The following is a 62,788-nucleotide window of genomic DNA, read 5'->3' as shown; positions in this document are numbered from 1 at the left end:
GTTTTGGAATGCTTTGGTTTTGGAACGGACTTCTGGAACGGATTAAGTTTGAGAACCAAGGTACAAGTGGTACAGACGATCCGTTCTGTGGTGCTCTTAGTCTCCAAGGTGCCACCAGACTTTTTGCTTCACTATAAAGTTACCCTTGTGGAGTACGTCACCCAGGGCCGTCTTAAGCACCTTTGGCGCCCTGGCGCCGTGGTGCGGCGGATCCCTCTGCCGCCCCCCGCCGCCCCATTTTCCAGCACGACAGGCGGGCGGCCTCAGTGCGCAGCGTGGTTGCCGAGGGCGCTGCTGCACGACGGGCGGGTGGGCGGGCTTGCTGCGCGGCCGAGCGGGCGGGCAGGCGGGGCTGCGTGGCGCCCCCCTGGCGGGCTGGCGCCGTGGCGCCCTGCACCACCCAGCCTGGCCGTAGAGCCGGCCCTGACATCACCAATAAAATAAGGAGGCAGGGTTTACAGACCAACCTTGCAATCCGTTTTTGTCTCCACCTTCCACAAAATGTGGAAGAACCAGTTTCGCTGCTACTGTGTGTAAACATACGAATCCAGCCTCTCACCTCCTCTGTGTTAGGGCCAGCCCAATATATTTTGCTGTTTCACTGAGATTTGTCTTCACCTCTTAGAACAATTAAACTTTAAACTGATTTATAATATTGCAGCGTTAGTCATTGTATTGGAAATGGGCACTGTGCAAAACTGAAGCAAAGCAGATATAGTGGTACCTCTGATTAAGAACTTAATTCATTCCGGAGGTCCGTTCTTAACCTGAAACTGTTCTTAACCTGAAGCACCACTTTAGCTAATGGGGCCTCCTGCTGCCGCCGCGCCGCTGGAGCATGATTTCTGTTCTCAACCTGAAGCAAGGTTCTTAACCTGAGGTACTATTTCTGGGTTAGCGGAGTCTGTAACCTGAAGCATTTGTAACCCGAGGTACCACTGTACTAACACTGATGTTAAGAAGGGAATTGACCAGATGTGCGTTTTCAACTATGTTCAACTACCGCTTTTAATATTTTATTTAATGCCAGTGATGAGCATTGTATTGTACAGAGTTAGAAAGTGCACTGTTGATCTGGAGGCAGAACAGGCAATGAGCTGCTAAGTAGGTTTGCAATCTGAAAGCGGTTGTCATACAAACTCGGAGCAAGTAGCCACCAATCCTCGCGATTTTATACAGCCAGGTGGAACCCTATTGGGCTAACTGTGTCAGGTGGCAACTGCTGAACTGGAAGATGTAGTACCATCCTCCAGCCATAGGTGGTACCCAAGCATAACAGAGCAACTCAGCAGCACCACCTTCTGGCAACGACGCAGAATACAATACTTCCTGTTGTGTTCTTATACAAACTTAACCTAGGAATACATCCTTTTGAATGCATTGTGGCTTACTTGTGAGTATACTTAGATTGGATACACCAAGATTCATGAGAGGGTGGAATAAGTTTCACACAATGTTTTCTGTACATTTCTTTTGAGTGCTTTTAAATGCCTTTCTCTACTGCTGCAATATCATTTCACAGTAACAGTTCAGCCATGAATAATTGAATATAGAGAATCTTGCTTAGTATAAGGACTAATTGGTATCTGCTCCAAGTACAATGCAATTGCCTCTTTGCTTCAATTTTTTTTAAAAAAGCTGGGATGTGTACCATGTGGCACTCTGGGTATGGCTGGACCCCAGCTGCTATCAGCCCCAACCAGCATGGCCAGTTGGGTTGATAGCTTAGCTGCCAAGTACCCCATTTTTCATGGAAAACCCCTGGATTTTAATCCATTTCCCGCTGTTCTCCCGAATGGAAAAAAATCTCAGAAATCCCCTGGATTTCCTACCTGCCAGGGAGCTGCCATTTTGGGTGCTGCTTTGCCCATGTGTGGGCACCGGAAATAGGGCAGAGCAACACCGGAAGTCACTTCTACGCATGCCTGGCGGCCATCTTGGTGGTGGCCACATGGTGGTGGCCACCACCAAGATGGCCACCGGGCATGTGTAGATGCGATTTCCAGTGCCGCTCTGCCCTATTTCCGGTGCCCACACATGGTCAGAGTGGCCCTGGAAGTTGCTTCTATGCAACTTCTGGTGCTGTGCTGCTGCTGATCCCGCATTTTTCAGCGGGAGACTTGGCAGGTATGGTTGATAGGAGCTGTGGTTCACCCAGCCTGGAAAGTGGATCTCAGCTTGCCTGCCTTTTTGGCCAATGGCAGGTGGGCTGTGCCACCGCCCCTGGGGCAGATCGGACTCTGGTCCACACCATGGGTTTTTAATCCCGTGGCGTACTCTACCCCTCGTCCAGTTTTGAAAAACCTTTCCTGCTGGGGGGTGGGGTTGGCGCACGGAGTACAGTGGTACCTCAGTTTTCGGACGTCTCCGTTGCCGAACGTTTTGGTTTTCAAATGCCAAAAACCCGGAAGTAAATGCTTCCATTTTCTAATGCACCTCGGAGGTCGAACGGCTTCTGCTGCATGTATCTGTTGTTTTTCACAACTTTCTCTATTGAACTGGGAGACCGCCCTTTGTGCCTCGGTTTTCGAACGTTTCGGAAGTCGAACGGTCTTCCGGAATGGATTAGGTTTGAAAACCAAGGTACCACTGGCTTTTCTTTTCTGAAGGGGTGGGTGGGCACTGTAGGCCAAATAAGTTTAGGAACCTCTGCTCTCGAATGAAGCAGCCTCGTCCTTCCCCACTAAACATTTGAGCATATCAGTTCATTAGCCTCGGCCATGTTCAAGTCAGCCCCAGTCTTGGATTTCTTCCTGGTTAACGCTGCTCCAGGTTTCAGGTACTTGTCTTTGCTGTGGATGACTTGGATGTATTGGTCATTGCCGCTCGTTGGCTGGTCACTGCTCGATTCGACAGAGATGGAGTCAGACTCCGTTGGGGATGGCTCGGGCTTGTGTTTGGATTTCGCCTTCGGGTGCTGCTCCGGGTAGCGTGGGTCCAGTTCAATGTTCTTCAGGTGAATCTTCCGGTGGGCGTGAGGGGGCCTGCCAAAGGTGAGCCCAAAGCCGTCTTCCCAAGATTTGTAGTGCATCTTAGCCAGCGCCTTGCTACTAAGGATCTGGTTGTCAGCACACTCCCCAATGTAGAAGCGGGGGGCTGCTCGGAGATCGGAGAGCGACCGTGGGCGGTGGGATCTATTGGCCAGAGCTCTCCTCAACTCCTCTTCTTCCTCCTCTTCGCTGAAATGAGGGGAGTAGGCCCTGTGTGGCGTCCGAACCATGTACCTCCGGATGTTCCTCGGATACAGCTCCACGATGTCCCCTGACTCGTCCATTCGGAAATTCCTCGGCAGCCGTGTGGTGGAGCGGAGGAGCTTTTTCCGGGGTTCGTGCTCGTTGACAAGGAAGTACCTGGCCGTGTGAGACCTGCGGCCCACAAAAGCAGGGGTGCCGGCAGCGCCGCGCGCCTCTGGGTTGGCTTGTCGGAGGCTCTTCCTGAACAGAGGTTCTGAGTGAACATCTTCTAGACGCTTCTTGTACTTCACAGGGGTGTAAGCCTTGGCTTTGCAGAGGTCGCTTGCACTTCCATGGGCAGCACTTGGGTATCTACAGAGAAGAGAGAGAGAGAGAGAGAGAGAGAGAGAGAGAGAGAGAGAGAGAGAGAAGGAAGATTAATTCAGGGCTTATTCACACTTCCTCTTTCCCTGGGGAAAACAGCTCTTCAGCGCTCAATTGGGGCCAACTATTTGGGTTTTGCCTGGATTGCCATTGGTCCCAGTCTACCACACAGGTGGTGCTGTGGGTTAAACAACAGATCCTAGGGCTTGCCGATCAGAAGGTCGGCGGTTCAAATCCCCGCGACGGGGTGAGCTCCCGTTGCTCGGTCCCAGCTCCTGCCAACCTAGCAGTTCGAAAGCACGTCAAAATGCAAGTAGATAAATAGGGACCGCTCCAGCAGGAAGGTAAACGGCGTTTCCGTGCGCTGCTCTGGTTCACCAGAAGCGGCTTTGTCATGCTGTCAACATGACCTGGAAGCTGTACGCCGGCTCCCTCGGCCAATAATGCGAGATGAGGGCAGCAACCCCAGAGTCGGTCACGACTGGACCTAATGGTTAGGGGTCCCTTTACCTTTAACCTAAAAAACGGATTTTCCCTTGGAAATGAGTGATAACTGCTCAGAACTATGCTTCCTAGGCATGGCACAAGCAGAAGTGTGGATTATTATTTTTATTTATTGAATTTATATACTGCCCGGTTCACAGAACAAAATCAAAATATAAAACCACAAAATATATAATCCAAATAAAAACAACAACCCAATAATGCCCCCCCCCAATCACATTTTAAAAGGGCATAGGATATCAAACAGATCAACCAAAGGCCTTGTTAAAAAGGAACGGCTTTCCCTGGCACCTAAATGTGTATAATGAAGGCGCCAGGTGAACATCCATGGGGAGAGCATTCCACACACGGGGAGCCACTGCAGAGAAGGCCTGTTTTCGTGTTAGTTCACGTCCTTAGTCTACACCAGTTTGTTATCAAATGGGTGTTCTTCCGCAAGATCATCAGTAATGGTCAACTGAAAGAGACATTGTCAAATGCTACCAGCTTTGAGGGTTTTTTGTACACTCTTTGCTGCTGTTACACATGTCATGTGGTGAAGTGTGGGTGTTTGTGCCCCACATTTTTCACATGTATAAATCTGCTTTGGCTAGGATGACCTGCTGTATTATTCTCAAACATAGGAGCCAACTCCTAGCGGCTGAAGGGCCTTCGGCCCCTCAATAAAATATTTGAGGGGGCAGGGGCCCCCCAAAGTTGATGGGCATTGCCATTCAAATGGTGTGTGCATGCCGCATCATGTGATTATGCAGAGGGAGGCTTACCGGCCCCGCCCCCCATATTTTATTCAAGTTGGCACCCCTGTTCTCAAGTTTTGTAATTTTATTGTCCCTTTTTTTTGTAAACTTCTCTGTATGAAAGACGTTAGAAATACTTAAATACGTTTTCATTCAGTCTGAAAACAGGCTCTTTCTGTTCTGCGTTAACAACATTCACAGGTGCTCACAACAGAGATATTCAGAAGCACTTTGATTGTTATAAAATCAAGCACAAGTCTCTTCAGCTTTTATCTGGTGAATGGGGTTGCAGCCAGCCAGCCGAGCCTCAACAGTTTTCCGGCATAGGGGGAAGTACGCTGCCTCCCCCCCCCCTGCATCACAGTTGGCTGCGTCATCTGTGCTGGGGACAGCCCCATCTAATCTGCTGCCAGGGTGGGTGGGGTCATTTTATTTCGGCGTGGCCGGTTGCCTCACTCTTCCTTGCCTTTTCATCAGATCACCCTACCCACCCAGCCTCTTTTCATGCTTTGATATGACCTTGCTATGGCAGTTGCCAGTCGCCATGTTGTAGGAATTTTTCCCACTTGGCAAATTGGCACCAGCCATTTGGTTTTCGCCTACCTAGTAGCAATTGTCACAACTTTTGTGAGGTTAGGCATTGGGTAAGCCTTTGTTTGGTTGAAGGGGATGTTGCTGCCTCACCTGCCCCTCCTCAGTAAGGGTATCCTGTTAAAGGAATCCGGGGTGTGAATACTGTCTGAAGCCTGGATGTGGGCTAGGGCCATGTCACAGCCCCTACGAGGACCCCACAGGGTGCCACTATCTGACGTAAGTTATAGGGCACCCCCCTATCAGTGGTTTACCCTTCCATGGACTCTCTGCAGACAGGCAGGAGTCAAGACATAGCCTGGCCTCGGTCCAGTATACCTGAAGGAGCATCTCCACCCCCATCGTTCTGCCCGGACACTGAGGTCCAGTACCGAGGGCCTTCTGGTGGTTCCCTCCCTGCGAGAAGCCAAGTTACAGGGAACCAGGCAGAGGGCCTTCTCGGTGGTGGCGCCCGCCCTGTGGAACGCCCTCCCATCAGATGTCAAAGAGAAAAACAGCTACCAGATTTTTAGAAGACATCTGAAGGCAGCCCTGTTTAGGGAGGCTTTTAATGTTTAATTGTTTTATTTCATTTTTCTGTTGTAAGCCGCCCAGAGTGTCTGGGGAAACCCAGCCAGATGGGCGGGGTATAAATAATAAATTATTATTATTATTATTATTATTATTATTATTATTATTATTATGGCTTCACCCCAATGCCTAAGCCAAACTGCTCACATCTGTAACCAATAAAGTTGTGGCCTATTTGAACCCATAAACCAAATATTCCGTGCCAGGGTGATTTATTGTTCTCCTGGGAACTTTGGGGCTTGGGTGCCTTGGCATGCAATCTCATGGTTTGGTTTCCAATCTCAGCAACTAGGCAAGTTCTAGCTGGCTCTTCATACTCTGAGGAATAGGACCTCATATTGGTTTAGAGAGGAAAAAGACTTAGGTCTTCTCGTTGTTGCTTCGTTTGCAAGTTAAGTCTCCAAAACAATCCAAGGTGAGCTTCGAATAATTCTCCCTATCTCTATTGATCCACCTCCTCTGCCGGAGGGTGCCAGTTTCTGAGAGATTCACTAGTGGGAAGACTGCTGTTGCATCCATGTGGGTCTCCCATAGGCATTTGGTGGCCACTGTGAGAACAGGATGCTGGACTACCTGGGCACCCTTCTTCTGATGAACTGCAATAGCGTAACACGAACGCAACAACTGAAGTTGCTTCTTGTGGGCCTCCATTTACTTCCAGAGCTCAAGAGGAGGGTTTTACCTGTTGGCGATGGGCTCCGCTCTCGGCTTCGGTACACTGGGCAGAGAGGGCGTTGGAGTGACAGGTGTCGGAGCTATGAGCACTGGGGATGCTACGGGCAAGGGAGCCGCTATAGGCGCTGGAGCTGCAGGAGGAACATTTGCCGGCGGTGGGCTGACTGGCTTGGCTACTTCAGGCTGTGCTACAGACTGGGAGATGGTTTGTATTCTCCTGCCTTTGGGCGACTCAAAGTTCACCACGCTGCCGTTCTTCCTCGGCGTCGAGCACCGGGCTGAGGACTCCTGGCTGATGATGTCACTCTCCTGCTCTGGCCTTATGTTGTTTCCTTCTGTAGTTTGTATTCTGGCTAAAGATGCGGATTGAATCAAGAACACAGTTATAGTCTCTTTATTCGTCAACTACTAGGACATTTGTTTTCACAACTGCAGACCCTCTAAGTGTCCCTACTTTCCAGGGACAGTCACAGATTTACAGCTGTCCCAGTTTTTGGTTTGGTCCCAGAATGTCCTGCTTTCCCTTAGGACGTCCCTATTTTTATTGAAGAAATGTTGGAGGGTATGCGACCCCCGAGCCAAGGAGATAACTAACTAACTAACTAACTAACTAACTAACTATATAATGTTTAGAAGACATCTGAAGGTAGCCCTGTATGGGGAAGTTGTTTAATGTTTTATTATGCTTTTATATATGTCGGAAGCTGCCCAGGGTGTTCTAATTTAGCAAACAAAGCTACAAACTTTGAAACTGTCAAACCCGTCTAATATTGTATTTGCAGTTGCCATCCATTCATTGTTAGTCACGAGCTCACAGAACAAATTTTTCAGCGGAACAATAAAGCAATGGAAATTTTTGAACCCAACAATATTGATGCTAAGTCTCCCACTGACATAAATGTGACATGATTTCATAATGGTTCTGGTGGAAGTATGGTAGTTGCTGAAATAGATGGTCTGTGCTCCCAAAGAGCATTCAATCAAATACAGCTAAGTGATTCTTAGGTTCCTGTTTGTGGGTTTAGCATTTCTTCTCACCTGCTGCCATTTGGACCACTTTTTTCTTGTCTGCAGTTCTTTCCTAGAATGCACACAAAACACTTGGCATGACTTAATAGGATCTGTCAATAACAGAAACACCCAGTACAAATTGCTGATGCAGAACAAATACTGCAGTTCCTCTTTCCAGTCCTCACCCACTCAATATTTTGGTGCTAAGTCCTTTATGAAATGCCACTAAACATGTGAAATGAGAGCTTTTAAAAATCAAAAGATATCAGGTACTTACATTCTGGATCTGCATCCTCAGTTGATTGTTAGTGAATTTTAACGACCTAGCAATACTCTGCAGATAATAAATTAGCATGCTGGAAGAGAGAAACACAGGGTCACCACTGAACCACATTGCTCTGGTGCGAGGACAGGAATTGGATTATAACTGCAAACCAATCATTTCCACAAAGACCAGCGAATGTTGTGTAAACTTCTAACCCTGCCGAGTTGCTGAAACTAAGCAGGTGTGGACCTGATCAATAAGCTGATCAATACACTGAAATGGGAGACCACTTACATAAGAGCAGGTTAAAAGATTACCAGGTAGCCCCCAATCCAAAATACACCGTGCACCAATCTTCCATTATCAACAAGACTTAAGTACACATTAAACCCCTGATCCAGACCGCTGTGTGAACTATGATGCACACAACTGGACTTCATTTCACCGGAGAACTTTGTGTACAGTTCCCTTTCCAAGCAACCTTCAATTGAAGTGTTCAGCTGAAGTGGACAGGGTGGCCTTTGCTGATTGTATGTGTTACCCTGTGAACACCTGAGGACAACATACATGCACAGATGTATGGCTCCAAACCAGAGACAGCTTGTCACGCTAAAAAACCCATTGAAATTAGCAGAATGAAAGTAAGTCACAGCTCACTTGTCCTATTGAGCTCAATGGGACGTAGCCCCAAATCCAAACATGTGTGCATGCTTGTGTGTGTGTTTATAAATAGGAAGACTGGAAGCTCCTCCCCATTAAAAATAAAAATAAAATCTGGAAAGACAGCATGTCAGGAAGAAAGCTTCAGGTCTAAAGTGTTTCTTTACATGCTACTTTTTCTATGCCTGGGGAGATTTTGTCATGGGAGAGCATATTCCACCGTGCTGTTAGTCACTTGTCATCATTCTAAAATGATACCATCTGCAGAAGGGTCAAAGGATGTTCTGAACATGTAGGTCAACAGCAACTGTAATGCTGGCAGTGAAATCGATAAAGAGGTTTATAGACTTACAAGAGAAGCAATAAAGCCGGGAGGACAACTACCGGGCTGCTCACATAAATCATCATCTTGTGGAACCAGACAGGAAAGTCAGCTTGAATGGTTTCGGACACGATGTCATATATTTTTTCTTGTCCACTAGGGTGAAAAACATTCAGTTGCTCTCTCGGGAGAGAAAATAATAATCCCCAGCATCGTAAAACACTTCATAGTTGTCTTTTGGTAACAGCCATATTACTGATTGCATTCATATCCCACCTTTTCCTCCAAGGAGCTCAAAGTGATGTACATGGTTCTGCCCTTCCTCATTTAATCCCCGCAACAACCCTGTGAGGTAGGGTTGAGGCTGAGAAGCAATGACTAGCCCAAGGTCACCCAGTAAGCTTCACAGCCATAACTGGAAATCTTGTTTAGGTGGCTAGGCCTGCGTTTGTTGGGAAAGCGGGGAAAGGACTGGGAGAAAATTATGGAAACGAGCACATCTGGGTTTTGTCTTTCCGAACCTGTGTCAGGTTCCTGTGTTGAGCAAGGGTGCATAGGCTAGATGACTTCAAAAGGATTGTATCGGTGCTCACTGGAAGGACAGATGCTGAAGCTGAGGCTCCAATACTTTGGCCACCTCATGAGAAGAGAAGACTCCCTGGAAAAGACCCTGATGTTGGGAAAGATGGAGGGCACAGGGAGAAGGGGATGACAGAAGACGAGATGGTTGGACAGTGTTCTCCAAGCTACTAAAATGAGTTTGATTGACCAAATTGTGGGAGGCAGTGGAAGACAGGGGTGCCTGGCGTGCTGTGGTCCATGGGGTCACGAAGAGTCGGACACAACTAAACGACTAAACAACAACAAGGATTCTCACACACAAACCCAAAATAAAGCCTCACTAGCATCAACTCACCTAAACGGCCCACAGGTGAGGGATGGCTTATAGCGGGCAATAGCAAATATGGTTGGAAGCATACACAAAAACAGCATGAAGAGCAGCATAGCCAGGTAGAAGTTATTAGATCTACAAGGAAAGAAATAGTTAATACCCAGTTCCCCTGCATAACGGGTTCTAGCAACACCCTAACTCATTCAGAGCAAATTCTTTTGCTAGGGGAATCCTCCCTTGAGTAGGATTTCCCTCCTCCCTGGCCATCTTACCTATCAAACTTGACCCCAAAGTCTCCCTTCCACTGTATCCCATAGCTAGGAAGGAAGATATACGGCATTGCCCCACCTCAGAAGTTCCTGTTTTGGTTATTGGGGGATATAACCAAGAAAAGTCATTTATTTGGTTGCACCAGAATGCCTCGTGATGCCCACACTGAAGGTTGCAAGCTAGATTCCTGCGGCCTTCCTTCTGAAGTTCCACAATGCCTGTCGTTTTTAAAACCTGCTTGATGCTTACATTTGATTTGTACTACTCTTTATTATCCTGAACATTGTTGTGGCCTATAAAATCAAAGCGCAAGGGAGGAGAAAGAGAAGGAGGCAGGCAGTTCCACCTCCCGGAGTAAGAAGGAAGGTAGGTAGTTTGGAGCTGGCTGAGGGCAGACTTAAGGTTGGAAGGGCAGTGCCTCCTTTGTTCTTTGCTTGTCCTGTTATACACACAAACATTCCAAGGTGGCCCTTACAGCCATTGTGTGGCTGTCACCAAAATCAGCAGCCTGCTATCTCTTCTCTAACCCCCCCCAGTAATATTTAATAAAGCATAGCAAGACAGCAGTTGTTATTTTTTAAAATAAATAAATAAAAGCAAGACTCATTCGTTTAATATATACAAGCAGAAGTTACTGTTTTCCTACTCCCTAGACTGGTGTGAAGCCAACAATGTCCTACTTAGAGGAGACCAATCAAAATTAGTGGGCCTAAGTTGACTGTGTGCGCATTAAGTTTAGTGGGTCTACTCTGAGTAGGAGTAGCATTGGATACAACCCTATGGCCATACTACTTATTCACTGACTAACCTACCTTGAGGCTCTGAAGACTTGCTGATGGGGGACATTGCAAGTTAGCACAGCCCAGCTCCGCAGGTACATGAGCCCTATCAGCTTGAGAACGTTGAACGCTGGGAGGCAGGGCGAAAAGAAGGCTCCCATCCTAGGAGAGAAAACAAGCACCGTCCCCCCAAGCAGTGATGAATTTGGGGGAAGGAAGGCCCAGCGGAGAGGGGAGATACAGGTAAGCAAGCTTGCCATCGCTCATCTCAGAAAAGGTGGGGTAATTGCAAGCTCTTTCAAGCCATGTACACATGACATTTTATTCCAGAATCAGTGGAGACGAGAGTACTTGTTTTTTCCTGTTTAGTTCACACACCATCTAGATCTATCGCATAGAAAGTTATTTTGAATCACTATGAGATTGTATTGAAATGTGATAACTGTTTGATGAATTTGTTTGTTTTCTGCCTTATTTATATGCTGTTGCGCTTTTGATATGATTAATAGTGACTGCAATCTTTGTTTAATTTTTAATGCCATTCTGAGCCACTTCGAGCTCAGTATCATTGTCAGAAAAGTGGAATGCAAATACTGAATAAAATAAAAATAAAATAAATTGTAATTACAACTTTTAAAAACAACAACACAACTCCCACAAAATTCCATATGTGTACTCACTTACCAAATCATCCCTTGATTGTAGACCAAATGCAGGACATTTTCTGCTATTTTGAATTCTCCATATTCTGGCTGCAAAGTAAACAGAAGTACAGGACTAGAAAGCTACTTTTTCAGAGTAAATATTCATGTATGGCACTCTTAATGTAATAATACCCCACATTCTGTTGTCAATATAATTCTTTGCCCTAAAGCAGGCATCCCCAAACTGCAGCCCTCCAGATGTTTTGGGCTACAACTCCCATGATCCCTAGCTAACAGGACCAGTGGTCAGGGATGATGGGAATTGCAGTCCAAAACATCTGGAGGGCCGAAGTTTCGGGATGCCTGGTATAGAACTTTAACTGGGCACTAAAGGATGTGGAACAGCACCACCTATTGACTGGAGGTGTTATAATAATCACAGATATAATCATCAGTAGTAGGGAGACTGTGGCCCTCCAGATTTGTTGGGCTGCAACTCACATCAGCCCCACTAGAGTGACTAATGGTCTAACAACATCTGCAGGGTCCACAGATCTCCCGGCGCCATTGTGTTACAGCAAAAGGGCTGGGCGATGCAATATAGGGATGTAATATTCCCACAGGTACCTCCATGTCTGTGTAATGTGTCCCGAGTTTTTACCTCCCCTTCTCCTTCTTTACTAATTGGGAATATATACTCACAAATTTGCTTTCCAAATCCCAGCACCAACAGTCACTTAAGTATCGGACAAAAAGCCCACGGAAGAAGTCAATCAACAGGATGCTTGCCACGGTGAAGAGCATGTCAATAATCGACAACTTCAACATTTCCTGAAACAGGAAGGATGCAAAAATATCATATTCCAGGGCAAGGGATGTTCCTCTGTGCCTTCCATTGTTGCCAGGAAGAGGGATAGATGGATCAAACTATTTCTATTCTGTGTCAATGTCACACATGCTTTAGTCATGGGTAGGAATGTCAGAGAATTCCAACAAATGCAGAAATGGGAGTAGAAATTGCCTAGCAAAGTTTGTTTGTCTGTCACATGTTTGGAATAGAAATCAATCCAGTGAATACAGTTGGCCCAGCAACATTTTGAGGGTAACAGAATCCCCATCCCTGGTCCAAAAGCTAACATATAAGGGGCTCAACAGATCTCCACGGTGGAACCATTCATCAATCCTGCTGCCATCATTGCAGAGACCTTGTCTTGGGTACCTGCCTGTCTAATCTCACATAAAGGTCAAACCTACTTGACCAACATAGGTCTCCCAGCATTGATCTTGGTGGCTTTGAGTGTTGGATTCATAAGATGCTGTCTTGTTGGTCACCATGCTGATGGGTAGAGCATAGCTTTGAGTGTGGTTGTCAACCAGAAGAAAGGTGCTGGTCCTCATAATGTGCATGCTGGAAATGATGGTTGAAAAGTTGTCTTCTCTAATAGTTTTAGTAGCTGAGGTGGTGGTGGCAATCACTGTGGTGCTTCCGTTGTTGTGAACTTCAGATTCCTGAAATCATGGAGCAAAGTTAAACTCATAAACTTAAGCTTTAAGAAGGTGGTGCTTAAAATATCCTGGTTCCAGCCAGGATGGAGATTTAGATCTTTTAGGACAGAGCTAGGGAACCTGTGGCCAACTCTCATCAGCCAACAGCCAATGGTCAGGAACAATGGGAATATGGAGTACACTACATTTGGAGGGTGACAGGTTCCTTAAGCAGGCTCTCTTCTAGCCCTTATAACAGCCCTATAAGGTATATCAGTGGGCACAGCATCTTACCAACTGGGAGCAGTTCAAAGGAGAGCAACAAAGTGTGGGATAACCAGCCTCATATAGCCAGCATGCTTAAGTCTAATTAATGCATGAAGGGGTTAATGCCATAGAGTAAGGTGTCTTGTCTGTCGGTCTCTATGGATTTGGACCTTCTTAATACTTTTGAAATATTGTTTTTGTATTTTGACTTGTTCCTTGAACTCATCCCCTTGAGTTCCTCAGAAAAACAGATGGAACATAAATGCCAAACACATAAATAAAAAAGCATAGAGCTTACATCCCAAAGATGGTCGATATTTGCAACTTACAGCAATGCTCATGCTGTCCACTTTGTCCAGAAGTGCAATGATCAAACTGTATAGATTTCCCAGATATAAGACAAGAACTCTGAAAAAAACAAAAACAGAAACGTCATGTGCAGAAAGCTACCGTCAGTTAACAATGCTATGTAGGAAACTGATTTATATTGAGTTAGACACTTGGATCTGTTCCAGCTTCTTCTTGCCTATACACTGAGTGGCAGTGGCTTCCCAGGAGATATTTCCCAGGAGATATTTCCAGTCCTACCTGGAGATGCCAGGGATTAAAACTGGGACCTTCTGCATGCAAAATAGATGCTCTGCCACCTAACCACTGCACCCTGCCATTGTATCATACAGTAAGCCTGGGCATTGTATTGATACATCAACCAGGACCAGTTTGAGGACCAGATCGTGATGGCGTCTTTACCCGGCAGTATATCATGGGTGGGGCTTGCCTGCCGCTCAGCACCTTGCCTTCCTTCTCCTTCCTCCCTGCGCCAGGCGCTGGTGGCGGAGGGAGTGGTGGCAATTTCAGCCTGGCGCCTCATGGGGCCAGTGCGCCTTGCTCCTCCCTCCATGTGCCGGGCACTGGCGACAGAGGGAGAAGCACCTGTTTCAACCCAGCATCTTTTGGGGCCAGGGGGCTTGATGCTCTTTCCTTTTCAACATTGTGATGTGTCACTATATTGCGATGTTTAGCTGGTGATACACCGCCATGTTGAAAACCTGGTATCACCCAGCCCTACCATATAGTACAGACAAAGATATGATATACAATTTGCCCAGCCCTCCTTCCCATACCTGGCAAGCTGAAAGCGTAGGGTTGTTCGAGGGTGGTACATTTCTAGTGCAGCAACCAATTCGAAGGCAGAAGGAGCGAGCATTGTGATGAGGGAGACAACAACACTTACCTGGGAAGAAGAGTAACAGGTGTGATTTTTAGCAGGGGTCCCTGTGGAACTCAATCGTTTGCTAAACGGGGTGCAGAATAACTTGATCCACACATCTCGGATTAATGTTCAGCTCAAACTGCTGCTCTCTCTTGGATTCCACACTTCTACATGAGCTGTGGCTCTCAGTTCTTGGCTCAAAACCCGTATTCAAAATAAGGTTTAAAAATGTGTATTTTGAGAGAAAATGTGTTTTAAAAACCTGTATTTAAGTGTGGCTAACCCAGGTGGTGCTGTGGTTAAACCACTGAGCCCAGGGCTTGCTGATCAGAAGGTCGCCGGTTCGAATCCCTGTGATGGGGTGAGCTCCCGTTGCTTGGTCCCAGCTCCTGCCAACCTAGCAGTTCGAAAGCACGTCAAAATGCAAGTAGATAAATAGGAACCGCTACAGCGGGGAGGTAAACAGCGTTTCCATGTGCTGCTCTGGTTTGCCAGAAGCGGCTCTGTCATGCTGGCCACATGACCTGGAAGCTATACGCCGGCTCCCTCGGCCAATAATGCGAGATGAGCACGCAACCCCAGAGTCGGTCACGACTGGACCTAATGGTCAGGGGTCCCTTTACCTTTAACCCAATAACAAAGGTCACTCTAATCACCCCCATAATGCAGACAGAGAATAAGAGGATGTGCTTTTATTACCTCATTCTTTTCCCAGAGTGTTAGCTCCTTTTTGGTGCGCTCTAATTTCTGGGATCGATCCACTACGAAGTAAATGATGTAAATGCTTCCGGCGAGTGAGAGGAGAACAAGGATGTTGGCGATGATCCTTAAGCTTATGGTCACGGCCCTTTACACGAGAGCAGGACAAAGTATTGATATTGCTTCAGCAAGTCATTTTCATATTGTTTCAACAGGACAGGAGGGAGACAATGCCACTTTTGCAATCGTGGAACACAGGCTGGGAAATGATATTGTACATATACATACATGTTTGTGCTTTTCTTCTTTTCCTGTTCTTCTAGTATGGCTTCCTGTGATGGGAGAAACACAGAAATAATAGCATGTAGCAGGGGTGCCGACCTGAATAAAATATTGGGGGCAGAGCACGTAAGCCCCACATAACCGATCACATGATGCAGTGCATGCTTACCATTTGAATGGCAATGCCCATCAACTTTGGGGGGCAGCCCCCTCAAATATTTTATTGGGGGGCAAAGGGACCTTGGCCCCTAGGAGTTGGCTCCTATGGCATGTGGTGAGCTTTGTGGGACTTGCTTCTGAGTAGACATTCATAGGATTGCATTGTTGGGTCAGCCCCCTTTTGGACTCTCCTGTCCCTTTCGAAGGCAGACATAAGCAAACTCGGCCCTCCAGATGTTTTGGGACTACAACTCCCATCATCCCTAGCTAACAGGACCTGTGGTCAGGGATGATGGAAACTGTAGTCCCAAAACATCTGGAGGGCCGAAGTTTGGGGATGCCTGCTCTAAGGTGTTAGAGAACTGTTAGGGTGCAAGTCAAGCTTTTTAGGCGCCACAACCCCTTTTTCTTGTTTTTACTACCCCCAGTCAGAAAAGAGAGGCAGACCATTTGAATTCTTATATAATACGTGGACCATAAAGAAGGCTGATCGCCAAAGAATTGATGCTTTTGAATTATGGTGCTGGAGGAGACTCTTGAGAGTCCCATGAACTGCAAGAAGATCAAACCTATCCATTCTTAAGGAAATCAGCCCTGAGTGCTCACTGGAAGGGCAGATCCTGAAGCTGAGGCTCCAATACTTTGGCCACCTCATGAGAAGAGAAGACTCCCTGGAAAAGACCCTGATGCTGGGAAAGATGGAGGGCATAAGGAGAAGGGGCGACAGAGGATGAGATGGTTGGACAGTGTTCTCGAAGCTACGAACATGAGTTTGACCAAACTGCGGGAGGCAGTGGAAGACAGGCGTGCCTGATGTGCTCTGGTCCATGGGGTCACGAAGAGTAAACGACTAAACGACTAAACAACAACAACAACAACAACATGTGCTGCTATTTCCATGTCCAGCTTTATCGTTTATTGGCAGGTCACAATGCCCTGTAGCTAGCAATCCATTAAAAGAAGAGCTCTTGATTCTTCTAAAGTCATCTATTTCCTGGGGGTGGGGGGAATAGAATATTTGGTTTTTTCCATGGAGCCCTTCAAGGTTCTGTCTGCCGTTTGCAGAGCTGCATCTACAAACAATTACCACTGAACAGTGTTACTTTCAAACACTAACAAGAATTGCACCTTTGGAGCATCAATGTATTGCATTTTCCTTTTCTTTTTGCATTCGCTACGTAACCTATTTTGCCTCCTGCACAACATCACAGGCAGGCATCTCTTCCGGCTACAGAGACAATTTGCTTACCCTGATGCTGTTAACTATGGCAGCTGATTTGCTCTCTGCAGCCTCAGGGTTGCCAATGAGATAATCCCAGGCACAGAAGACCCGCCAGCAAAATGTATAATTTTCATCAGAAGCGCTTGCTAGGCTCATTCTTGAATTTTTAGCCATCCTAGATAAGAGCAGTGGAGACGTCACATAAATGTGAGTTGCTCAAGAGCTGGTTCATACATGTACCTGATCCCCAATCACCGAATTCCTCCGTTGAATGTGCGAACTGACATTCAAAGCACAGTGTTTGGACAGGCATTGAATGAAAGTAACACTCCGATTGCAAATGGCTAATCACTAATAATGTTAATATTAATCCTCCCATTGCAGGTACAAGAATTCTGGAGGCAAAAGAGTTAAAGATCTCCCATGCCTGGTTGCAATCCCTTTGTGGATCTCAAACCACCACCCCCTACCACACATGAGCAGGGTTGTTGTTTCTTAAGTCAACTAGAAAGGGAAAACTACACAGCAAACACAATGTCTAATATGGCCTTCAATTATGGTTTGTCCTGCACATCATGCAAATGCTATGGGAAATGGCTTCCAGTAATGGACGTGTGACTTACCCCCAATAAATCAGCACACCTGTCCGGCACAGGTAACCAAGATGACAAAAGAGGGAATGGGTTTGCACTAAATTTACACATGCAAATGTGTAGCTGCGAATTAAGAAATTATCACTATAATTTAAACAGAAATGCAAGGCAACTTGCCATTATGGGGAAGACTGTGGCTAGGTTGTACAGGTGCCAGTTCAGTCTGCTGCCCAGATATTACCTGCAGGTGAGAAACTTTATGGCTCCTCCACCTGTTCCTCATTCCATTGTGATTCATCTCAAAGCCATACTTGGACCAGGCAGCTCTTCAAATAAATAGAGGATTCCTCCCGGGAGATGACTGTTCATGCTGAAATGGGTATTCCCTACCATGAAATCTGCTCCCAAACACTGTTTTTAGCACCAGTAGGGATGCAGGCATGGTTCATTTAAAACACCACCCAAACATCTTTGCTTATTTATGCCTTTGCTTATTTACACATTTTTCAATCCTAGCCAGTTCGTTTGCTAGCAAATGAAGCAATGTAAGTATGACGGGGGGAGCAATTCCAGTTGGATAACTTTAGTTCAGGGGATTGTGTGTGTGTGTACAGAGGGTTCGATCCTGCTCAGTTTGACTGAGCATGTGTGTTCTCCTGCAGTGTGGTGCTGTTTGAGAAACCCGCTTGCCAACAAACCCATGCTGTTGTTTTTTTGCAGAGGCCATCTGCCTCTATTTCCCTGCCCAACTCCCTGCCCCCTTACAACTCTGGATCGCTTTGGGTGGCCCAATTCAGGGCAACCGTGACCTGACTTGGACAAAGCCTGGATCCCACCCTGAATTGGCCCACCTTTGGATTTGGGATTCAGGCATTGGCTGAACCTGATGCCCAGCCCCTACTTGCTCCCCCCCCTCCCACATGCCCCGTAGCAACCATTTTGTGACCGGCACCTGCAGCGCTTTCTCGAAATTCAAAAACGTCTGCCCCGATCCCCCAAAGGTTGCCGACTCCTGCCTTAAGCAAAAGAGCTGCATTACTTCTTTAAGAGGATGATGAAGCTGTAAGCAAAGACGGCCATTCCGACGAGGAAGTAAGCAAGGGGCAGTCGGTAGCCTGCTGTCCCAATCTTCCTCGCCTGTCCGTAGTAGCCGTAGAATAAAACCGAGTACTGCAGGTAACCCTGTGGAGACACCAATGAGATAAATCAGCATCTGGTAGGGTAGCCCCCCCAGCCCATCTAAAGAAAAAAGGCCCAACCAATCTCTGATATGACATTATAATTTTTCGCCTTGCCCCCAAAGACCAGATCGTATCCAGATCTTGTGCAGATTCTTCTTGCCCTGCAGGGATGCTCTTGCTGGGAGTGCTTCCAAAGGGCTCTCCAGCCAGGATCTGTAATAACAAAACAAAGCTTTAAACAGATCCCTCTGCGTGTCCCTATTTTCCAGAGACAGTCCCGGATTTACAGAAGCTGTCTCAGTTTTTGATTTTAGGTCAGGGGCTGGACTGAGGAGGAATGGATCTGCATCTTCTGAGAAGAGGAGAACAGTATAGTTTTAGAACAGTGGTCTGCAGAAGGGCATAGTTCAGAGGCTGCAGAGGGGAAAAGCTGGAAAATATTGGGGGAGCATCAAGATGAAGAAGCACCGGGGGAGAGTTAGCTGGCAGACTCAGTGTCTTTGGAGAGCATTCCTGATCCTCCCTCTCCCCAAACCTGGCGGGCCATGAGAGTAACAGAACAGAAATCTCAGAGGCAGAAAGCACTGATCAGCTGGTGCAGGGGTGATGTAGATTAGGAGGGACTGAAGGGGTGGGACTTGACTTGGAGCAACGCCATTACTTTATAGAAACGGTGCTCCTTTGTCTCTCTCTGTGAATACTGAATAAATTACGTGGTTAAGAACTCTTTTCAATTATCTGCTTTTTGACTGCCACCAGGGAGGGATCGTAATTCCCTGAAACCTTGACATTTGACCCCAGAATGTCCTGCTTTTCCTTAGGACGCCCCTATTTTCATAAGATAAATGCAGTTATGTGAGAAGTGAGAGTGTGCAGTTATGTGAGCCCCCCAAGCCAAGGACATACAACTTTTAGAAGACTTTGGAAGGCAGTTCTATGAAGGGAAAGCTTTTTATGTTTAATTTCTATTATGTTTTTATATACAGTGGACGCTCAGGTTGCGAATGTGATCCGTGCGGGAGGCATGTTCGCAATGCACAGCGTTCGCAATCCGCAGCGGTGCATCTGCGCACGTGCAGGTCGCAACTAGGTGCTTATGCGCATGTACAAAGAGCGACTTAGCATTTTTGCACATGTGCAAGCGCTGAAACCCGGAAGTAACCTGTTCCGGGATGTCCGGGTTTGGCGCGGTGCGCAACCCCAAAACACGCAACCTGAAGCAGCCGTAACCCGAGGTATGACTGTATGTTAGAAGCCGCCCAGATTAGCTGGGGCAACCCAGTCAGTTGGGCTGGGCATAAATGATAAAAAATTATTATTATTAATATTTATATTATTATTACAGTATTATTCATTTTATTATGGAATAGGAGGTCCTTATTTTCATCGGGGAAATGTTGGAGGGTACGTGAAAACAGCTCAGGACCGCAATACCTCAAGGACTGCCTCTTTGCATATGAACCTAGGTATTTATTGCTTTCAGTTTTTAAATTGTATCAAGATGTAAACCACCTAGAGCGGCTCTTTTAGGGCCAAAAGCCAGTATATATATGCTTTAATTTATAAACAAACAAACAAACAAACACATACGGTACCATGCCAAATCTCCCCCACCACACTGTAGCAGGCAGACAGTAGTGTACCTAACAAATAAGACTGGACTCCTATTACCAAATTCCTGTTTTTATAGTGCAATTTTGCTGGTGTTGTTTTTTTTTTAAAAAAAAATTGTATCTCTGTTTTTCATGATTTTTGTTTTGTTTTGTTTTTGGTATGATTTTGTGTTTTTGTATACTGCTTAAAGATATATATATATATATATATATATATAGACGATAATAAACTTCTGAATGAATGAATGAATGAATAAATAAATAAGAACTCTCCACACATCCCACCAAGAAATACCATCCAAGCATTGCTTACCTCTGGTAAAACAACAAATGTTCCTGTCATGATGGTGAGAACAATATTGATTCCAAATAGCCATCTCAAAAAAATAAAGTAAGAGGCAACTCCAGAGCCAAAGTGACCTTCAATCACAAAGGGGGGGGGAGTATTAGCATTATCATTCTATATTCTATTCTATTATTCTATTCTATTCTATTCACCACCACCACCACCCCCCCCCATGGTCCCAGGATGGGTTATAACAATTAAAACACAATATTAAAAAACCCAGAATGGGTTATAACAATTAAAACACAATATTAAAAACCCCAGGATGGGTTATAACAATTAAAACACAATATTAAAAAGAGTTTCTAACAACTTGTCCCCACAGAAATAACATAGGCCCTAAAAATATACATCTGAAGTGTCAAAAGCCTAGGTAAAGTGTCAAGTCTTCAGCATTTGATACTAGCTGCATAACAAAGGGGGAGGGAGTTTGGCAACTTAAGAGACTACCACAGAGATTGCCCTCTCCCAGGCATTAGGAGAAATTCACAGAAAAATGCTGGTGAATTTTCATACCACCTTTTTTTTTTTAAAGGACAAAACAGGAAATATAAAGTTATAAGATATATTTAAACAAACGTGTATACAGTGGTACTTCTACTTACGAATAACTCTACTTACGAATGTTTCTACTTACAAATGGAGCTCCGTCCGCCATCTTGGATGCGGTTTAGATAGGATTTTTTCTACTTACGAATTTTCAGATAGGGATGCTTCGACTTACAATTTTTTTCTCCCAATGCATTCCTATGGGATTCGACTTACAATTTTTTTCGACCTACGAATGTGCGTTCGGAACGCATTAAATTCGTAAGTAGAGGTACCACTGTAAATAAATGGGACAATCAATTTAGATATGTGAAAGAAAAATAGAAAGTTGATGGACGAAAGAAGAATGTGCAGAATTCAAGGGACTGAAGTAAAGAAGACAGAAAAAGAAAGAATGAAAGTTAGATCTTATGAACAAAATGTATAAAAACAATTGAAAATTGTAAATACAGCATGTGTAAAATGAGAAACTAATAAAGATATTTGTAAAAATAAAGAAATAATAATAATAATAATAATAATAATAATAATAATAATAGAATCATAGAATCGTAGAGTTGGAAGGGACCCTGTGGATCATCTAGCCCAACCCCCTACAATGCAGGAATATGCAGGGATCGAACCTGCAACCTTGGGGTTATCAGCACCATGCTCAAACCCAACTGAGCTATCCAGGCAGGGCTTCCCCCCCAACTCACCGGAACCCAGTTCCTGCACCTCTCAGATGGGCGCCATTGCCATGCTAAGAGAACAAGGGAGGCATTCGTGGTGAGTGCCTCTTTTTCTACCAAAATAGCACTGATAATAATCACAAATTGATTCAGAAATGAGATGAACTAAAGTTTATATTTTTTGGGGGGGGGGGATGATAAACCGATGTTGGCAGATTCTTCCATCCGCTCTCCAAGTAGAAACATGCAAGGGAAGTGTGCTTTAGAACCTCAGCTCAAGAATAAGGGAATGTTGATTTAATTTTTTTTAATTGGCTCAATATGACATATATTGGAAGCATCTATCATCTACCTACCTACCTGCCTACCTACCTATCATCTATCTATCTATCATCTATCTATCTATCTATCTATCTATCTATCTATCTATCTATCTATCTATCTATCTAATATTATATAATATTTTCAATAAGCCAAAGAGAAAGCCTTATTTCCAGCACTTTGCCATGACAGGCAACATCTTACTTAATTAGCCTCTCTCCGTACTTACTTTCTATTTTCTTGATTCTCATTTCCCAGGGAATAAAGATGACCACAAAGTTATATGCAAGCCGAATAAATTTTCGCCACAGCTAGGAAAAGCACAGACATATTAGAAACAGCTTTATTTCACATGAAGGAGTACACTCTGTCCACACAAGGAATTGTTCTCAACATTTAGGTCCCATCTGCACTGTACATTCAAAGCAGTATCATACCACCTTAAACAGTCACGGCTTTCCCAAGGAATCCTGGGAAGTGTAGTTTGTTAAGGGCTTGGAGAGTTGTTAGGAGACCCCCCATTTCTCTCACAGAACTACAATTCACAGAGTGGTTTAATTTAAATAATAATTATATTTATATTTACATATCCATGCTACCAGAGTTAAGAAGAGAGCAGAGAGAATTGCAGCAGATCCTTTACATCCCGGTCATCATCTGCTAGATTTACTCCTATCTGGACATCGCTACAGGTCTTCATATACAAAATCGGCCAGGCACAGGAACAGTTTTTCCCCTTCTGCCATTAAATTGTTAAATTTGTAGCAGTGTGGCTGAAGGGGAGGTCAATTATGGGTGGGTTTCTTCGCTTATTTGTATTGTGAGTGGAACAGTGTGTGTATGTTTACATTGCAATGTAGCCGAAACAAATTCCAAGTATGTTGGAAAATGTACTTGGCCAATAATAAATTACTGTATTCTTCTTATTATTATTCTTATAATAAATTATTATTATTATTATTATTATTATTATTATTTCTTGTGGTTGTTGTTGTTGTTGTTGTTGTTGTATTTATACCCCACCCATCTGGCTGGGTTTCTCCAGCCACAACCAAGTTTTCTCTATTAGTTTTTAATGTTTGATGTTTTATCGCATTATTATTATTATTACAGTATTATTATTATTCTGCTAGGAGCTGCCCAGAGTAGCTGGGGAAACCCAGCCAGATGGGCGGGGTATTAACAGCAGCAGCAGCAACAACAACAACTTTTGTGTTCCTATCATATGTTGCAAGCCACTTTGGGCACACTTTTTGGCAAAACAAAATGGAAACAAACATATGACTACAATGACGCAGGGGACCCCCCAGCGTCCCTCTCAAACCTGGCACAGAGGAGAAAGTTCTCTGACATTTGTTAACATGTATTTCTTTTAAAATTCCTCAGACATTTTGCTCATGGAGTAACTCTCCATTTCATGCTGAACTGTGCTTTGGGCAAAATTTCTCATCTGACCCTTTCGCTCCATGGTATTGAGAAAGCAATAACATTGCCGTGCCTATGATGGATGGTTCAGCCCATTAGTCAGTCTCAAGAGGCCGCCTTCTCTGGTCGCTAGTTGCTCATGCACAGTCAATTTCTTTAAAGCCAGATTTTTGTTAACTCATGAATAATCAATGCCATGGTCAAACCTAATTAATGTCACGGTCTTCCAAGGCTTTATTGCTGTAAGTGGAAGTATTTTAATTAAACAAAAAATTAACAGATGGCACAGACCTTCTCGATCAATCAGAAAACCACACCAATAGCACAGATAAAGCTTTACAGGCAATATATTGCAAAGCAGCAAAGGTGCACCTGCCAGCCTCCAGATGTGGCTAGCCTACAACTTCCACGGGGTGTTAGGGGAGGGTTAGTGTTATGTATTCAGCGGTCTGTGTTTGCCTGAGCTTGAGTCTCGACCATAGCTGCCAAGTTTTCCCTTTTCTCGCGAGGAAGCCTATTCAGCATAAGGGGAAATCCCTGAAAAAAAGGGATAACTTGGCAGCTATGGTCTCGACTAAGGATTCCGAGCTCCTGTGTTCTGATTCGATACATGATGTCCAATCACAGAACATTTCAGGATTTGGGCCTCTGCCATTGTCCCTTGAACTCTGAGTCGTGATTTGTAGCCTGGAAGTTTAGACAGCCAATCACGTTGGAAGTGGGAGAGGCCCAGGCCTTCAGAAATGTATATAACAGTTGTTTCAGGATTTGGGCCTCTGCCATTGTCCCTTCAACTCTGAGTCGTGATTTGCAGCTTGGAAGTTTAGACAGCCAATCATGTTGGAAGTGGGAGAGGCCCAGGCCTTCAGAAATGTATATAACAGTTGTTTTGCCCCTGTTATGTGGTTCAATAAAGGTTCTTGCTGTTATCGCTATATCTTGCCTCGTAGGAACCCACCTACACTTCAGTAAGTACCTCTGGTGAGGGACACATGCTCCTTCTAGGGTGGTTTGTCCAACTTTGGCCCCACCCTGCACTCAGCTCCCACCTGTGGCTCCTAGAAGCTGTCAGCATGTGACAGGAACGGCTTTGATTGGTCGGCTAAACCAGATGATGGTAGCCAATGGGTCTCAAACCCTTGGTGAATCAGCGACTTCCTCTGCATGTAAGAACAGGCTCCGGTGGATTGAGTGAACAATACCATTAGTGGGTGCAACAGTCAAGAAAGCGGTTTCTGCACATTCCGGAGAGGGAAGTGTGGGGCAGGTGGGGCTCATCAACCTGGGAAGGTAGCCCATCTAGGAGAAGGAAAGCTCTGTTCCTAAACCTCCACTGCCTTGCAGGACATCTTCAGGAGAAGAAAAGGCTAAGGGGTAAACACTACCATTTATTAATTTCTAGGGTTTAACGGTTCCTTCCCAAATCTGTAACAATATTTTGGAAAATGGTTCTCGGAAGGCTCAGCTGCCTCTTGAAATATTGACACTAAACTTAGCGTGAGGCCTCCTGAGGTGGAGGAGGCAGTTTTTGTCAATGTTGCTGTCTGCCATTTTGAAACAAGATGGCAGACCAAAATGTGGCTTGGGCATGACTTTGGGCAATTTTTGGCACAAGGGGCCCAAACTCAGAAATTACACTTCTAAAAATTCCTGGGCAGTGCCAGACATGTCCCACTAGTCTATATATATAAAAATGTAAACTGGGCATGTGGATTATTATCCACTTTTCTCCGAAACCGCTTCACCGATTGCGTTCAAATTTGAACACAACATCCAAAGCGAATGTCCGAAGGACCTTAGAAAGTTACCTAAGACAGATGCCACACCTGCGCCATGTAAAACCCCAAAAACAACATGTTCCAGAACAAACCACTCAGCCAAAAGTGCATGCTGGGAAAAGAACCAGGTTGCAAACCAGTGCCCTCTAGGGGCGGCTACAATGGTACTACACCTATAGAACCTTACCTCTCAACAGCACCTCAGCTGCCGTTTACATACTAGGCCGAATGGAGGTACTGACTCACCTAGGTGGGGGTTGGGGGGAGGGGGGACGGGATAGGTCAGGACATGGTGGGACCAGTCACAGGGATGTGCCGGGGGTGGGGGGAGAAGTGGACGTGATACGTCATGGGTCGGGACAGGGAGGGGGGAATCACAGGGATAAGCTGGGAGTGGGGGGAGGAGGGGGAATCACAGGGATAAGCTGGGGTGGGGGGAGGAGGGGGCGGGATACATCATGGATCGACACAGGGTGGTGGCAGTCACAGGGATTAGCCACGGCAACGCGTGGCAGGGCCAGCTAGTCCTTTATATTTTGCAAGGCTGTGAAAGCTTCCGCTGCAGAATTTCTTCCTGACAGATACGTTGGCAACCTCTACCTTGCTGCCCTCTTTTTCATTTTGTTAATAATGATGTCTTGGAAACATTTCCCTCTGCAAATGGAAATCCTCAATCACTTTCACGGAAAGCGAGTTCAGGAGCTTGTAATGAAAAGCAGACCAACCTCCGCTCCGGCAGCCTGGTAGCCTCTTGTTCGAGTCAGCCGACCTTCGTACTTCAGTACAATCTCTTTGGCTTGTCTGCCAAGGAAGACGAGAGATTCATTTTGCGTGGCCAAAATCTCATTACATCCCCAGCTCCTGACGTCCCCCTCTCATAAATAACATCTAACGAACTTGCCAAGGAGCGCGAATTACTGCTGCAAAATGCAACCTGCCCTGTGGAACTCCCCCTCCCTCTCTATACTTAAAAGAAATTGGAGTATTGCAACAATGCTAAATCCACACCCGCCAACATTTCTCTGATGAAACTAGGGGTGCCCTATTCAACAACAACAACAACAACTTTATTATTTAGACCCTACCTTCCTGACTGGGTTGCCCCTGCCACTCTAGGCGGCTTCCAATAAATATAAAAACTTAATAAAACATTCAACATTTTTTTAAAAAAACCTTCCCTATGCAGAGCTGCCTTCAGATGTCTTCTAAAGGTTTACATGGCTCTGGGGTCGCATAATTCCATACCCTCCAGCATTTCTCTGATGAAAATAGGAATGTCCTAAGGAAAAGTGGGACATTCTGGGATCAAATCAGAAATTGGGATAACTTCTGTAAATCTGGGGCTGTCCCTGGAAAATAGGGACACTTGGAGGGTATGTAATTCCACTCAATGTTTTCTCTTAAACAAAGAAATTTAAGAAAACAAAAACTAAGGAAGATGGTGTTTAACCACTACAGTGCCTGAAGGAGACCTGACATAGCCTTCTCGGCAGTGGCACCCGCCCTGTGGAACACCCTCCCACCAGATGTCAAGGAAATAAACAACTATCTGACTTTTAGAAGACATCTGAAGGAAGCCTTGTTTAGGGAAGTTTTTAATGTTTGATGTTTTTTTGTGTTTTTAAAAATCCTGCTGGAAGCTGCCCAGAGTAGCTGGGGAGACCTGGCCAGATGGATGGGGTTTGTTTGTTTGTTTGTTTGTTTTTTCCAGGTAGAACTAAGAAGATCACCCTCTGAAATCCTGCAGATAAATGGTCCTACTGTTGACTTACAGAATATTGCCTACTGCTTATCACTAGGCAGATGCAGCCATTGATTCGTTTCTTGGAAAGTGTAAATGATTTGAGATCACGTAAACCCACAAGGGTGTATGCTTCAGAAATGACTGATGTTGTTGGAGAATTTCCATTACCTTAACGCCCTGAGTTTCTGCCGCATGGGCCAGGGTCTGCAACGGATGTTGGCCATGATCTCCTTCTGAAACTGTATGTTCTGGAAGATCTGTTCTGGGTCACTGCTGTCGACCTTCTCATCCCCATTATCTTCATCTGAGTTGCTAGGTATGGCCGATATCCCATGGTGCATGTACACACACACACACACACACACACACACACACACACACACACACAGCGCAAGGTGAGTTATCATCACAGTGATTTTTCAGCCAAAAGCAAAAGGTTGCATCAGTGCAGATAATCTAGAAATCCCCATCATACAGATGATTGCATATTTCAATCCTTGTGACTCTGGCACTTAATTTACTCTATCTTTTCTGAATGCTTCTGCGCTTTAAACAGCATACTGACAAACAGAGCCTCCATTCAACACATCTCTAATCAGACATCGCTCAGTTTAATGGGGCTTACTACTCCCAAGTAGGGAAATCTAGCCCAGGGAGGAAATTCAGCTCAGTTCACATTTAAAGACACATCTATCACATTTTCACATTCGAAACAATAAGAGAATAAATGAACGGGGCCATCTTTTATTCACAGTTATCTGAATTTTTTTGTGGTGCGGTTTTTCTAACCGGTGTTGACAAAAATGGCATATATTAGGAGAAAGTGTGCACAACGATGGGCATATGAGTGAAAGTATCTTGCAAAATTATAGTAGAATAATATTGCTTGCAAAAAATGTGCACATCAGTCAGAACTGTATGAAAAAATGTGCTTACTGGGAAAAACTCACAATAAAACAATACAAAATTTTCCTGGGGAGTTTTGTTTTCCTTAACAAAATCCCAAATTGCTGCAGAAATGTGGAGAACTGAATTTAAGATTGTTAAAATAAAAAACCGAGAGAGCCGAAATTGTCCCAGATAAGTAGGGCTACCTGTCTTTCTGACTCCAAGGCTTGACCAAGGCACTTTATTTGTAGACCAGGGCGCTTAACTTTTTATACCAAGTGGGCTGCAAGAGTACTTTGACAAGTACGGGCTGTACTTGTCATGTTGGGCGGGGGGAGGCCAAAATTTGAGTGCCCCCTGCCCTCATGCTGCCTTCTTAAAGCTGGATAAATGATTTGGCAGGCTTTGGGAAGGAGGCACAAAGCTCTCCCAGGGTCCTAGAGCCCTCCCACCTTCTTTCCAAAGCTGGGAAAGGGCTCACTAGGCTCTGGGAAGAAGGATGGAGGACGCTAGGAACCTGCCAGAGCCCTCACGCTTCCTTTCCCAAGCCCAGCGACAAGCACTTGCTGCACATTTAATTGCAGCTCTGCCTCACCTTCCATCTGAGCCACACTGATAACACAGTGCTCTGTTCTGGAAGTGTGTGTTTGTGTCAATAACAAAAGAATAAATGGCTCAAGGCCATCAATTCCCCAGGACTGCGAATAAAGGATTCTGCAACCAGATCCTCTGCATATTTAGCCAGATATAGATCCCACAATCTATATGGGTCTGGTCCATGGGGTCACGAAGAGTCGGACACAACTAAACGACTAAACAACAACAGATCCCAGAACGGGATTTGCTCCAAAGTAAATATGCATATGATGACGGCAACCTTTGTTTTAAAATAGCAATATTATTCCTCTGCCACTGAGCCTGCCATCCTATATATTTATCTATTTAGAGCATTTGTACCCCACTCTTCATCCAAAAAGATTCCCAGAGGGGCAAACATACAATCAAGAGAGTCCCTATCCACAGGCTTACCATCTAAAAGGAATCCACAATACACAAGGGAAAAGGGACAGGGAGGAAAACAATCTTATATATGCTTACCTGGGAGTAAGCCTCACTGAGCTTATTTGGGTTCCCGTTACATTAGAGTTGACACACACAGGACTACACTCTGAGGGAAGTAGGTCGTATGCCACCAATCATGTGCCTGATTTTTTTTTAAAAACCAAGACTCATTGCTAACAATTTCCTGTTGCACATAAGAGGGGCAGTGTGGCGTAGTGGTCAGAGAGTTGGGTTGGGACATGGGAAACCAGGGTTCAAATCCCCACTCAGCCATGAAGTTTGAGCCAGAGTCATTATCTCTCATCCTAACCTACCTCACAGGCTTGTTGTGAGGGTGGAATGGGAAGGAGGAGATCTATGTAAGTTGCCTTGAACTCTTTGGAGGAAAGGTGGGGGTACACATATTACAATGCTCCTACTATTTGTAATAATAATAATAATAATAATAATAATAATAACAATAACAATAACAATAACAATAACAATATACATTTACTGTATTCAGACAGCATCTAAAGGCATAAACTGCATGGACAGTATTCTTCTTTGTAATGGTGGTTGTGAAGACGTGTGTGTGAAGGAGATGTAGAAGACAACACTTTCCTACATTCATAAAACGAATCTCCGAACAAACAAACAACTAAAGAGATTTAACTGCTTGCCACCCTGCTGAAATCAATCAATAAAGCTGGGATCTTTCAGAAATAGAAATGCACTGCATTGGAGTTCAACCCTGGAAGTGCAGAGAAACAGCATCTGAAAACTTGCAGGCAAAGAAGATTTTAAAATGTGGGTTCCTGCATGCATCATTTCAGGGCATTACAAATGGCCAGTTGCAAAAGCAGTGTTTGGATTAGATTGTTAATTTGGACTGCGTGGGTGCTATACCCAGAATAGTGTCCTGAGTGTGTTAATTTTAAAACCATGTGTTAGACTCCTTGGGTGTCTGAGTGACAGAAGGAGGGACATCAACGATTTTCTAATAAGAACAAGGAAGTAGATGTGGGGTGTGTGTGTGTGTGTGTGTGTGTGTGTGAGAGAGAGAGAGAGAGAGAGAGAGAGAGAGAGAGAGAGAGAGAGAGAGAGAATGAGAAAATCCCCAAAGGGACTATGCTCTTGTACTTGGAACAGCTGAATAAAAGGGGGCACTTTTGCCTGGTGAAGCCTGTCAGGCAAGGATGAGAGAATCAGCACCTAATTAAATTCCCTCTCTTAGAGCTCCTCCAGACTGTCACTATTTTGCGGTGCATACCAGAAATTTAGCTTTGTGCAACTGAAGTGGGTTGAAGTGTGCAGCAAAGCCCCTTAAAAAATGAATCTGACTTTTTGCAGTTTGGAAAGTGACAAGGAAAAGCACCGAAAAGGGTGGCATGAATGAATAACATGAAGATGTATAAACACCCTGTAAGCAAATCAGGATGAATGCAGGACAAATTCACCCTGTAAACAAGGATGCTTAATAAGGGCTGAGTAGAATCTAACCTCAGCAGCAGCTTTGTGCAAGCAACCCTGAACAGGGGCAGGAGACTGGCAGTCTCTCTTTGCACCTGGTTCCCCAAAGCCTTTCTAGTCTAGTCTAGTCTAGTCTAGTCTAGCCTAGCCAATCCAAAGGCAATCTCTCACCTGTGGGGTGGCTCCTGGTAGGTGTAGATGCTGGCATGGCGCTTCACCGTTTTCGACCTCTTGCAGGACTTTGCTGAAGAAGCACCTCCAGACGACATCTCAGGAGTTTCTGGGTGTTTCAAAACTCAGGGATTTGAAAGGCAGCAGCAACAACAACCAGATCTCGAGAACGTGGGGGGAAAGCGTTGGGTACCAACAGGTATCTCAAAGCAGAACCAGAAGCTGACGGATCTCGGACTCCTTTATTTCCCCTCTTGGTGGCATCTGGCACTCCGAAGTCTGGGAAAGACCAGAAAGCTGGAAACACAGACATAATCTTAAAGGTACAGTGCACCAAAGCCTGTAGCACAGTAGCAGCAGTGCTTGGTCTCCTCCTTCATGGCCAAGGGAGCAGCTGCGGTGCTCTTGGTCTGCTGCAGCAAAGGGAAAAGACGACACGTCTCGTAGCACTGTAAAGGCAAACCCATTCATCAAGGCATGAGCTTTCCCACGGAAAAGCCTACTCCATTAGGCGCACAAAAATCATCATCAAACGATGCAGCCTGCCTTGGACGCTAGAAATAAATAAAACCCTGAGTCAAGAATTACTGTGGCCGCCACTTTAAAAGGGTAATTTTGCGGCGTTTGCATTTCAAGTGTGTAACGCCGGCGCTTCCTAAAGCTGTGCTCTGGGGGAACCTTGTGTCAGGGCTGGGGCAAAACACTTGCCCTGCCCTGGGCACCGGCAACCCACGCTACACCGCTGTTCCACAGTAGGCTATGCCACATTCCACAAACATACACACAACCCTCTTTCCATCCAGCGAAGGCATTATCACAGCTCAGAGACACATTTCAGCCAGGCAAAAGCACTTGAGAGTTCAGGGCAGGGCCAGTAAGGCGTCCTGGGGAGAGTCCTGAGGGCCAGATAAACATGCCTGGAGGGCAACATCCATTTCATTTGAGTCCTCTGGCTGAGATTTTGCAAGGATGTGAGGCTTCAGCTGCCTATATTGGGCACCCACGGCCTTTGCACACTTTATACGTCTCCTCTCTCAAGACGGAACATTAAGTTCTCTCCACTAGATTTGTAGCTGAGGGCAGCTTGCTTTTCTTCACACTCCCAGCTAATCTACTGTGTCATAGTTAGCTGAAAAATGTCCCCTTTAAATGGCCATAGTTAAACCCTGTATGCATTCAGGCAACCCAAATGCAATGGCTGAACTATTCTTCTCTTACCCAAGTTGTTTTGTCGCTCTTTTGTAGCCATACTAAGTTTTTAAGTACATTCATACCTCGGTTTAAGTACGCCTCGGTTTGAGTATTTTCAGTTTAAGTACTCCGCGGACCCGTCTGGAATGGATTAATCCACTTTCCCATTTCAATGGGAAAGTTCGCTTCAGGTTAAGTACGCTTCAGGTTAAATACGGACTTCCAGAACGAATTACACTCATACCTCGGGTTAAGTATGCTTCAGGTTGAGTACTCCGCGGGACCCATCTGGAACAGATTAATCCACTTTCCATTACTTTCAATGGGAAAGTTCACTTCAGGTTAAGTACGCTTCAGGTTAAGTACAGACTTCCAGAACCAATTGTGTTTGTAAACCGAGGTACCACTGTAATATTCTCTCTCATGATTAAGAAGCATCAGGTGATTTTTAAAGAGTTGTTTTGAAACCAGTGAAGCTTTGGAAGGTTCATTCCACCATCTTGGTTCAAAATGGTGTTCAAATGTACCCAACAGATGAGAACGTGCTCCTTGATCTCAGGAACGATTGTTGGGGGGGGGGGAAGGTGCCCAAACCTATAACAAACGACTTTCATGAACACTCTCTCACACACACATTCCTGTGCTGCACATGTTTTGTCCTTATTGTTACAAAAACTGCACTACAATGATAATAAATTAAGTGAGACCATTTCTTCATTCATTTTTCTTTTTCTCTCTCTCTACAACCCCCCCCCCCCCCCGAGTCACAATCCTACAAAATTGCCTGGCTGGCATAATTGCCAATCAAGCCACAGATTAAATTCAAGCACAAATAAACAGCCAAACATCACAGATATATCAACTCCAAAATACCCTCCTCCAAACTCTCAGCTGCAAGGCTTATCTCAAGTTCCCAGATGGAATGGGTTAAGATAACTGTATGGAACATCACAGAAGCCTATGAAATTCTGTTTTGCTCATAAACTGGAGTCAAGCTGCCGGATCGCCCCTTTTCATGCCGGTGCCAAATAAACCTCTCATGTAATGATATAATGACAATAAAACGGAGTGATTAGATTGGCTGATCGACCAGTCTTGTCTCAAGCATCAGTTAATAGTCTTGAGCACCTACTTAGGGATGGGTGAATCTGGCTATTTTTGACCCATGCCAATTTAACATGTTTTCACTCATAATTCCATCCCATCCCCTGTCCGCATTAAGCTGCAAATTAAATGCATATTTAAATTAGTAAATTTTTAATGAGTATTTTGTCACACAATCGTATTTAAATGCAGCTTTCATCTAAAAAATAATCTTTAAATAAATTTTGTTGTTGTTGTTTAGTCGTTTAGTCGTGTCTGACTCTTCGTGACCCCATGGACCAGAGCAGGCCAGGCACTCCTGTCTTGCACTGCCTCCCGCAGTTTGGTCAAACTCATGTTCGTAGCTTCGAGAACACTGTCCAACCATCTCGTCCTCTGTCATCCCCTTCTCCTAGTGCCCTCAATCTTTCCCAACATCAGGGTCTTTTCCAAGGATTCGTCTCTTCTCATGAGGTGGCCAAAGTATTGGAGCCAACCAATTATTTTGTTATAACCAACAGAAATGTCTAGAACAGGGGTGAGGGACCTGTGGCTCTCCAGATTTTATTGGATTCCATTAGTCCCAGTCAACATGGCCAATGGTCAGGGGTGATGGGGAGGTACAGTCCTGCAACAACTTGAGGACCCCAAATCCCCATTCTTTAGTCTAGAACAGGGTTTCCCAGGGTCTCCAGCTGTTCACAAGTATGCGGATGATACCCAGCTCTACCTCTCTTTCAAATCAGAACCAGTGAGGGCGGTGAAGGTCCTGTGTGAGTGCTTGGAGGCGGTTGGAGGTTGGATGGCGGTTAACAGATTGAGGTTGAATCCTGACAAGACAGAAGTACTGTTCTTGGGGGATAGGAGGCGGGCAGGCGTGGAGGACTCCCTGGTCCTGAATGGGGTAAATGTGCCCTTGAAGGACCAGGTGCGCAGCCTGGGAGTCATTTTGGACTCACAGCTGTCCATGGAGGCGCAGGTCAATTCTGTGTCCAGGGCAGCTGTTTATCAGCTCCATCTGGTACGCAGGCTGAAACCCTACCTGCTCACCAGAGTAGTGCATGCTCTGGTTATCTCCCGCTTGGACTACTGTAATGCACTCTACGTGGGGCTACCTTTGAAGGTGACCCGGAAACTGCAATTAATCCAGAATGCAGCAGCTAGACTGGTGACTGGGAGCGGCCGCCGAGACCACATAACACCGGTCCTGAAAGACCTACATTGGCTCCCAGTATGTTTCCGAGCACAATTCAAAGTGTTGGTGCTGACCTTTAAAGCCCTAAACGGCCTCGGTCCTGAAGGAGCGTCTCCACCCCCATCGTTCTGCCCGGACACTGAGATCCAGCGCCGAGGGCCTTCTGGCGGTTCCCTCTCTGCGAGAAGCCAAGTTACAGGGAACCAGGCAGAGGGCCTTCTCGGTAGTGGCGCCCACCCTGTGGAATGCCCTCCCACCAGAGGTCAAAGAGAATAACAATTACCAGACCTTTAGAAGGCATCTTAAGGCAGCCCTGTTTAGGGAAGCTTTTAATGTTTGATGGATTTCTGTATTTTAATATTTTGTTGGAAGCTGCCCAGAGTGGCTGGGGGAACCCGGCCAGATGGGCGGGATATAAATAATAATAAATTATTATTATTATTATTATTATTATTATTATTATTATTATTATTATTGGAATACAATTCCCATCATCCCTGACCACTGGTCCTACTAGCTAGGGATGATGGGAGTTGTAGTCCAACAACAGCTGGAGACCCACGTTTGGGAAACTCTGGTTGAGGACCTTGTCACCAAGCCCAAGTTCCCGTGTGTGGATTTAAGATTATAGAAATGGATAAAATGGAACAAGAACAGCTAGCGTTGTGTCCAGAAGCTTTTACTTAAAAGAAATACCTTTCTGCAATAAATAATTTCCTTAAACTGTTCCTTTGAAGCATCCTGCGATGCTCACAGCCATAACAGCAGGCTTTCTCAAGCTCAGCCCTCCAGATGTTTTGAGACTACAATTCCCATCATCCCTGACCACGCGTCCTGCTAGCTAGGGATCATGTGAGTTGCATACCTGCCATGTTTGGGACGTAAAGATCCGGGATCGGCAGCGCGCGCATGACTGGAAGTTGTGTGACGCAACTTCCGGTGGCGCTTCGCCCTTCTATGGGCACCAAAAAATGGCGGCGCCAGCGCCGGAAGTCACTTCCGTGCATGACCGGAAACACGTAAAAGTGACTTCCGGCGCCGGCGCCGCCATTTTCTGATGCCCATAGAAGGGCAAATCGCCACCGGAAGTTGCGTCATGCGCGGAAGCGACTTCCGGCACCGGCGCCGCCATTTTCTGGTGCCCATAGAAGGGCAAAGCGGCACCAGAAAAATGGCCGCCGGGCAGAAGCCGATTTAAGGAACAATACCAGGATTTTTCACTAAACGGGAGACCGCCAGGAAACGGTAAGAAAAAAGGGGTTTTCCCGGCGGAAACGGGATACTTGGCAGCTATGGTGAGTTGTAGGTCAGAAACATCTGGAGGGCCAAGTTTGAGGAAGCCTGCATAACAGCTTAAGTGGGGCCATTTTTCAGGACTACCTAGACATGATATAGTTTGCTGCAGAGACAACATATCCCGCAGCTACATTAGCAGGGCCCCCTGGAGCTGCCCAAGTCTACCGAACTGGATTCCAAGCTCCCTGCCTACTTCAGATTCTGAACTAACTTTGCTGGCTGCCCCTATAAGACCAAAGATCTCAGGCAAGCATCAGATAATATACAACCTTCCATGTGTGACTCTGGTCAGACTGTCTTTCTCAGGTCCTTTTGAACGTAGGCTGGATGTCACAAATATATTCATCCCACCAGGGACTTTTCTGAAAGCATCTTAATTTGATTATTTGGCATTGAACCTGAATTGCTGGAAACCAGGAACAGGAAGCAGCTGAAATGCAGAAGGTAGAAATTCGGAGGCAATTGGCAGAGATACAGGAAAGGGGGTGGCTGACACAAGAGGTCCAGCAGAGTTCCTGCCAGTATGATGACTGGACGCTGGAAGAAGCAGGGTTGGATGAAGGGAGCAGTGATCTGGGAGAACCTGTAACAGCCAGGAGACAAGAGGTGGAGGCAGGAGAAGCTGCTGGATTGGAGAGTGAAGCACAGGTGCAGGAGCACGGAGAGAGAGGTCAGGCTGGTGGACAGCCAAGGGCTTCCATACCTTCTCCTCCTCCCCATCTCCTATTTCACTGTCTCCCAGAACCAGAAGAGGATTGCAGTGAGAGGAGCAGAAACAGGTTACAAACAGGCAGGGCTGTCTTAAGCATATGCAGTGCCGGGGTGCAAATATCCGCCCGGTGCCCCCCCCCGGTTGCCCAGTCCCAGGCACGCAGGAGGGTGGAGCCAGCCAGCCGCCTCAGCGTCTCGCTGGCTCGGTCGCCCCTGAACTCACGGCGCAGAGCCGCCCACAGCAGAAGAGCCCGTCATGGCGCTCTGATAGACAGATGGGCTCTTTCCCAGACTCAACTCTCAGGCCCTGGACTCTTGGCCTATGGGTCAGACGGCCCTGCACACAGGCGTAGTCTTTGCCTGCTTGCGCACAGCTCAAATAAAGGAGATACAGAAGCTGAAGTTGGGGCTGGGGCCTGTCTGTTGCGGCAACTGCCTCATCAAATGCACACCTAGGGGTAGCTGAGAGACGCAGGGCTGATGGTCATGCCTTCCCCTAACGTGTAAGTCTACTTTTGACAATAATGAGTTAATTTCTCGCTCTGGACATTCCTTGCCTGGCAGCGCTGTGACACTCATTATTTTATTAATCAAATTATATCCTGCCTTTCTTCTCAGTCTCATTTTGCTGCATTCACTGGGGGATATCCAACATTGGCCATGATAATTAGTTCATAAACTATTGAATTCAGTGGGTCTTTTCTTGGTAGGACTCATGTTGAATACCATTTGTTCTCTCTTCTCATTTTTTACTGCTGCCTGTGGTGGTTAGCGAGGCCACGGGTCCAACTTTAGAGAGGACAACCCTCTGTTTGAACGGTGGTTTGGTAAAAGTGTGTGGTTTGGGCATCAAGAACCAGAAGAGTGGCTGCAGAGGCCTTGAAGTTCCCCATCAGCAGTTAGCAGTACTTAGACCACAGGCGGAGCAGGCCCATAGGCTTTCCTGGTCACAGTCTTCCCAACTATAGAGAGATGGGTTGTGTTTCTGTTGAAAGCAGGTGGAGGGAACCTTCGGCCGCATAGACATGGTTGAACCACAACTCTCACCAGTGCCCGCAAGCATAGCCAATGGCCAGGTGGGAGGGGAGTTATAGTTCAGCCAAATATCTGTGTGATATCGAGCAAGCTGGTGATTAAGCCTCTGGTAATAAACATTACAAAATGAATACTATTGATCCATTTTGCTTCCAAGATAAAACACGGAGATACATGAAAAGCGGCGACAGGCAATCACTGGGGTTTTCGGAGGCAATGAAATATAGTAATATCTCCAGGACATAAAATTGCTCTGTGACTCGGGCACGTTTTGTGTTGGACGACCTTGAAATTTCCTGAGTCATGAGCGCTTTCCGCACTCAGTTTCTAATGCCTGCCCTAAATCTCACACACTGTCATGCTTCTCCATGCTTCATGCACTTTGTGCTTCCCTGCCGTGGAAGGATCTCCACATCAATTATAAAGGAAGCGGAGCAGAGATGTAGTCTCAGCGCCCTGTGCTGCCATGGCAGAGAGAAAGCATCAGTCAAAAGGGGCAGGGTTTAAATCAATGTCACTCCACTTGGTACAATGGATACAAAGGGTGAAACTTGCCCTGCTGCTTCCAAAGCAGTCCTAGATTATATCATCAGACAATCATGTGACCTCACGACTTGGAAGGCAAAGGCTGTTTCTGACCATCAGGGGAAATGAGTTTGACCAAACTGTGGGAGGCAGTGGAAGACAGGAGTGCCTGGCGTGCTCTGGTCCATGGGGTCACGAAGAGTCGGACACAACTAAACGACTAAACAACAACAAGGGTGGTATCCTACAACCTTCTGGGCTGCCCTTAAAACCCTGCAGAGGTGGCAGAGGTGGCTGCCCATATCTTCCTCCAGTTCTGCTTCACCAGTGGATCCCAATGCAGGATCACAGGCTCATGGGGTATAACAGATGTTTGAGCATGGCATAGTCAGCAGACACGGGTGTTAGGGACATAGTTAGGGACACGGGTGGTGCTGTGGTTTAAATCACTGAGCCTCTTGGGCTTGCTGATTGGAAGGTCGGCGGTTCAAATCCCCACAATGGAATGAGCTCCCCTTGGTCTGTCCCAGCTTCTGCCAACCTAGCAGTTTGAAAGCATGCCAGTTCAAGTAGATAAATAGGTACCGCTGCAGCGGGAAGGTAAACGGCGTTTCCGTGTGCTCTGGTTTCTGTCATGGTGTCCCATTGCGCCAGAAGCGGTTTAGTCCTGCTGGTCACATGACCTGGAAAGCTGTCTGTGGACAAACGCTGGCTTCCTCAGCCTGAAAGTGAGATCAGAGCCACTACCCCATAGTCGCCTTTGACTGGTCTTCACTGTCCAAGGGTCCTTTACCTTTACCTTAGTCAGCAGAGATCAGTCAGGCCAGGCACTGGTTTCTTTTCAGATTGTGCAAATCTTTTGATTTTGCTCAGGTATCAAGCAAAAGTCTGCCAGTGTCAAATATTCAGCACCTCCGCCACTTTGTCTGGAGAGCAGCTTTGGGGCTGGGAGGACGAGAGGCTAATCGGATTTCCAGCATAATCAGATTTGGTATCTGTAACATGATCTAATGTGAAGCCACCATATCAATAAGACAAACAGCATTCACCTCTCTGAAAAAGCAGCAGGCCCAGAGGAACAGACACAACATCTGGTATCCAGGAAACCTCGAAGATACGGCACGGCTGCTGCATTTCCAAAGGGGGCTGAAATTGACATCATTTTATTACAGAACAGAAGATCTGGAAATCTGCCCTGTCTGTGTCATCCCTGGGGAGCTGCAGCACTGGCATGGGAAGATGCCATATCATCTGCCTGTGCATTTCACTGCATTTCAAGAATCAGTGTTGCAGTGCAGGCAGGGGAGGGAAATGGATCAGGTTCACCTTTAAAGGCGAACCAACCTAATTTGCACTTTCAGAACATGAACCGAAACGCAGGGCTGTGCACAGCCCCCCACTGATTTCCCCCATTCCCCTAATCAGAGTGATGTTGCCTTGGGTCAACCCAGGGACCACCTGCCTCACCCCAGACCCAACCCCAACATACTTTGGGGGTCGGGCTTTAACATATGGTGGGGAGGGGGAGGGGGAGGAGACGACACTGTATCTCCTCCTCTCCACCCAGCTGACCAAGAGTGGCCAGGATTTGATCCTGCAGGGTGCTGCTCCTTTGCTCATGAAGGAACAGCAACCAGCACCATGAAGCTGGTAAGCATGGAGTACTGCAATGCGCTCTACGTGGGGCTACCTTTGAAGGTGACCCGGAAACTACAACTAATCCAGAATGTGGCAGCTAGACTGGTGATTGGGAGTGACCGCTGAGACCATATAACCCCGGTCCTGAAACACCTACATTGGCTCCCAGTATGTTTCCAAGCACAATTCAAAGTGTTGGTGCTGACCTTTAAAGCTGGCCTTGGCCCAGTATGCCTGAAGGAGTATCTCCACCCCCATCGTTCTGCCCGGACACTGAGGTCCAGCTCCGAGGGCCTTCTGGTGGTTCCCTCCCTGCGAGAAGTGAGGTTGCAGGGAACCAGGCAGAGGGCCTTCTGTGCCCTGTGGAACGCCCTCCCATCAGATGTCAAGGAAATAGACAACTATCTGACTTTTAGAGGGCATCTGAAGGCAGCCCTGTTTAGGGAGGTTTTTTAATGTTCTTTTAATTCTGTTGGGAGCTGCCGAGAGTGGCTGGGGAAACCCAGCCAGATGGGTGGGTTATAAATATTATTATTATTATTATTATTATTATTATTATTATTATTATTATTATTTTATCATTAGCAACAGGATTTGATCCTGCATAGTGCTGCTTCACGGCCTGGGAAGAAGGAGAGGTCTGGTAGGAAAGGATGGCAGGGGTTGCCCAACATTCTCTTGTGAAGATGCAGTTGTGGTGCAGTTTGATGTTCTGTTTCCTGGCAGCCCCAGGTCAATCTGGGACCACCCAACCTGACCTGAAGTGATCTGGGGCCTTCCTAACCCAGCCCAACCCAACTGATGTCCTCCCAATATGCCCAATTTGGCTCAGGCCTGAACCGAATCTCGTGCATAGCTCTACCCAAACACACCTAGGATTTGAAATTCGCATTCCTCTGAATATTGCGACCCAGCTATCTAGCAAAGTAACGTGTACAAAAACGCATTGCATTGCAGGAAATTGGTTTGCAAAAATGTTCATTGGGCAAAATCGCATACCAAAATATGTATATTGGGAGGAATGTGTATTAAAATGCTAATGAATTTTCATGAGCAGAGTACTTTTTAAAAAAAAATAAACAAAGTGCACACTATTGTGGAAATATTGGAGAAATTGAACTTAAGGGTGGAAAAAATGAGAAATTGAAATGGACAGATCCCTTTGCCCATCCCTAGGTTTGGGACTCAAAAATGTGGAAGCAGCAACCACACCACAAGCGTAGAATCAAATCAAAGTTTGCTGCAGGAAAAGAAGCAAAGACTCCTATGGCATCTTAAAGGTGATCTGTTTTAGATATCCTGATGTGGAAGTTAAAGGAGAATGAGGAATTCCTGCAAATTGCATGAATTACCTAGGAAGCTGCCTTAGACCAAGATCAGATTGTTGATGAAGGGTTCTGGAATGGGGGCCAATCTGTTCCTGCTAGGGTTGGCTGAATATGTAATTTTCTCCTATCCTGATGTAGTCCAAAATGCCTGGAGAATGCCAGGCTGACAAAGGCTGAATTGGGTTACCATATTTATTTTTCAAGTTAACAGCCAAGACATTTCAGGACATTCCAGCTTTATAGGTACCACACACCAGATGGCAGCAGAGACTGCAAGATAGCACAATGGGTCAAACTGTTAACTTTATCACTAGACATGAAATAATTCCATGCTTTAAAAAAATGTTTTAAAATCATGGGAAACACCCAATGCTTCCTCCTTTGTTCATATTGAGGCACAGAAGATCTGTGACTAGATCCCCCAGTGATATAATAATAATAATAATAATAATAATAATAATAATAATAATAATAGTAATAATAATGTCCCACTCATCTGGTTGGGTCTCCCCAGCCACTCTGGGTGACTCCCAACAGAACATCAAAAACATAAAACATCAAATATTATCACTTTTACATTAAAGAAGCCTCACGTGACAAGCCACCCTCGCTGAAATCCCTTCTCCTGTGCAACTATTAACTACAGGGCAGGATCCTCACCCTCCAACCATGCCTGGGTAAGTGGGGTTTTTTTGTTTGGAGTCAAGAAAACCAGACTAGTCGTTTTAATGTTTATTTCTTTAGAGCACTTGTACGCTGTTCTTCAACCAAAGGTGCTTCTAGGGTGGTTAACAATCAAACAACAGTCCCCCGTCTGCAGTCTTACAATCTAAAAGTCATGGCACAAAAGGAAAGGGGAACAGGGAGGGAAGAGGGAAAAATAAAATAAAAATACAGGCACCGGTTCTTAAAGTTAAAGAATAAAGGAAGGGAACGAGCAGCAGGAATGGAAACACTTCAGAGGCAGAAGGGGCTCTTCCCATCTCTCTCACTGAAGCAGGCTGCTAGAATGGCATCTACCAAGCAGCAAGTGAGGTAGAGGAGGCCTGGCCGCAGCGGCAGATGAAGCCGCTCGGGCACCTGGGGCGAGCAGCCCATGGAGTGGGGTGAGCCATCCATAGGGGCAAAGTGCACCTTGGGACCTCCGGAGTCTGCCTGCCTCCTCCCACTCAGCTGCCCTAAAGCTGGGGGGGAGGTAGTGGGCGGACCGTTTGGCAGCACAAAGCCTGTGCGGGCCCAAGCCACCGTGTTTCTCCCAGGTGAAACACATGGTTCAGGCACCGCGGTGAGTGCCGCCTGGCATTTTGTCCCCCCCCCACTCAGTGGTGACACCTGGGGCAGACCGCACCCCCCTTCCTCCGCCCCTGCCTGGCAGAGGAAATCCTTCAGCAGAGCTGATTGAATGAGCCCTGCTTCCTATCTCAAGTGATTCTTGCAGCCAGCCTGGGTGGGATGTTAGTATCCAAAATGCCTACCGTATGTAAAGGGTTAATTGCAAGAGCTGTAGAACTCTGTGAGGCCGTATGTTCTGTGGCCGTTATGGCCATTATTTCAGTTACGATAGTTAACAGTCTTAACAGCCAGAGCAACAAGTATGTTTTGTTGTGCTGTCTGTCTCGGAGCTAGTTAATCCGTAACAGTTTAATCTATGGCTGGATCTTCACTGACATGAAAAAAACACTATTAAAAAATATATAGCTCTCAACACAATTTGCCATGGGTGATGGATCGCTGCTCTACAGCGCCCTCTGGTGTCACATTTTATAACGTTATAATTGACCAGTGTAGCTGAGTCCTATTTAAGACGTATTAGCAACTTAAGTTTGCATGAGTCTGACCAAACTGCGGGAGGCAGTGGAAGACAGGAGTGCCTGGCGTGCTCTGGTCCATGGGGTCACGATGAGTCAGACATGACTAAACGACTAAACAACAACAACAACAACTTAAGTATCACATTGTCTCTTCAATCTGCAACCACAAGTACACTAAGTAAAAGTTATGTGTTCTTTAAACTTCAAAAGATAGTGTCTTGTGTAGTTTTTCTAGGAGGGAAAAGAAAACTTATTAAAGGGTTAAGTGACCCCCCCAATAAAATACTTGAGGGATCCATGGCTCAAAGTTAATGGGCATTGCCATTCAAATGGTGTGTGCATGCCATGTGATCAATTATGGGCTTACCTGCCCCCCCCATATTTTATTCAAGTTGGCACCCCTTGGCAGGCTAGCTCCATTAGACCTCCTCTCCCATCTGCTTGTCACCTGGGGGCTGCCATTCCCTCAGACTGCCTCAGTGGGAGAGAGAGGAAGCAGGGCTCACTCATTTCACCAGCTTTGCTGGAGATGCCAGCTTCATTCAGCACCTTCTGCCCATGAACTGGTCCAACTGGTCAATATAGGAAGAACAGTATAGAAATTGGTGCCTGAGTTCTGATTTTGATTTTCCTCTTCCCTCCCTGTTCCTTTCCCCTTGCGTGTCTTTTTATTGGTTGTTGTTGTTGTTGTTGTTGTTGTTGTTGTTTTAGGTTTAGTGGGGACTGTCTTGTTTTGCTTGTAAGCAAGCTGCTCTGGGAACCTTTTCAGCTGAAGATGTACACATGCGCTAGATCAGGCACCCCCAAACTCGGCCCTCCAGATGTTTTGGGACTACAACTCCCATCATCCCTAGCTAACAGGACCAGTAGTCAGGGATGATGGGAACTGTAGTCCCAAAACATCTGGAGGCCCAAGTTTGGGGATGTCTGCTCTAGATAGATAAATAACACTCCTTCTGCTGCGTGGAACGACTTCATTGGCATAAGTAACTTCTTTAGCAGCTCACTGCTACCAGCTTTCCAGTTATGCTCAAGGCATGCCTCTGATTTCCCCAGCATTCATTTGCTCAGCGCACGGCACATAATGAATGGCCTCGGGTCTGTCGGAGGCGCCAAGAGCTCGCCTTAAACTTACCGCCCTCTTCATCAAGAGCAAGGCTACTGATTTGGAAAATTGTCCTTTGCAAACAAGCTCGCTGCACAAGTTCCTTTCGGCTTTATCACTTATGTATATATTCATGCTTCGCGGAGAGCCCTAGCGTTTAGGCTTCGTCACGTGCTGCAGTTTAGAGCAGGAAATTTGCCCAGAAGGGAAGAAGATTTAGGTTTACTCTGTTTCCGACACTTGGCTCTTGGGGAACTGAGAAGGCAAGTCGCTGATAATAAGCACAGATTGTTCCTGCCTTTGCAAATGCTGATAATTAGGTTCTGCTCATAGGGCCGGCCTCGCCATTAGGCAAACTGAGGTAATTGGCTCAGGCGGTGGGATCCCACTGGGATCCAGAGGTAGGATATCCCACTACTGTACCTGCCTGAGGCCACGCTTCCCCGCCCACTGCTGCCACTGCAGGATAAACAAGAAGAAGTGGTGGCAGCAGCAGTGGCAGGTTCCAGAGAGATCTCACAAGCCCTGGAAGAGATCTGTGCAAGCTTTCACCACTGCTGCCGCTTCTCCAGTGGCAGGGGGCCCTATTAATTCCTTCCTAAAACATGAAGGTAACTTCAAGAATTTAAAAGGAGTTTCTTGTTGTGTTTCTGTTTCATTTCCCCCATAAAATAATGTAAAATTGAAAGAAGCAAACTTAAGCCAGTGGTAGCATATGAGGGATTTGGCTCACACCGATTTTTGCCAGCCAAAGCAAATGCTCCAGAAGTGACATTTGCAAAGTTAAGGCAGATGCCAAACTGGGAAAGAGGATGTGCCCAGCTAACATCAGCATGCATACAACTACCATCACGGACTGATTTCCAGTGCACAAGCTCAGATTCCTGAATGGTGTCAAGAGAGGGTTCCTGCCCCACCCCACCCCCATGCCACCACGGATGGATCTACACACAGGAGGAAAACGCTATCAATAAGTCAGAAATTAAATCGCTATAACAAATGGGGGGGAACCACTATGAAAAATTGCAGAGATTTTCTTTTGCTCTCCAGCGCCATCTGGTGTCCCATGTTTATAATGCATTCACAACATTGTTTTTTGACTAATGTAGTTGAGTCCTGGGTGCAGCCGGCATCAAAAGCGGGCAGCACAATTAATGCAAATGTTACCTTTGTACGGTAGGTGAGTTTCCACACACCCTCACACACATCTTGCTAGCCTTCATCCAGGGAAGCAAGAGCCATCGGCAGAGTTCAAGGATACATTCCAGCCAGGCAAAAAACATTCATAATGCAAAGCAGGACCATTGGGTGATATGGCTTGGAGGGAGGGGGTGTGGCCTGGGGAGTGTTCCAAGGGCCAGAATGAGAGTCCTGTGCCCTCAAGGCCTGAGGTTCTCCACCCTTGCCTTCAAACAATTGAGATTAAAGATGAAATTGCCCCATGAACAATTCACATGTGACTTTCTAAACCAGGCATCCCCAAACTGCGGCCCTCCAGATGTTTTGGCCTACAACTCCCATGATCCCTAGCTAACAGGATCAGTGGTCAGGGAAGATAGGAATTGTAGTCCAAAACATCTGGAGGGCCGAAGTTTGGGGATGCCTGTTCTAAACTAAAATGCCACTTTTAAGGTTGAGGGTGGGGGAACGGACAAAGAAAAACCGAAAGAAACAGTTAGAAATACTACTGTTGAATATTTGCTCGGAGCTGTTTTGGCTCGTGTCGTGAGCTGGCAACCCGCATTTCTTTGGAAACGAACAGCACATATTAAAAGGCCCCACTGACTTCAGTGCGCTTTGATCGCGCAATCTGAAAGCAAAGAGCGCTTGAGCACATTGCCTACTGGAGACGGCTGATGCAGATGGACGCGAGGAACAAAGAAAGCTGTGTGGGCCTCGCAGATTGTATTTAGAATTCAGATGTACAATCAGGGAGGGGGGAATTGGCACAGGACCTCTGTAAGTTAACACAGAGGGTGCCAAGGGTGGCCTGTAAGAGACACACAGCTGACAGGGTTCATTTCAGGATATTGAAGCCTGCCCATCTGTGCTGGATTTAAACTGCCAGAATACTTTTATTTAGTGAAATGCCACATTTGGGTGCAGCGACAACAATAATGATTAAACAGATCCTTTCAGTGTGCAGAATCTGATTGATGTGTCAATACTATATGTCATCTACGTATATCCTGAGCTGTTTCCTCTGCAAAAGTACAGCTACTTATAGAGCGGAAAACTCAGCCAAATGTAATTCGGCAGAGACAAGGGCAAAGTTCTGCATTTAGAGACACACACACATGAAATGGGATGGTAGTTACTTGGCGCTGTGGTCTAAACTACTGAGCCTCTTGGGCTTGCCAATCGGAAGGTCGGTGGTTTGAATCCCCATGACGGGGTGAGCTCCCGTTGCTCTGTCCCAGCTCCTGCCAACCTAGCAGTTCGAAAGCACGCCAGTGCAAGTAGATAAATAGGTACCGCTGTGGCGGGAAGGTAAACGGAGTTTCTGTGCGCTCTGGCACTTGTCACGGTGTCCCATTGTGCCAGAAGTGGTTTAGTCCTGCTGGCCACATGACCTGGAAAGCTGTCTGTGGACAAACGCCGGCTCCCTTGGCCTAAAAGCGAGATGAGCGCCGCAACCCCATAGTCACCTTTGACTGGACTTAAAGTCCAGAGGTCCTTTACCTTTTACCTTATTTGGCTTTGCACTACTACATGTGCAAAGGATCTCGGGACTGTAATAGATGACAAGCTGAACATGATTCAGCCATGTGATATGGCCACATAAGAAGAGTCTACTGGATCAGTCCCAAGGACCATCTTGTCTAGCATCCTTCTCTTCTCACAGTGCCAGATGCCTATGAGCAGCCTGCAAGCAGAACCTGAGCACCACAGCTCTCTGCCCACTTGTGATTCCCAGCAACTGGCATTAAGGATCTGAGAATCATAGAACTGTAGCATTGGAAGGTACCCCAAAGGTCACCTGGTCCAACCAGTGGCATAGGAAGGGGGGGTGCGGTCCGCCCTGGGTGTCATCACTGAGGGGGGGGTGACAAAATGGCAAAAATATGTGTCACAATCCGGTTTTCTCTGGGATTCCCTTCCCTCCTTCTGCACCTGCAGGGTGAAGAGGCAAGGCAGCGGTTCTGGTGCGTCTGGTTCTGTGCTGAGGCAACGCAGCGCCCCCCTTGGGCTCAGCCACCAATCGTCCGTGGGGCTTCCTCCAAGGAAGTCCCCTCAGGAGCGTAGCACAAGGTGGCTCCTTCCTGCCTTTATTCGCCTTCCCGCCCTCCATCCCTTCCCCCTTCTTCCCCACTCACCGCCACAGAGCCAGAGAGGGAAGACAAACACTCGGAGCACAATCTTCCCTCCCTGCCTACATTCGCTTTGTGGCTGTGGTGGGAAAGGTGAGACAGGCTTGATGAGCAAGGCGCCTGCCCAGTGCGGGCTTCAGGCGCAGCCGCACACCCACACAGCCCTGCTCTAGGGCAGAGGATAAAGTTAGGGGAAATGGGTTTTAAGTGCTTATGCTCACAATGTGAAGTAAATAAACCAGAAAATAGCACTTGCAACTGTAAGTATCTTATTTTTCCTTCTTTTAATAATTTCAATGTTGGTGGGGGGGGGGGCGGTGACAAGAAATTTTCCGCACCAGGTACCACCTGGCCTTGCTACACCACTGGTCCAACCCCCAGCAATGCGGGAATAATGTATCCTTCCCATACAGGGATTGAACCTGCAACCTTGGCATTATCAGCACCATGCTCTAACCAACTGAGCTATCGACTATGTGGCTCTGAAAGAATGATTATTGTTCACTAAGCACAAAACAAAATTATATGCTTTCAAGAATGTGCTAACAGATACAAATGACAAGTGTTCGATCAACCAAATGATGCAGATGCACATATTGATCAGGCTAACAAATGAGACCATTATAGGATGCAGAAGCCGGCCTGCTTGGCTAGGAAACTGCTTGAATATTTGACCTTTTCCCAAAGGAATCTTCTTTCCTTCGGTAACAGGGACCCAAAGCAGGGCTGGCCTGTCCATGAGGTATGGTGAGGCAGTCGTCTTGGGCAGTAGAAGCACAAGAGGCGGTGTCTCCATGGGTGCCCTGCCCTGCCCACCCCGTTACTGGCAGTGGTGCCAGCTTCCGACGAGATTTTGCAATCTTTGTGGGTGCCACAACACAACCCAGCTAAGGGAGGTGGTGGCAATGGGAAGGTGGGGTGGTGACATGACATGGTGGCCTGTTTCTGTTTTTTCTTAGGGCTGAGAAATGAGACAAACCACCCCTAACCTGAAGCCTAACACATATCCTGCAAATTATAGTATAGACTGTTGGGGAAGGGTCTGCCCACCTTTGCTCCCTTCTCCCAATTAACCTCCATCTCCAGCACCATGATACTAGCAGGAGCTTCCCAGCATGACATCACAGGGTGCCACCTGTAGATCTCAGCTTTCAGCCCATACATTTCATGGTCTGAGATACTTCTGACTTGGCAACCCTAGCTGCAGCTGAAATCATAGATTACAGTGGTTCCCAACATTTTTGGCATGGGGAATCCACTTGGTATGGTGACCTGTTGATATATTATCACAGGAATGCTAGACCTCAGGTCTTCGACAGCCATTGTCTTTGTGCATTTTAACTGCAAGTTAGCCAATTCTACAAGCATTACTTGGGATATCCAAGCAAAAATGTACTCACCACCTATAAGCACCTTGTTGGGTCCACCATTGAATCTTTTGCCAGCCACTAAAGAGAGGTTCCAATGCATCAAAAAGCAAGACCTGATCCTTTCAGTGTTTGCTTACAAGTGTCAACACAGTATTGCAATATTTTGCAGTATATTTTCCCTGGTCCTGAATGGGGTAACTGTGCCCCTGAAGGACCAGGTGCGCAGCCTGGGAGTCATTTTGGACTCACAGCTGTCCATGGAGGCACAGGTCAATTCTGTGTCCAGGGCAGCTGTTTATCAGCTCCATCTGATATGCAGGCTGAGGCCCTACCTGCCTGCAGACTGTCTCTCCAGAGTGGTGCATGCTCTAGTTATCTCTCGCTTGGACTACTGCAATGCGCTCTACGTGGGGCTACCTTTGAAGGTGACCCGGAAACTACAACTAACCCAGAATGCGGCAGCTAGACTGGTGACTGGGAGCAGCTGCCGAGACCACATAACACCAGTCCTGAAAGACCTACATTGGCTCCCAGTACGTTTCCAAGCACAATTCAAAGTGTTGGTGTTGACCTTTAAAGCCCTAAACGACCTCGGTTCAGTATACCTGAAGGAGCGTCTCCACCCCCATCGTTTTGCCCGGACACTGAGGTCCAGCGCCGAGGGTCTTCTGGCGGTTCCCTCGCTACGAGAAGTTATAGGGAACCAGGCAGAGGGCCTTCTCGGTAGTGGCACCCACCCTGTGGAATGCCCTCCCACCAGAGGTCAAAGAGAACAACAATTACCAGACCTTGGCATCTCAAGGCAGCCCTGTTTAGGGAAGCTTTTAATGTTTGATGGATTTCTGTATTTTAATGTTTTGTTGGAAGCCGCCCAGAGTGGCTGGGGGAACCCAGCCAGATGGGTGGGTATAAATAATATATTATTATTATTATTATTATTATTATTATTATTATTATTATTATTATTGCAAAAACAAAGTTATAAAGGTTTTGATCACATGCCAGCTAAAGATTAATTATCTGGGGTTTACTTATAAAGCCCACAACCCACAGGCTTTGTGACCCACTTATGGAGCACAACCCACTGCTTGGGAAATGCTGGTCTATGATATCAGCTGTAGGCAGTGCTATTTTTTCTGGGAAAAGAGGTGCCGAAACTCACTATGAATGCCTCCCTTGTTCTCTTATAATGGCAATGGCGCCCACCTGAGTTCTGGTGAGTTCCGGCTGAAAAAAGCCCTGGGTGTAGGGCAGGTGAATTTGACTGCCAAAACAGCCTCCTGTGTCTAATGGAGGGGCTTGAATTAGACCCATGGGCCAGAGATTCCCCACTGGTGACTTAACCCGAGATTGACACTTCAAAACTGAGTTGTAATAGTCAACTGCCTGAGTGAGCAAGGAGCTGGGAATCAGGGAGAAGGCCTGAAGTACATTATTGCTGGGACAGCATCCTGACCAAAACAGGAAGTCCTTTGTAAATCTTCCTGTCCAGAATTGCCCAATAGCCAGCCTGGCTGGGCAGGGCCTGTTCTGAGCCTGCGAACTCTTCACTGCCCAGATGTTTGGCCAGCTGTATGGGAAAGAGAGAGAGAGAGGGAGAAAGAGAGAGAAGTTGGCTGTAGGTCAGGAGATTCTCTGGAATCTGCCCCAGGTGTTGGTGTTTAATGGCAAAATAGGGTGAATCAGCAGGTCTGTTTTATATTGGTACTTTTGGCTATATGCTGTGCTAACGAATATTTACACAAAATCCTCCTGCCCAGCAAATGTATGATTGATGATAGTATCCATATGGACTTCTGCTTAGAGTTATGGGAGGAATGTAAACCAAGAACAAACAAATAGCCTCGGTCATAATGAATACCGTAGGACTGCTGCATGTCCTCCACCCCACCCCCGAAGAACCCCTCCTTCGCCTTCGCCCAACTGTTGAGGGCATTCTTGGAAAGGGACAAAAGGTGATTGCCCTGGGAGTACAAACCTAAATCCAGAGCAAAGAATGAAAAACCCGCCCTTCTCTGCTTTGCTGATGGGCAGGTAGCAATTAGGCCCAGCAATAAGTACTTCAATAATGAGTGCTTTTGATCCCTACACACACACACACACACAGAGAGAGAAACAAACTTTTTCATTGTTGTAAGGTAGATCAGTAGAGCTTGTTCCAGGTTATTTTATTCGTTTATTTATTTAGGATTAACATAAGAGCATAAAAACAGCCCTGCTGGATCAGGCCAAAGGACCACCCTGTTCTCGCAGGATACAGTGGTACCTCAGGTACCATTAAGAACTTAATTCGTTCTGGAGGTCCATTTTTAACCTGAAACTGTTCTTAACCTGAAGCACCACTTTAGCTAATGGGGCCTCCCGCTGCCGCTGCTGCGCGATTTCTATTCTCATCCTGAAGCAAAGTTCTTAACCTGAGCTACTATTTCTGGGTTAGCGGAGTCTGTAACCTGAAGCATCTGTAACCCGAGGTACCACTGTAGGACCTGAGGGCAGCAGCACCCAACAGCTGGCATTCAGAGACACATTACTTCTGACAGTGTAGATAACACACAGCCACCATAGCTGCAGAGGCTGTCGCACTAGCAAATGGGTTTTAATGTTGCACAGCAGACGAATCCAATGCAATAGCTGTGCTAGTGGCAACTCAGGCAACAGATTGCACAGTCTACTGCACAACAGAGTTACCACCAACCTGCTTATGCATTCTCTAATGCAACAACGCTCTCCTGGTGCAAAAGATTTCACCCGCAGAGCAAGTATACCACTAAGTGACTTTAACTGAGCACTACGTTGGATACCCAGGTGGCGCTGTGGGCTAAACCACTGAGCCTAGGGCTTGCTGATCAGAAGGTCGGTGGTTCGAATCCCTGTGACGGGGTGAGCTCCCGTTGCTTGGTCCCAGCTCCTGCCAACCTAGCAGTTCGAAAGCACTCAAAATGCAAGTAGATAAATAGGAACCACTATAGCGGGAAGGTAAACGGTGTTTCCATGTGCTGCTCTGGTTTGCCAGAAGCGGCTTTGTCATGCTGGCCACATGACCTGGAAGCTATACGCTGGCTCCCTCAGCCAATAATGTGAGATGAGCGCGCAACCCCAGAGTCGGTCACAACTGAATCTAATGGTCAGGGGTCCCTTTATCTTTACCTTATGTTGGATACAAGCCAATGACTGAATGAATTGAGTATCATATTGTAAGGACTGGCTGAATCTTCTGCCTGCTCACTGAGGTCTTGTGGGAGTTGCTGTTGGTGGCCCACCATGGCATAAATGCAGGGTTTGTATCCTCTAGGGCAGGGGTAGGCAACCTAAGGTCCGGGGTCCGGATGAGGCCCAATCACCTTCTAAATCTGGCCCATGGGCAGTCCAGGAATCAGCATGTTTTTACATGAGTAGAATGTGTCCTTTTATTTTAAATGCATCTCTGGGTTATTTGTGGGGCATAGGAATTGGTTCATCCCCCCCCCCATATAGTCTGGCCCACCACATGGTCTGAGGGACAGTGGACCGGCCCACGGCTGAAAAAGGTTGCTCACCCCTGCTCTAGGAGCTGTGCATTCAGTACTGTGGGTCCAGTTCTATGGAACTCTTTCCTGGTTGAGATCAGCCAGGTCTGCTCCCTGTTGAATGTCTGGCACTTGGTGAAGGCTTTCTTATTTCCGTGTTTCAAATGGTATGGCTAATTTTAACCATTTTTATCTCTATGGTGTCTCTTTGTAACCTCAATGTACATGGCTTAGAAACTACGGTTTTACATGTTAAATTATGGATAGACAAATCTATGCATTTTGGTTTCTCATTTATCTAATCTTAAATTCAATTTTCCGCATTGCCACATGAGTTTCCAATTTTAAAAAATCACCAGGATTTTAGTGCAAAATTCTCCTAATGTACAAGTATACTGTCCATGCAATTTTGCCTAGTAGATACATTTTTGCAAAGCATCTTCCCCACAATATAATGCATTTTCCCACCAATATATGCATTTGTGCACATTGTGTGTGTGTGTGTGTGTGTGTGTGTGTGTGTGTGTGTGTGTGTGTGATGTGTACACACATTTTTGTACACATTACTTGGCTGGAGAACTGCATTGCAAAATTCAGAGATGTGTGAATTTTGAAGGATGCCTGTGTTTCAGTTTGCATATGGTTTTGCAAACTGCGAATTAGGTACAGTATATCTGCCTTTAAATGCAAACTGAATTGAATTTCTCTCTCATCCCTAGTGGTACCTACATTGTGAAACAATAAATGAATAAAACAGGATTAGCATAAGTAGAACAATAGTGAGATGCAACACCAAATTCTTACGAATAGTTGACTCTCGTCTCTCTTTTCTTAATGGTTTGGGGTTCATCCTGCGGCAGTGTGTGTGTGTGTGTGTGTGGGAAATGGGATCTGCTCCCAGTGGCGCGTGTGTTTCCTTTGCCCGAGGAAAGTTGTATGCAGCTTCATTAACATGTGCAAGGAGCTGCCAGCCTTTCATCCTGGTCTCAGGCATCGTGAATGAATTTAATCTCATCTCTCACATGTTTCTCTGCAATACAGCCTGAAGCCCTTCTGGAGCCCTTCATTGTCTGCTGCAGGATGTTGATTAACCTCAATGATTCTGTTTCTCTTAACCTTGCCACCACAATAGGCTCTCTGTCTCTTCACATTGCCTCTTCCGGAAGCTGAGTACTGCTCTTGACAAATCCCCGCCAACCGTTTCTGCAGTGCAGAAAACAAACCTCGTGATGGCAGCAGGGAGCTGAGAAGAGCTGCCCGGGACACTCAAGTGAGATCTCTCTCTCTCTCTCTCTCTCTCTCTCTCTCTCTCTCTCTCTCTCTCTCTCTCTCTCTCTCTCCCTCCCTCCCTCCCTCCCTCCCTCCCTCCCTCCCTCCCTCTCTCTCTCTCTCTCTCTCTCTCTCACACACACACACACACACATATTTGCAGTTTAAATGTGGTGAGAAATCTCACAGTACGGTGGTGAATCTTCTGTGCTCATCTGCCCATATGTCCCTCAGCAAATCCAATCTAAAAATTAGTAAAGAATTTTGCCAGTCAATATGGTTTACTTTCAGTTGCACAACTCTTGGTTCTGCAAGACTTGGGACTGTTTGGAACACAACCATGAAAAGTGTACCGGGAGTGTGTGGACTCTTGGTTTAAAAATAAAAATGCTTTGGGTGACCACATCTAACCTAGCTCCTTTCTAAAATTTATTTATTGGTGTGAGTTTTTCTTGTTGTAAATCTACCAAAGAATAAAACAAAACAAAATTGGAATGAAGGGCAGTGGAGGGCAGTGGGGGGTGTTTGTGCTGTACAGTGGTACCTTGGTTCTTGAACGCAATCCGTTCTGGGAAGGCCATTCGACCCCCAAAACCATTTAGAAACCAAAGCATGGCTTCTGATTGGCTGCAGGAGCTTCCTGCACTCAAGCGGAAGCCGCGTTGGACGTTCGGCTTCCGAAAAACGTTCGGAAACCAGAACACTTACTTCCAGGTTTTCGGCGTTCGGGAGCCAATTTGTTCGTCTACTAAGCCTTTCGAGAACCAAGGTTCCACTGTATTCTGTTGGTGAAGTGTATGTGGAAATGCTCTGCTGGGGGGGGGGCAGGGAATAGGGTCAGTTGGAGGGCGGAGTGAGAATTGTCCCTATTTTCATCTGATGAATGTTGGAGAGTATGCATTCAGTTCTGGGGGCCACCAGCCAGTTGTGGGTGTGCCAGAGGCATAACTTAAGGCAACAACTTCCAACCAGCAGTGGGTGGCTTGCACCACACACATCTGAACAATCCACTATTTTGCAGTGTGTTAAGTGTCCCTCATTCAAATTCCCACCACTGCTGCAGGTGGTTTTAAAGAAACCACTCCCTCTCAACCCACAGCAGATGTAATTGCTAAATGTGTCACATTTCCAGTGCAAAGAACGCAAAGCAGGAAGAGGAAAGAAAACCTTCGTTTAAACACAAGAACCCTTCCTATTAAACACAAGTGGTCTGCCAACCATAATAAGCTCGCGGGTGCCACCCCAAGAGCAGCACTTGAGAAAATATACTGGCGAGGTGTGCAGTGCCAATTAAATATCCCTGGCAGGCTAGGCAAACTTCCTAAAAAATAACCCCTGTTAATTCATCAGGAGAGATTATCTTGTTAAAATTTGCTTACACCTTGTTCTAACACATTTGCACCCGCAAAATCCAAAGTAGTGATGTTGCAGAGAGAAACCAAGGACACTTCCTTATGTCATAGAAAAATCTTTGGTGACTGGTTTCATGCTGAATAATAATAGCAATATATTAAACACTATTGATCTGCCCTCTCTGTGGTCTCCTCCACTATCAAAAAGAGGTAGGTCTCTGTCGGCTCCCAAGGTGTTTCCTATTTTTCTGTAAAACTATTTATTATCGCTAGCAGTTATATGGGGTGGGTTTGGGGGGGGCATGTTTCCATTGCAAATTATGTTACTTTGCTTGGGGAGGAATCAATTTTCCCCTGATAGTTTTCTGATGCCCTAGAGCAGGCTTTCTCAAACTCGGCCCTCCAGATGTTTTGAGACTACAATTCCCATCATCCCTGACCACTGGTCCTGCTAGCCTGGGATCATGGGAGTGTAGGCCAAAAACACCTGGAGGGCCGAGTTTGAGGAAGGCTCCCCTAGAGAGTGATCTCATTTAGCACATTTATTTGACTTTTATTTGGCTAACAAAGCTAAAAACTTTGAAACTTCCAAGCTTGTGTAATATTGTATTTTCAGTTGGCATCAATTCATTGTTACTAATGAATTTATGAAATAGAAGGTTTTTTTCCATGGAAAAATAAGGCATTGGTAAGTTTCCCAGGTGTCGCTGTGGTTAAACCACTGAGCCTAGGGCTTGCTGATCAGAAGGTCGGCGGTTCAAATCCCTGTGACGGGGTGAGCTCCCGTTGCTTGGTCCCAGCTCCTGCCAACCTAGCAGTTCGAAAGCACGTCAAAATGGGTTCCGGTTCCCGCCTGCAGGAATGGCGGACCTGTTTTCCATCCCTCCGACCTTCGTAAGGAATTTGGCGGTTGCTAGGGGAGTAAATGGCAACCCCCTACCCTCTCCGGGGGTTACGGAGAGGGGCCGCTGGCCCGCGATGCCCCCAGACCCACTCCGACTGTTTTTGGAGTGGGGGGAGCTTGGGCTGAAGCACTTACGAGGGCCGGGACTCCCGGACGCTAATCTGCATGGCGGGGATTTCCATGGTTAAAGAAGATAATTAGGCTTAAATCTATGGACATACTTCAGAAGGAGGGGAAGAAGCGCTGTTTACTGCTGAGAAATTTATGCTGCTGAGGGAGAGGAGTCAAAGGCTGTATTTCATCTGGAAGAAGGATTGATGGGGACGGAGCGATAAGGGAAGTGAGTTTTTTTTTACTTTTCTTCATATGAGTTACTTCGTACCTTCCCAGACGCGATGTCCTGGCTTGTTTGGAGTGAAAGAGAAGCAAAAGACTGTGTGAGTTGAACTTTATAAACTGTTGTTACTGAGCATATTTTTTAAAGATGTGGAGTTGCCGACGAGAAAAGCCCCCCTCTAGTTGGACGGGAGGAGTGCCTGGACGCGTTCGGAGGATTTATGAGCTGTGACGCACTTTGAATTGGAGCAGCGACCTGAAGCTAAGTTCAGCTATAGGGCAAGGAGATCCATTAATTTACCAAGAGTCTATGGTTTGATGTTTGGATCTTCTGCCTGGAAAAGCTGTAAATTTTACAAAGATCGTTAATCTACATGGTTATGAGAGAAAACGAAAGTGATTTGAGTTTTTTAAGATGGCGCTGCTTCGTGTTGACGACGCAACAGGGAGCTCCAGACCAAGAAGATTTATGGGGAGGCTGGACTGATTAACCCACACAGGAGAAAGAACATTTGTGAAACCTTGTTTGATATTTATCTCAGCAGCTGGGAAACAATCGGTTGAAAGAGGAAAACATCTATGTGACTGTAAGGGAAAGATCTGGATTATTATGGACCCGGAGAGACGATTTGAATTTTAGAAAAAAGACGGCAGTAGACGGTTGCGAGGAATCCCCAATTTCTTGAAGCATGGGAACCCCCAAAAAATGTTAGATGATTTGGTATAACATTCGGTTTGATTGATCTATATGTGTATAATTTGAAATAATGTGATATAATTGGTTTTAATTGGAAAAATTAATAAAAATATATTTTAAAAAAAACGAAAGCACGTCAAAATGCAAGTAGATAAATAGGAACCACTACAGCGGGAAGGTAAACGGCGTTTCCATGTGCTGCTCTGGTATGCCAGAAGCGGCTTTGTCATGCTGGCAACATGACCTGGAAGCTATATGCCGGGTCCCTTGGCCAATAATGCGAGATGAGCGCGCAACCCCAGAGTCGGTCATGACTAGACCTAATGGTCAGGGGTCCCTTTACCTTTACCTTTTAAATTTCCCAGAAATAGATAGATAGATAGATAGATAGATAGATAGATAGAGAGTTGTAGTATCTTGAAAATGAAACTATGGGCCAAAGCCCGGCTATCTATAAGGTACCACATGAATCTGTGCTTTGACTATAATAGACTTACTCTTCTGGAATTCTGCTACCAACAGATATAGCAGTTCTCCCCCCCCCCACAACATTAACACAACAACAGTGATAACTGAGAATGGGGGGGGGAGAGACAAATGCATTCCAACATACAGTCACAGAAGTAAAGTATGTATAGAAAGCAATGGTAGCCTCAGATCTTAGGGGTCCTTGGGCAAGATGTCCTTCGGTGGACCCCCTTCCTCAACACCCTGGCCCATTTGCCAGCCTTCTTTGGGCATTCTGTTTGTGTGGAGAGATGGTGGGAGGGAGGACCTGTCAATTTCAGCTTTTCATTTTTCAAATATTAAGTTCGGTTCTCCACATTTCCACATCAGTTCACTATTCTTTAAAAAGTCGTCATCAATACTCGCCGGCATTTTAGTGTGAATTTCCCCCATATGCATGATTGTATGCAATTTTGTCCAATAAGCCTATTTAGAGTAATTTAGTCTAAAAGAATGCATCTGTTTCTTTTAAAACTCATATATACATTTTGTAATGCACAGTTTACTTCATCATATGCCTTTTTGTACACATTACTCGGCTGGAGAACTGCGCTGCAAAATTCGGAGAAGCGTGAATGTCAAAAGGATGGCTGTGTTTCCCTTCTCATATTATTTCAGAAAAGTGCATTTTAGGTAGCTTCACCTTTAAATGTGAAATGAATTGAATTTATCCCCCCATTCCTCCTTGCGTGGAAAACCAGCAAAGGAATTTGGGGAGCAAATTCAAGCATGCTAAGCTCTGCCCATGAGTGCAAGGGCAAAGCTCCGGTGCAGGGAGCTTCCTGTATCTGGGAGCCATGATAGTCAGAATGTAATTCTCAGCTTTTCCATTCACCCCACCTCCCACCTACAAGCTTGTTCTTTGTTTCAGTTTGTTTTTAAACTGAACGTTAAAGTTTGCATATGGAACAACTGATTGGTTCAAAATTGGGAAAGGAGTACGACAAGGCTGTATATTGTCTCCCTGTTTATTTAACTTATATGCAGAATTCATCATGCGAAAGGCTGGACTGGATGAATCCCAAACTGGAATTAAGATTGCCGGAAGAAATATCAACAGCCTCAGATATGCTGATGACACAACCTTGATGGCAGAAAGTGAGGAGGAATTAAAGAACCTTTTAATGAGGGTGAAAGAGGAGAGCGCAAAATATGAAGCTCAACATCAAAAAAAAACTAAGATCATGGCCACTGGTCCCATCACCTCCTGGCAAATAGAAGGGGAAGAAATGGAGGTAGTGAGAGATTTTACTTTCTTGGGTTCCATGATCACTGCAGATGGTGACAGCAGTCACGAAATTGAAAGACGCCTGCTTCTTGGGAGAAAAGCAATGACAAACCTAGACAGCATCTTAAAAAGACATCACCTTGCCGTCAAAGGTCCGTATAGTTAAAGCTATGGTTTTCCCAGTAGAGATGTATGGAAGTGAGAGCTGGACCATAAAGAAGGCTGATCGCCGAAGAATTGATGCTTTTGAATTATGGTGCTGGAAGAGACTCTTGAGAGTCCCATGGACTGCAAGAAGATCAAACCTATCCATTCTGAAGGAAATCAGCCCTGAGTGCTCACTGGAAGGACAGATCCTGAAGCTGAGGCTCCAATATTTTGGCCACCTCATGAGAAGAGAAGACTCCCTAGAAAGGACCCTGATGTTGGGAAAGATGGAGGGCACTAGGAGAAGGGGACAACAGAGGACGAGATGGTTGGACAGTGTTCTCGAAGCTACCAACATGAGTCTGACCAAATTGCGGGAGGCAGTGGAAGACAGGAGTGCCTGGCATGCTATGGTCCATGGGGTCCATGGGGTCGCGAAGAGTCGGACACGACTAAACGACTAAACAACAACAATTAGCTGCTGGTGTAAAGATTGGGGGGATTTTAAAAGATGCTGACGTTTATTATTATTTGCTTAGCGGGCCTATTTACAGGTGAATTAATTTGCCCGGTGGTTTCTAAAAGAGAAGCTGTAAAAAATTATACAAAATTTCATATCATGAATTGGGAAGATGGGGAGGGAATGTTCCCGAACTGTACAGTTGAGCCATTTTGACATGGCCTCTTATAGGGACAAAGCAATTAAATTCCCTTTCACTTTTCTTTCTGTTACTGATAGTTGGAAGTTAGGTCCAGATAGGCTGCAGAAGATACCCAAATCCAATAAGGTTCTTGTTGATAATTGGCCCCAGCAGAACCATTATTATCCTTACACAATAAGGATGTGAGCTACCAAGCCCAATTCAAAGTTTTGCTGTTAGAATACAGAGCCCTAAACCAGAGATTGAGAACCTCAGGCCTGACAGGCAAATGTGGCCCTCAAAGACTCTCTGTCTGGCCCTTGAAAACTCTCCCTAAGCCACACCTGCTTGCCAGCCACACCTGCACTTTCCCCAGGCCAAACTTCTCACCAGCCCTGCTTTGCACCCTCCTCAAGTGATTTTGCCTGACTGAAATGTGTCCTTGAACTCCAATAATACTTCTTGCTTGCCTAGTTTCTACACTATTCTATTGTACAAGGCAAAATTCAGGCCTCTGCTTCTTTTGCCACTGGCTCCACCCACCATGTCAGCCTTCGTGGCATGATGCCGAAGGTCTGGGGCTGAATAGGACTCTGAAGCCAAAAACTGATTTCCCACTTCTGGACGAAATCAGTGCTTCTCAAGTTATCTAATGTGGTGGACAGGCAAGTCCAACCACCCCAACCTGCAAGGGGCCGGGACCATATATGAGTCATATTATTGTTGTAGTCATATATGCAGGCACATAGCACATCAGTTCAGAAAAATGTTTTCCCCTCACCCCAGCTCGATGTGTCCAAGACATGAGTATTCTTGCCACTACTCAGTTCTCTCTCCGCAGCAGCTACAGATAGTCTGGGCCCCTTCATCCCTCCTCCTCCTCCTGGCTGCCACTTCCCTTCCTGCTGCTGGAATTCCAGTGTGATTTTTCAATTATCCTGTTGTTTCTTTCTTTCCTAGAAACTCACTGTGGACTGGCAGAGGATGGCTCATGGGCTGGCATCACTCTGTGGGCCACCATTTTGAGTAACACTGCCCTAAATGACGCTGGACTCAAGTAACTGGTGTTATGTGCATTTTGATAAGCAGGACAGGTCCTGCTCATTGTCCGACCTGCAACAGAGGCAACAAAGGTGGTGACACCAGGCAGGGAATTCTCGGTGGTGGCACCTTCCAAGTGACATTCTGTCACCATCTTCAGTAGAAATATTTCAGAGGAGGCGCAATATCTTTTTATTTGGCTAAGGTGTTGGTCCATCAGGTGGAATTGCTTTTGGGGTATTATTTTACAGATGCTATTGCTGTTGATCTTATTGTAGCCCGATTGTGATTCCGTGTTTTCAAAGGATGCTTTATACTTGCTTTATACTCTTTTACTTATCTCTGCTCTTTAACCACCCCGTGCTCCAGAGCAGCAAGATATAAATGCCCTGTTTAAATAAAACAAAACAAGTTAAGTAGAATTTGGGAAGGCTGCCAGGTGGCCTTCACTACTTAAACCATAGACCTTAAAACCAAAGCAGTAAATCGGGGAAGCCCCCTGAAACCCACAGAAACAAATGCTTTTTGTGCTCCAAAATGCACCTTTTCTTCAGAAGAGGAACATGGAGTTCATACAAAGAATACTGTATATGTTTCTGCTCCACTAGTACAATGCGAAAAGAGGATTCTGCTGTTTTTCCCCCCTCCTGCAAACAAATTTGCCTATGTGAAGAAGCCAGAGTTATTGTTTTACAAACTATGATTGAGCGTACGCTTTGAAAATATGCACAAAAATTGCACCTCGGAGCTTAGGGACAAAAGTCCTGTCTTGCTTTGTTCCTTCAGCAGGAAAGCACACACAGAGAGAATTTTTTAAAAAAAATTTTTGGCCTTCAACTGGTTCTTCCTGGAGGTAGAACTTTTCCCTCTTTCAAAAATAAATAAAGAGAAAATGCTTTCAGTGAAAACCTCCCAAATGCTGCAAGTTCATCGGAATAGCCCTCATAAGATGCCACTTTGTTTTACGTCTGTAACAAGATACAGTGATAGCATAAGTGAACTTGACCTCACCCTAATCTTTGGGCTCAGACAGTGACCTCTGTTTGAAAAATCTCCCTTTCAAGTGCCAGATCGAGACCAAGACCAATCAGATAAAGCGGCATGTCCTGGAGGCTTACATCTCAGCTGTCCACATATTTAACCCTGGTGACAGAAAATCAGATCCCTTCTTTGTCCGGTGGGGTTAGCGGGATCACGGTTATGACACAGATTTCTTAAGAGGCTTTTGGAGAAGGAGGCCACCAAAATAATTCCCTGGATTTTGTGCCATTTCACACAACGTGCACCGGTGCTCACACATCCACCCGCAAGTCCTCTACGGGGTTGGCTGACACACAAGTATGTTCCTTGCTTACTGAAGGCAACATGAATGGCTGTGAATGGGCCACCCGGATCCTAACATCACAGCAGGATTCCCAAGTCATGTGTTGCAGAAGACAGCCCTCTGTGTGGAGATAGTCTCTAGTTAAAGGTCTGCTTGGTCCATGTTCAGATTAACCACAAGAGGATACATCGAAGTTGCCTGTATGCACTTAGCAGCAGAGACTGAGCAGCAATGTGGCTGTCAAGCTTCAGGGAATCGGCTTCCTCCCCCCCATGGCAGTAGATAAGCAGAAGAAAGGAAAAGGAGTCTTCTTACCAGTTAGAAACTTAATCACAGTGAGAGAACAAAGAACACATCTCCTAGAAATGGCGGTGCTCCCAATTAAGGACCACACCCCCTTCCATCCCAATTAATCTATGTCACTCCTACGTCTTGTCATCTAAGTCAGTGTTTCTCAACCAGTGTGCCTCCAGATGTTTTGGGACTACAACTCCCATCATTCCTGACCACTGGTCTTGCTAGCTAGGGATGATGGGAGTTGTAGTCCCAAAACATCTGGAGGCACACTGGTTGAGAAACACTGATCTAAGTTTATATGCTCTGTGCTTTCTGTTCTTTCTGTTCCGACACTTTCTGGGCTCTTCCTGACCTTGGGCTGAGTGGAGGAATGCTGTCCAGAGACTGTGAATCTGTTAACCCTCTCTCTTCCAGTGTTCCTCTCCTAGCTGTTCCCCATCCAGTATTTCCCAACTTCTGCCTTCTGAACTATGTCCCTCTGCAAAAACACTGTTCCAAATCTATACTGTCCTCCTGCTCCTGGGAAGATTCAGGATCCGGTTCAGGAGCAGGGGTAGGGGTAGGGGTTGGCTCCCACCATTCCTCCTCAGTGCAGCCCTCCTCAGCACGGTCCCTGACATCGGGTTGATTGCTATAATCTTCCCCAATAGGGTGAAGTGCATTTTGTCTCTATTTAAATTAAAGTTATTGTTTCTAAATTTGGTACCTTTGCATACAAATCAGCATGTCACAATCTTATGCAAATCTATGTCCTCTTTCACCTTCTTTTTAGGGGGGAATGTGCTTCCTCTTTTTGGTGACGTACAAGTGGTCATAGAGAGGACTTACATCAGAGGCGCCAGCTTGCGAGGGCGATTGAGGGCCCAACATTGCACATGTGATGTCAGGGTGTCAGGAGGAGCTGGGGCAGAGCCAAATGCTGTGGCCACATGGCTTCAATGGCTGCCGGATCCTCTCCTGCCACTACTCTTCTTCCCCTCCGCAACAGCAGGAGGAGGAGCCTCAGCCATGCTCCTTTTTGTTGTGGCACTCGTTTTGTGTTATGCCACACCTTCAGAGCAGTGATTTTGTGACTGGCCCCCACAGGACTTTCTCTAAATTCCAGATGTGTCCCCTGGTCCAAAAAGGTTGGTGACCCTTTGCCAAGCCTTCCCAACTATCTATAAATTCTGGACAGAATTGGAGCAACTTACGAAGTAAGGAAGATGGTATAGTGAATCTTAAAGTGTTTGTGCAAACAACCATTGATTAATGATTCTATACAGCCCAAGATAAGGTCAGAGACACATTGGATATTAAGTAAATGCAAAATAAAGCATGAGACTAAGGTAAAGATAAAGGG

The 62,788-nt window shown here is 46.0% G+C and overlaps 1 protein-coding gene across 2 annotated transcripts; it reads right to left on the bottom strand.

Moving 5' to 3' along the window:
- Positions 1-2,085: 2,085 nt before the first annotated feature.
- On the bottom strand, positions 2,086-30,720 carry TMC3 (transmembrane channel like 3). 2 transcript variants are annotated; one of them, XM_035131751.2, is made up of 23 exons: positions 30,611-30,720; positions 27,194-27,352; positions 26,007-26,082; positions 22,308-22,389; positions 20,505-20,611; positions 18,693-18,791; positions 18,437-18,579; positions 16,832-16,979; positions 15,430-15,473; positions 15,142-15,289; positions 14,354-14,463; positions 13,559-13,637; positions 12,732-12,986; positions 12,180-12,308; positions 11,518-11,585; positions 10,867-10,995; positions 9,809-9,919; positions 8,923-9,048; positions 7,923-8,001; positions 7,673-7,715; positions 6,763-6,987; positions 6,642-6,687; positions 2,086-3,545 (listed from the first exon to the last, which is right to left on the bottom strand). In XM_035131751.2, exons 1-23 carry the CDS (start codon positions 30,694-30,696, stop codon positions 2,684-2,686), a joined length of 3,354 nt encoding a protein of 1,117 aa, XP_034987642.1. In that variant the 5' UTR covers positions 30,697-30,720; the 3' UTR covers positions 2,086-2,683. The 2 variants fall into 2 exon arrangements, with proteins under 2 accessions (XP_034987642.1, XP_088512916.1); XM_088656790.1 differs by having other exon boundaries at positions 6,642-6,987; positions 27,194-27,337; positions 30,599-30,720.
- Between the last annotated feature and the right edge of the window lie 32,068 nt (positions 30,721-62,788).

Source organism: Zootoca vivipara, chromosome 13 (genome assembly GCF_965207765.1).
Source record: "Zootoca vivipara chromosome 13, rZooViv2.hap1.1, whole genome shotgun sequence".
NCBI lineage: Eukaryota > Metazoa > Chordata > Lepidosauria > Squamata > Lacertidae > Zootoca > Zootoca vivipara.
This window is presented reverse-complemented; position numbering and strand designations above follow the sequence as displayed.

Coding starts and splice junctions, on each gene's coding strand:
- TMC3 (XM_088656790.1), bottom strand. CDS start 30,696: ATGTCGTCTGGAGGTGCTTCTTCAGCAAAGTCCTGCAAGAGGTCGAAA. Junction 16,980..18,436: donor TTCATCATCCTCTTAAAGAA/GTAATGCAGCTC, acceptor GCTCTTATCTAG/GATGGCTAAAAATTCAAGAA. Junction 14,464..15,141: donor CACTCTGGGAAAAGAATGAG/GTAATAAAAGCA, acceptor TCTTCTTCCCAG/GTAAGTGTTGTTGTCTCCCT.